This window comes from Silene latifolia, chromosome 10, assembly GCF_048544455.1.
Source record: "Silene latifolia isolate original U9 population chromosome 10, ASM4854445v1, whole genome shotgun sequence".
Lineage (NCBI taxonomy): Eukaryota > Viridiplantae > Streptophyta > Magnoliopsida > Caryophyllales > Caryophyllaceae > Silene > Silene latifolia.
The window spans coordinates 76,212,710-76,284,798 of NC_133535.1; positions in this window are offsets into that span (position 1 = coordinate 76,212,710).

The following is a 72,089-nucleotide window of genomic DNA, read 5'->3' on the forward strand; positions in this document are numbered from 1 at the left end:
CATATGAATAAAAGTAGAAGAAGAAGACATACCAACAGGTTTAACACGACCTGCTTTTAAGTCCTCATGATAAACAGGACATGTGCGTCTCCAATGCCCATCATGTGGCGGTGATGGCATTCCATGTTATCTTTCTTGCTCTTTGTCGCGCTTTGATGAGTTACTCGACTCACCAGGACCACTCTTACCTGAGCCCGACTTCTTGAACTTCGCCTTACCTACTGCTAGGTTTGCCTGAGCTTTGCCCTTACCCTTTCCTTTATTAGACACAACGAGAACATCCTGTTTCATGCTCCCACTGGACTTCATGTCCTTCTCGGTCTGTACGAGAAGGGAGTGCAGTTCATGGGGAGTTTTCTTCAAATCATTCATATAGTAATTCGCTCTAAATTGCGAATAACCATCGTGGAGTGAGTGAAGTATGCGGTCGATAACAATGTTCTCGCTGATGTTACGATTAAAGGTCTCCGGTTTCTCGACATTCTCAATCATGCTGAGAATGTGTGGGCTAACCGGTTGGCCCTTTTCTTCGAGTCTCGCATCAAAGAAGCGAGTGGTATGCTCATAAGTCACGATTCTCGGTGCTTTCGAGAATTCCTTGGTGAGCGTGGTGAAAATCTTGTTTGCACCATGGGCTATGAAGCGTTTCTGCAAATTGGGTTCCATTGCAAAAATGAGTACGTTTTTAATCGCACCCGCTTCCATACGAAATCATTAAACTTGGTGATTTCAAAGACTCTAGCCGTGGGACCTGGGTTTGCCGGGATGGGCTCTAATAGATATTTGAGCTTCCCGTCAGCAGCAGCAGCATTCCGTAATGCCGCCTCCCAGTCCGCGAAGTTGGATCCATCATTCTTCAGTCGAGTAGACTGATTCATCTGATTCATGAAGATCCTAAGCCAGGACTCACGGTCCAATGTGACACTTGGCATTGGGTCGTCCTCACGGCCAGCCATTATGTTATTAGCAGTTTAAATGTTCGTGTTCTACACTGAAAAAGGAAGAAAAACAAAACGAAATAAGCAACTCATCGAGGTGATTTAAGTCTATTTAAAATTCATTTTAAACATGTAGACTCTCGCACTTGCATAATTGATCTCCCTCAAGAATGATACAAGTGATCCCAAGACTCAATTTCTGTAAATTGATAAGCCAACTGTTTAGCTAATTCTTCCGGAAGAACTCTTGGTCGATAGATTTCCGTAAATCCTATCTATAGTCCACCATAATCACAGGATCGTACGAGTGACCATAGTGTTGAGATAAAATAGGTCAATCGGTTTCAACTTACCCGACGTAGAAGGGGTCATATTATGCCTACCGACGAAGAAGGGACTCATTGGAGTTTGACCTATAAAGACCGTTCTCAATTTTTGTTTATACGAGGAAGATCCCATCAACCTAATTATAATTCATTTTAAGTGAACGAATAACTAGCGTCTGCGTGAATGAATCAATTTGGGTGATGGCTTAAAAAAACGTGTGACATGAGAATGTCAATGAAAACTAACTCGTGACCTCTATATGTGTCAGTTTTCATGCAATAATTAGGTGGTTTGGTTTTTAGGCGGAATATGATGCAATCTATCGTTACATGAAAATAAATAAATGAATGCAATACGTAAATAAAATTTCCTAGTGTGGCCTATCCTAATAAAAAGAACAAAATACAACTTTGGAATCCACCGTTGGACCCAAGAAGCTTGTCTTGTTGTTCCATCTTGATCCAGGTAGCGGGAGTGAGCATCTGGTCTCCGTCTTTGGTCTTCTCAAGAATTACAATTAAAATTACAAAATATAAACCTAATTACATTCTAATTAAAAACTGTAATTACAAGTGAAAAATCCAAAACGGAGATACGAGATCTCAAAATACAACCAAGACCGTGTTCCATCATTACGGTAACACGTTCTACTAAGGCCACACTAAGTTACAACCGTTTGCAAAAATAAATAAATACGTAATAAAAGGCATTCAAGGCATTCAACAAAAACGATAAATAAAATGCATCAACTAAAAACAAATTCATTCGTGACATAATTCCGTAATTATATTAAATTTATCCAAACCACCTTTTAATGATTAAAATTCATGTGATAAAACCGCTTCTATCATTTAATTTTAATCTAATACAGTCCGTTACTTTAAATACGCTTTAAAATAACTTAATGGTACGCGTGTGAACCGTTTCACAATCATAGCGAGTGTACAATATCCGTATAAAGTACATATTGAAGCCAAAAGAAAATTTAAATCAAAAGAAACAAATTTTCAAAGCTGTTAAAACGGAAATCCTTCGATCCAGGGACATAAGTGCTCGATCGAGGGACAACAGGCTCGATCGATCAACTCGCAAGTCGATCGAGAGGGTTGCCAAACAGGAAGTGCTCGATCGACTAAACTGGTGGTCGATCGAGTACCTTTATCAGCAAATCTACTCGATCGAGTACGAGGACAACTCGATCGAGCAGTAGGGTTTAGAAAGGGGTCGATCGAGTACAACAGGGACTCGATCGAGCAAAAGGTTTTTGAAACGGGGTCGATCGAATACAACAGGGACTCGATCGAGCAAAAACAAGACAGAAAAAACACTCGATCGATTAAAAACTTGTTCGATCGAGTACAAAACTTTCTGAAAAACTCCAAACCCTCGTGAAACAAGTTTTATGATACAAAACCACAACAATTTTGATCAAAAACGCATAAAATCAATTTTAACAATTGACAAAAACATGACATATTGTTATAATCTCCGTATAAAACAACAATATGCAAAATTCAACGAAAACAACATGAAATAACCGTGTAAAACATGTCACGGTTTCATAAAAACGCAACAGCCAAATCAAAAAAAATTCTGCCGTGAGAAAAATTGGCTGATGCCGCACGGTTTTTAAGACAAAAACAATCGTTTCAAAATCGTTTTATGAAAAACACATAGAAAATTTACGTGGCCTCGCTCTGATACCACTTATGGGTATACATCCGTATAATACCCTTTAAATTTAGGACTATAACGTAAATTTAAACATGTGATTATGGTCATAAAACATAAATACAATAGAAACGATAAGGAACAAGAAATAACCTCGGGTCCTTTGATGCACGGCGTAAAGAACAGAAATCAAACGAGATTCCCTCCTAATTGTTGCACCCAAGACTTGTCCGAGATATGCCCTTGTGCTAGAACGTGTTCTCCGATTGCCTTGCAATATTGGGAGAACTTGTTGTGAGGTTTTCGAGATGTGAGATCTGAGTTTCAGAGAGAAAGTGTCTCCAAAACCCTAGTTTTCTGTAAAATGAAATGTCTGGGTCAAAAGGAGAGGGAGTCTCTCCTTTTGTTAACCTCGGCCAGCCGTGGGTTTGCATGGGGAAGTGGGCTTCCACTTCCTCTTAATTTTACCTCGTGGTCCGGCTCATAAATTGCTAAATGTATATGACGCGTTTATTATAAATCATTATCGGTTATCGGAAATTGAGGCATCAGCTAATAATACGGGTTAGGCTTGAATTATTAATACGTGTCCGACAAAACAGTATTGTATAATTATATTCAATATACATTTAATTAAATATAAAACGCTTATATTTAATTTTACGAATTAACTGGTTAATTCGCCTTAGCCCATGATATTTAATCCGTATTAAATATAATATCTCAACATCACATATTTGACTAATTACTAGTCAAATAACTCGGACTAACTGGTTAGTCAAATTTGGCATCTACATGACTGTATTTTCATACCGTCACATCTCTCGAACGTATCCTATAGGTGTGACTTTTAGGGACCAGTTGATCACCGCCATCTGTATGACAATAACGTCAAACTTATCTAGCAAGCCAACCGTTATTGATAAACGTGGATCAACTGATAATAATACCAAAGTATGCCCTTTGATCCTTTTAGAGGTTTATAAGTCCTTGCACTAACTGTTAAGGACACCAACCCCAACACCTGCAACCTCCCTGCCACCTACACCCTGGTCGACCCAATTACCAGGACCTAACCACCCCAAGTTCGAGTCAAAATAGCCACTGGTTGGGTTACAAAACTGGTTCCATCGTGCTAAATAACAACCACACCCTTTCTCGTAATTCTGGCTAACCACCGGGCAAACCACCACCTTTAACCATTTATGATCACCCAATATGGTTGACTCACCGTCATGGTCCAACCCCACCCCAGGTCCGGTCTCAAAACAGTCACAACATGGTGTCTAAATGATTGAAATCCGGGGTACAAACACAACAAACAACCCACGTAAAACACCTCCAACACCCCCATTCCCGCCGGTCAATGGTGGTCAAACCTAGGTCCGGTCACACCCTGGTGTCCAACGGTCAATGTCATGGTCTCGGGTCGGTCAATGGTTGTCTAATTAACGAGTTATAGCAAAAAAAGTATATACATGAGACGGTCTTAAAGAATTACCTTGAGACGATAACTTAAACTGAGTTCTCCCTTTTCTCCCTTCTAAATCTCCCTCTCTCTCTTTATTGTGAGATTATAAATTTTATGAGTGAATAAGGTCTAAAGTTGTACGTTTCCATCTATTTATATGGGTAGGTTAAGGCTATAAGAATTTAATTAGGAAATATATAATTTACTATATTATCAATATAATACAATTACTCTTATTACTCTTATTATTATTATTATTATTATTATTATTATTATTATTATTATTATTATTATTATTATTATTATTATTATTATTATTATTATTATTATTATTATTATTATTATTATTATTATTATTATTATTATTATTATTATTATTATTATTATTATTATTATTATTATTATTATTATTATTATTATTATTATTATTATTATTATTATTATTTTTATTTTTATTATTATTATCATTATTTTTATTATTATTATTATTGTTATTATTGTTACTCGAGCACACAATCCAAAGCATTTACACGGCCCAATTAACTATTCGCGACTCATTCATTATTTTATTATATCATTCTGTCTTATTGCAATTATTATTATAAATACCTTTATTACAAATTAATTAATTATTTGAATTACATAAATTATTAACTTATCAACCTTTATAATTACGGGGTATTACAGACTTCTCCCCTTAAAATGAACTTCATCCCGAAGTTCACCTAGAAATGCTAAGATACCAATCATATAAAACTCGTAGCACAAGGTTACTACTTCAACCATCATTAATTGCAAACAATTATCAATTACTCAAAATGTATTACGAATTAAATATCAAAATATATCACCATGAATTAAACTTAACACGAAAATCTATCTCGAAGTACTCAAAATATGAGGTGTCACATTCTACCCTCCTAACAATAAACTTCGTCCCGAAGTTTGCAAACAATTGTTATTAAGGTACCATAAATTAATTTTCTCCACTCAAACAAAATAAAATAAAATGAAATGAAATATAACTTTCTAAACCTCCTAATTTCTAGGTCTTCTTTCCTCCACTCTCCTGCATGGTAGTAGCTACTGACTTCCCACCATTGCTTTGATCACCATGGTTGTTACGATTTTGATTAAAGTAGTTATTAAAACTCCTTTGGTTACTCCAACCTCCTGATTGTTGGTTGCTCCCATAGCCTGACCTAGGTGTATGATAACCTCCATTCTGGTTCCCATTTCCAGATCCTCTCCCATGTTCTCCCACTCTAGTTTTACACTCAAACCTCTTATGTCCAAATCCTCCACACTTGTGGCAAATCACTCCAGCCTTTGTACCAGCACTAGACCTCCCCTCAGTACCACAGCCTACTCGTCCATAAAACGCACCACTTGAGAAATAAGATTGAAACTGGTTGATAGTCTGCTTCTTGCTCCTCTCTGCACTCTCACTAACCGCCTCATTCTTCCTCTTTTCTCCCTTTCCCTTCTTATCTTCCTTCTCCTTTTTTTCCTCCTTTAACATATCAGCAATCCTCTCAGCGTGCCCAGCTCTCTGGTAAACATCATCCATTCTACTAGGTTGCCCAGCTGCCAGCCTCTTCTTAACGTTAGTGGTCAATCCCTTCTCAAATCTCATCGCTAAAATCTCCTCACTAAAGTTCAAATTGGATACATACTCAGCCAATTTCATAAATTTATTGTGATAGGTCTCCACAGTCATCTCATCTGTCATTTTGAAAGAATCAAACTCAGCCCTCATCCTACTCCTAATATGCTCTGGTACAAACACATCCCTCATAGTCCCTTTAAAACCCTTCCATGAGATAAAAGGTTCACCACTCTCCCTCCAAGCTTCCCACAAGAATTCCTTATTACGGGTCCACCACAATCCCGCCTTTCCTCTCAAATAATAAGCAGCTTGATCAACTTGCATCTCCACAGGACAATTTAGTAACTCAACAAGATTGTAAAACTCCCTATGCCACTCCCCTAGTAAAGATGGTTCACCTAGCCCATTATACGGTGTTGGATTATGCCTTGCAATGTTAGCACTCACTTTTGAAGAATCCTGGGTTGATCCCTTAGCCTTAAGTGCATCAGTTAGGGCCTCATTCATAGCAATCAAACGGTCTACTTCCTCTTGTGACATGGTAGTGGGTACGGTCTTCTTTGGAGGCATGGTTCTAAAAGAAAAGAAAATTAAACAAAATGTACGCTTCTCCTAAGGAACTCGGTATAAGGTTTTTAAACTAACATCCTCACAATCACAAACAAAATGTGATTCATGGCTCATCACGACCTCCAACCACGCCGCCCCAACCTTCCTAAAATGGTCCATCAGTCCAATAAAACAACAAGCAAACTTAACAAAGCTCCTTCTTACTATCATCGATCATCCTAAATGTCCCAAAACACAAGGTTTTTGCTTCCCATCCCCCTAAAAGGAGGGTTACATCCCCGTAACCTCCTTACTTAAGCAAAAGACTAAGACATACAAAAACAAACATGGTTTCGGGGTCACAAAATCCGCATATCTCTAGACATATAAATTCTAATACACATTAACACACCATTTAAACATGTGAAAGCATCCAAGTCAAACAGTTACTTCTCCCAATAAGATTCACAACTTCATGCGCAAAATAAGACAATTTGAAATTCTCAATGATTTTCACAATTTAAAATTCACCCAATAATATTCACAATTCACAATTTATTCACAATTTCATGCCCCCATTCAAGTTATTCACCATCCACTACTTCTCAGTATCCATATCTTATAACTCCCAATACATTACTTACTTCAATTCACATCTTGCAACGAAATTAGAAATTTTATCTTATGACAACACTTCATCCTTAAAACACAAAAAATACTTCCTAACTACCCCACTCATTTAATTTCTCTCGAGGTGTCCGGTTCAAAACTGAGAGGGCCTGAATTTTGGTGTGAGGGGGGCCCTAACTCATCCCAAGCTTAAGTGGGCTCCTAACAGTTTCTACCCGGGTTCATTTTATTAGACACATCCTATATTCTTTATGAAATTCATTGGTAAGGCCTGAGGATCGTTTTGCTCTGATACCACTTTGTAACACCCCCATTTATTTAGGAGCCTTTAGCTAGACATTCCCAAATAAATAGGACTGTTACCATCTCGGTTTCCCGAGGTAGTGAATACAAAAGTACAACAAACCAAAGCACTTTAAATTAAAACTTTAGTGAATACATGTTTATTACATCTTAACCAAGTAAAACTTAATATAAATTATAATACATCTCGCAGCGGAAATAAATAAAGTGATGTAATTATTCTATGTGATCTAGACTTCAACTATGGTCCAATTCAAGCTTTCATCCCAATGCTCCCAAGTCAGCTAATCTTTAGTACCTGTCAAATATGCTCCCCATAAAACGGTTCATCGCAGGTGTTCACGAATACACAGTCAACCGCGAGGTTGAGTAGGAATAAATACTAACAACAAAAACATACGATAAACAATCCAATTTCCTTTTTCATTGCACAACCCCCTGACAACGTACTCCTTTCTTTTACTTACTCGTTACACTAATCATCCCGCCAATCCCTGGCTGGGGCAGCCTCAACCCGAAGGTGAGTAAACACACACTACATTACCAAAAGGTAATGTCTGCCTCAATATATAGTTGAGTAATATCCACCAGATGGCCTGCACCAACTGGGGGCCTCGCCTCGAGTAAACACGATAAATATCGTCTGCCAGAATAAATCTTTTCAACCACTCCACATTACTATAAGTAATGTCTGCCAGAATAAATCTGTTAATACTACAACAATACTCCACCACAATATAACCAACATATACAATATAAATCTCCCTTCCAACAATTACGATTATATCAACTAACACAATTCTCATACGATCAGTTCACTTTAATGTAAACCATCCAACAAACATTATCGAGTAAAACTTGAGTAGGATCAATTCCTTTTTAGAGAGGAAGAGTAATGTCGCATGGGAAAAAATGACTTAATTACGACAATCTTATGGTATTTGAAGTAATTGTTTGGGTAGTTAGTGGTGCTTATTGTATAATTTTTGGCAATTGTTGATTAGATAATCATATTGTTGTATGTTCGTTTTCAAGTAATTGTTCACAAGTCATTATATAGTGGTAATTGTTAAATTGTTGTATGATAGTTGTTAAATAATCAAATTTGTTGCTGCATGTTTGACTAATAAAAGTGGCTTAAAAAGAAATTACTGTGAATGAATGATATGATGTGCTTGTCAGTAATCGGTAACCTGTTGCTTTAGATGTTTGATGAATAGTTGATTGTTGGCAAGTAATTGATGGTGGAATAGACTGATGGTTATGTTGGTTTATATTTGAGTAATAGCATGAGATGAGTGCAAGTAATAGTCGAGTTGGTTGTCTTTGTGTACAATGTGTATTCGGTGATTCAATAGGATGTTAGTGATTTGATAGGAAGTAGTGCTGTGTAATATGCGCTAAGGTAGATGATGGTGATGGTTGATGAACATTCATAGCGGGATGGTATTTCTAAACGGTTATGATGACCTGTGTCGGGTAGATAGTGGTAGTTGCCTTAGTTCCTTTGACCTTGTGTCGTGGGGGAGGTTGGGCCGAACTTCGGGGACGAAGTTCTTTTTAAGGGGGGAAGACTGTAATACTCGTCCTCTTAGGGACCCGTTGACCGACGTTGACTGACCTTGGACACATGCCTTGACCTTCGGAAACCTCACACGAGTGATGACTTGTGACGATGTGAGTCTTTCTGTGCATGTTACTCTATCTAGCCGAGGTTACTCGATCGAGTAGCTTGGGAGCTCGATCGATTAGTAATGCGTGATGTCGTCGGGTTACATCCAATCAAACGCATTTATAATACTCAACAAACAACTAGTTAGTGGTAAGTCGAGGTCGATCCATGGGACGGTGGTTACTCAAATTGTTCAAACTAATTATGGTTGTGCTTGGGGTTGTCACAATTATAATGAGTTTTTGATTCTAATCTTATAAAAGCAATAAACAAGCAACAAAAGGAAAGATGTAAACAAATGACTAAAAATGCTAGGATATCATGGGTTCATAAGGAAATCATGGGAGTTGATCATACAAACATGTTCTCAATTATAATGAAGCAATTATTATTGTGAAGGAACCGAGTTGATTTATGTCTTACGGTTCTTAGGAAGAGTTGGGTCCCGGAGCCGAATCGATTAGATTGTACAACACCTACAAGTTGACTTACTTTTCCCCTAATCACTTCTATGCATGGTCTAACAAGACTCGAGTTGGTTTATATCTTACAAGTCAAGTTGAATAGATAAGAGATGGTTGTAAATGCAAGGATTCATAAGCTTAGCATTTCATCAAACATAACATGTGCATAGGTTGACATCACAACAAGCAAGCAAATTAATTTTGTGAACATATTAGATTAAACATGAATCAATCTCCATATTGGTTTCCCCTAATTACCCATTAATCCTAGCTAAGAGACTACTCACTCATTATCAAGTTTGACATGCTAACAAGGTTGTCAATCATATTAACAAGGCAAAACATGATGAACAAGTAAGAAAGATTAACAATAATTAAAACAAGGATTAAGAGAGTTATACCTATGGAGATTCCAAAATAATAATGCAAAGAATAATAAAAGTACTTGATGATTGATGGAAGTTTGTCAATCTCCCAATAAACCCAAATGATCTTCAATTACCCAAAAGTAATAAACTTGAAGTACTTAATAATAAACTTGAACAATAATTAAGGAAAGATTAATGTGTAATTTGTGGAAAGATTAAATGATAATCTATTCTAATGTACTCCTAATCTAATCTAAAGAAAGATTGAATTAACCTAATGAAAACTTGATTCTAATCTAATGAAAACTTGATGGTTTGATTATTACAAATTGGGTATATATAATAGAGCATCATTAGGTTAAGCAAGGGTAAAATAGTAATTTAACAATGCTACTTGTTGGGTAGGGAATCGCCGGTCTCAAGAGAGACTCCGGTCTCCTTTTTGCTAGTCTCTCAAGAAATATGCGCGGATCATGGTTCACGTAGCAAGGGAAGGCTTCCTGTCCAGGAATACGCTCGTCCCGAGCGTAATATGAGCGTCCTGGGCTTCAACCCGAGCGGGTTGAATTTGTTCCGAGCGGGTTGAGCTGTATCATGCCTTACTTGAGCTCAGATTGTAAAACGGACGCCATTTTCTTATACGGACTCCTATTGGAGTGATTCAAAAGCCTAGATCACTTGATTTTTCGACGCCGTTTCATCTAGCATACTTTCAGAACCAAAGGAGGAACTCTTGGTTTGGATTCCGAGCAATTTCTTCTTGCAGTGTCTTCCTTCTCGCCATCCTTGCTTTTTAGCCTAAGATGCCTCTATATACTCTTTATTTCTTCTTCCTTGGCCATCATTCTTGCCTCCTCTTCATACTTAATCCATCAAATATCGTCAACAAGCTTCCAAATATGCATGAAAGACGGGAAGTTCCGCCTTATTATCTCCTTTCCTATAAAACATATAAAATGTACTAAGAAAGCAAAATAGAAAGCATTTGACGGATAAAATGGTCATGAAATGTTATAAAAGTATGCAAAATAGGTTCAATTAGGGGACTAAATGTGCGCAAATAATGTTCACATCAAATATCCCCAAACCGAACCTTTACTCGTCCCGAGTAAAGAGGTGTTAAAAACTAGGACCCTTATTTAAACTATCCTACTAATATAGCCGACATGAGACAATTAGCGGGTCTCACTCCGCCCCTTCAACTCACAACAAGACAACCATGAGGTAGGATGCCTTCTTGCAAGGCAAGGTGGGTCTTGCCAAAATGGCGACACATCCAATCATTAAAGCACACAAAATCAAGTAATGGATGCATCTACAAAAGAATAGCCACTTTCCTCATCTAAGTGGTGGAAATTATCTACAAGGGAAGCAATTCAAGGGTACACACTCCTTCATAGAAGCAATTTCTTCAAACTACTAAGCCTAGAAGGATACCAATAAATCACCTCCAAACTGTGTCAAGCTAGGGTACCTTTGTCCTCAATCGTTAAATGCTTTTGTCAAGAATAGACTCCCTATGGCGTTAGAAACACTGGAGGATCGCGGAATTCCCCCTCTTGCCCAGACAAGAAGAAGGGTCGTCCCCTCTCTACCATGCACAAAAATGGATATGATGGATAAAGGGATCGATAGTAATTGAGTTTCATTTGGGAGTTTGCTTTTGTTGTTGTTTTCCCCCCCAATTTCTTGTGGCATTTGACATTTGAGAACACTTTCTTTTTGCCATTTCTTTTGATTTTTGGCATTTCAACGCTTGACAACTTTTCAAATTTTTGCATTTTGTTTTGAATATTTTCAAAGTCACCCCATATGTAGTGAGGGTGCCTTATATTTGAAGCTTTAGGAGTCTATTTTTGCTCCTCTTTTCTTTTGATACAATTGCAAACTTATTCTTTTCTTTTCATTTCTTGAACTCAAATTTTTGAACAATTTTTGTGCCCATTCCCTTTGATGACAAAATATATGGTAGAACATGGATGAATTATGGTTGCATGGTTTCAAGGGTCACCTTGGAATAAACGGTAGCCAAGGAGTTATCACATCACAATTTACTCTTGACTAGGCCTTAATCCATGGGTCAAAGGATACTAGCATGACACATCCTAGGGTGTTTTACAAGTATTCTAACAAGCAAAGTCTTAAGAAGAAAAAGTATCCACTAGGGCCTATATACACTTGTCAAGCTTCCCAAGTAGACGATTTCGCAAAATTTTCTAACATGCAACTACATGCCATGATGCAACTAACATATATACATCCTAATGCATATGATTCTACCAACTAATATGCCATATAAACTAAATGTAACTCCTAACAACACATAGATACACAAACCGCATCAAAAAAATACACCACATCCTCCTTGACATGTAAGCCCATCCTGCTCATATGAATAATGAAAAAGAATTGGAAGGTAAATAGAGATTAGAGCGATCATACCAAGCGGTCTTCATTTTCCCTTGCTAATGCCTCAAATATAGTGTTGTATCTATGTGAGAAGAGAACAAAAGCACAAGTATATACAATTCTACACTACTAAATTAAAGAACATGTTTTTGGTTTTTGAAATTTTCAAATTTTTATGGATTTTGTTTTTATGAAATTAAAAGACATATTTTTGTGATTTTTCGAAATTTTTCAATTTTTATGCATTTTTGGAATATAAATTCCTATCCCCCGCTTTATTTTGGACATTGTCCTCATTGTACATGTAGGAGTAGGAATGAAAAAGAAAAACATGTTTTTGGATTTTGGATTTTTTTGAAATAAAGTACAAATGCAATGATATGATATGAATGAATGCATGCTCTAACTAAATGCAATTCTATATGGCATATATAAAAAATGAATGCAATCTAAACTATACTAAATGATGCATGATTTCTATTAAGCTATGGTCACCTATGATCAAACCTTCCCAAGCCGATTTAAACACTATTTCTAGTGTAGAAATGAATAGGTTTGGCCATTATTAACTATGCATGAATTCTAATCTATATGCAACTATCTACATGAATCATGTGAGATAAATACAATGCAAACTAATCTAATCATGTGAGATATATTACAATGTGTAGATACCCGGTATCTGCTGAGACTCCAACAAACACCCGATGATTATCGGACTACAACATGTTTTGGGATCGCAGCGTTTGATCGACAGTTTGTGTACAACTTTACGTCGGAAAACTTAAAACGTTTTCGAAAACAAAACATTTCTAAACATTTCAAAAATACCTGGAGTGTTTAATGCACGACGACGGGGTCGCAATGACACTAACTAGAGTCAAAACCGATACCGGACCAAAAACCGACTCAAAAATTCAAATCCCGACTCCAACAACGAGTCAAACCGAGTCAACCACAAAAACAAAATATCTTCAAGCATTCTATGCTAAGTTTTCCCGGATTCATGTTGGTCAAGTACCAAACATGTGACTACAAAACCTAGGATAGAACAAATCATGATTGCGTTTGTTGTGAAAGCGACAACACAACTCGAAGACCCGCGGCATGGCTCGCGCCTCTTTGAGCAGCCCAGGTGGCCACGTCGCTCAAAACTCACACAACCACTCATTCTCCTATAAATACCCCTCAAATGCCACCCATTTGAGACTTACGCGAGTGGCCGCCCTCTCTTTTCTCCCTTAAAATTCTCGACTCGACTTCTAAAGTCACAATCCGACGTGTGTTTACGTACTACCGATCGTAAACACGAGCCTTACACATTTTTTGGTACCGTCATCGTGCATTAAACCACTTGACCTACCACTTTGACCACTACACCATCACTAAACTTTTAAGAACACTCTTTTTACTTGCCAAAACGGTTTTAAACCGAGTTTTTTTTCCGATCAAACAAGTTGTTACACTTACGTTGGTCACTCGCCATAACCAAACATGTAAGTATGAGGGTGTAAAAATCCTCTTTTATTATGTTTTCATTTATTTCATGACTTTAACATGCATAACATGAACCAAAACATGGGATAAACGAGCCAAAACCGATTTTTAGTCTGAGGAAGAAGCCCCTTAGGTCGCCAAATGGCTCGCGCCTAAATGGGGTGCTCAGACCAGAGATCAACCGTGTTTGTTCTCATCATTTCCCTCAACCCATTTTTCATATTTGTAATCGGTTTTTACCATTTCAAGTATTTTCCGAAACCTTTTTGTTTCATTTCACATGTTTTAACCATAAAAAAATTTTCACCCTTGGTTCTTCATACCATGACGGTTAAATCCGTGTTTCGGTGATAATATTTGGTTAATGACATTTAAAAGGTATTTTAAAGCCTTTTATTTCATTTCTTTACATTTTCAAGCAAACATATTAGTCACCAACACAAAATCATCCTTGGTTCTACATACCATGCCGGATTTTAACCCGGGTACGATGACGAGTATCGACTAATTACATTCAAAATGGACTTAAAACAATTAGTCCACAATCATTTGTCAAAACTATTCATGTCAAGTTTGTCAAATCGAACCCGACATCGAATATTATCAAATAATGATGATTATTTGGATCTAGTTCTTCAAATCAACAAATGCGGTCTAAACGACCCTTTCAAAGTCAAACCGGGTTCAAATACCCATTTTTAACACGTTTTATAACGTTTTCTAAACAGTCAGAACACGGCATACAATCGTTGGCTAACCCGCGCCTCAAGCAGGCTCCTCATTTCTCACTTTCAAAACCAGAGGGAGGCCCCTTACACCGCCGGCTGGCTCGCGCCTCTTATAGCCGTCTGGTATTGGGCCTGTTTCCTTCTAGCATTAGTCTAGGACGATCCCGACTCCGGTCGACCCGGATATAGGACGGATCAGATGACTATTCGATTATTCAAAACCGTATTTGCAAAATGCCTTACTAAGACAAATGGATCACGTTATTCACCCTAAACCTAATACGGTAAATGGATGTTTAATTTCCGTCTTGCATGCAAATCAATCATTAATCCAACTCGACATCTTATACTTGATACGTGGATTAAACCAACCGACTTAGAAAGCTCTCACATGTTAGGTTTAAATTATTGGATGTGCATTCATGAATTTAAACCGTTTTATCAACTTTTGCATTCAACCAACCAAGATCGATCAGAAGAGGCCGCTAAACGCGGGCGGGATTGGGTGTCTGATTAAAGGGCTTCCCAATACGTACCTTCACCTCTTACTCAGAAACTTTGGATAGTGGACGACCTTATCCAGGGCGTACGAGAGTCATTATAGAGATAGGATGCTAAAGAGGGATGATTTCCTTATCTTTAGTACCTATGTCAAACGCTGCTTTGTGCTTCGATTTGACCGAGGTATAAAGTGGAATTCGAACGGGTTCCAGGCATCCCACAAATGCTTGGTGGCGACTCCGAACATCTCTAATCGTTTTGAGACCCTTACTGAGACGAAACCGACCGATCTAAAACGATCTGGTCGAAGGCATTTTTATGCCGCCGAGCGTGGCTTTCAAAAGACCGCTATACGTCCACAGATTGGCTAGGCGTGTAGGTGGGCCATGTCCATAGATTGGCGACTCCGCTGGGGAATTCTAGGACACTTACGTCTTTCTGATCCCTAGATGGTGAGACTCGAACGAGGTCTTGGTTGGAATGCATTAATTGATATTATGGTCACGGTCGGGTTCCTTGTCCGGGCCCACAACCTAACCCTTTTCGACCAATTGGCTCGTCCCGTCGGCGTGAGTTTTCTCATCCCCGCGTTTCGAATCCCGATTGAGTCAAGCATAACATTGACGTTACACATTTCTGTTTCGTCAAAGAGCTTTCATCACTTTCGAGAACGAGGCTAGGGCATCCTCCTTACACATTTTGTTTGGATTGGTATCACTCTCGCAAATCGGGGTTTGATTGCTTGGTGTGTAACCCATCCTTCTAAGCCAAAAACCGTTTCAGCATGATGCATAATATAATGAACTGTGAGTGCTTATGTGCTATCTGATCATAAGTCCTTCCGTGTCATTTTCAAACTTTCAAAAACACCCTTTTCGCGCCGTTATAATGGCCATTTCAAAACTCGGTCTTTCGCCGACCGATGCACGCCTTCCTAGGCCGTCGTAATGACGATTTTCAAACCCGGTTTTGTATAACCATTTCAACACGCCTTTCTACGCCGTCGTAATGACGATTTTCAAACCCGGTTTTGTATAACCATTTCAACACGCCTTTCTAGGCCGTCGTAATGACGATTTTCAAACCCGGTTTAGTATAACCATTTCAACACGCCTTTCTAGGACGTCGTAATGACGATTTTCAAACCCGGTTTTGTATAACCATTTCAACACGCCTTTCTAAGCCGTCGTAATGACGATTTTCAAAACCCGGTTTTGTATAACCATTTCAACACGCCTTTCTAGGCCGTCATAATGACGATTTTTAAACCCGGTTTTGTATAAACCATTTCAACACGCCTTTCTAGGCCGTCATAATGACAATTTTCAAACCCGGTTTTGTATAACCATTTCAAATAACCTTTTTTCGCCGTTATAATCGCCGCGTCTAGACAAGGATTTTAACCCGTTTCGTGCCAACAATGGGTCTTTCAAAACCCGAGAAAAGCACACACCCTTTTCTCGAAACACTTTCAGATCCCGAGGACCATGCACTGTCCTTGAGAACTTTTCAAACATTTCAAACCCGATTTTCAAAACATACAGTTTCGAATTTCAAAACCGTCTTGGGAAACAATGCACTGTCTTCCGAGCCGACTCAAACTCAAACCGTCTTTTGCAAATAAACTTAAGACAAACCATTTTCAACTGATCGACTTGTGGAGATTTCTATCTTCGGAAGCCGCCCATTAAAGCGACAAATGAATCTTTTTGAAAATTTCTATTTTCGAAAACTTCAGTCCACCATTCCAATTCCGCCTCGTGTCTATCGAGTCAAAGCAAACGTACTTATGGGTCTTTACTTATGAGTCGTCTCACCACAAGACCCGTCCAATGGCGTCGCGCCGTCATGATTGGACTCGTGTCAAAGGTTCGGTCAAACACCGTCACGTCATAAATCGAGTCAACACTGAGGGACCACACACGGTCACCCCGTCTTATTGAGTCGATCTTTGTCTCGTCCTTTGTGTTGTTTGCGTTCAGTCTTGGAACCGTGTCGGATTGAGTTGTAATGTGAGCCGTTTTTCTGCCTCAGAGCCATGGCCCCGTCTTCAACTTCGTCAGTCAATCACAACAACAATGATAACAACAGAGATGTCGCAACTGATCAGCTAGCCACCCTTACCGCTCTTAAGGTCACTCTGGATAGCGTCGAGACCCGTATCGACGCCCTCGAGAACAAGGAAATTGGGGAACATAATACCCCACCTCTGACTGAAACTGAGAAGAGGCGGAACTCTTGGAAGAACAGCTCCTAGCCCGGGGTAACAATATCCACCTTGAAAATAACCGAAGGTTCGAACCTGTTGCGGACCAGTTACCTGACAACTTCACCCTGACCGATGTGCCTAAGTTCAAGGGAGTGGAGGACCCACTCAACCACATTCGTGCTTTCAAAGACTACATGGCCATCAAGGGGATCAAACAAGAGCTTTTTACCAGAATCTTCCCATCCTCTTTGGAGCCGATTCCTCGCCAATGGTACTACTTCTTGGAGCCGAAAAACCTTACCACTTAGGATGAGATCGCAGTTGAGTTTGCCAAACAGTGTGCCGACATCGTCGAAATCCAGGCCAACACCCGTACTCTCGAGGTGTTAACCCAAAACGAACCGGAAGGATTCACTGAGTTCCTAACCCGTTGGAGGAGGGTGAGTACTCAGTTGGTCAGTAAGCCGAGTGAATCAACTCTGGTGGAAAAATTTGTCAACAACCTCCGCCCGGTTTATGCCAACCTGCTGAGGTATCAAAATATCAAAACTTTTCAAGATCTGCAGATTCTAGGGACACGTATTGAGGACGATCTCCGAAAGGGTGTCTTAGCAAAAACCACTGGCAGGGGTTATCAAGGATCCACCTCAACCGGATCTCGCCCTTACGGTCAGACAAACAAGATTGATGAGGTAAACCTCGTCGAACCATTTGCCAAGAAAACTGAACGCCCCCAAAGAGTGTTTACCAACATAGGGTCGACTTATGCAAGTGCCTTGAAAAGGCTCATGGACCAAGGGAAGTTACAACCGATCGGGCCCACCCCAGACCCGGCCGACGCCAAGAAATCTCGATTTTGGAACCCCAACGCCTACTGCCAGTATCATCGAGGGAAAGGGCATGATACCGAAAATTGCTTCAAACTCAAGCACCTTATTCAGGACATGATTGAGAAAGGAGATTTGCCCATACCCCCACCAACTAAGCCGAACAACAAGACGAATCCTATTGGAATTCACGCCATCTCTGATGATGAGCCGACCCTAGACTGCTCTCATCTTATCTTGCCAATTGACGACGAGGTGAATATTCTGGAAAAGGGTCCTTCAAACAGAGTGTTCGTATTCAGTGCTGCCACCATGCTCACTATGTTTCAGCAGGTTGAGGAGGCCATAGCCAGCCTCTCTCAGAGAATCACCCGACTCGACGACGCCTACCGTCGACTCATCTTCAATCCCCCAACACCGCGTCCGAGGGGGAATTCCCCAAGCATTTAAAACTACCCACCCCAGGATGGATTGCTCCCGCGACCATTCTGGCATAGACCTCACGAGAATCACCCTTAAAATAACCACCTTCAAAATAACCACCCTCAAAATAACTACCGTCAAAATAACTACCCCCATAAAAATAGCCCTCACAAAAACATTCCCCACAAGAACTACCCACCGAGGAATACCCCTCAAAGGTATCCTCGAGACCCTGAAATTAACGGCATATGGCGGGACGATGTTGAGGATGTATATGTCATCCCGGGGAAGGAAAAGCGGACGAAGGAAATCGGACATCTCACCCGATCCGAACGTCCCTATCAGAATCTGAGTAACCCAGCGGTTGTTCCAACAACGAATGACCAAATCGTCCCGGAAGCGGACACTCAACCAAACGCTCCCGAGAACTCAATCCTGAGAAAACTCCAGAAGGCAAAGGCCGAAATCTCAATTTGGCAACTGATCGCAACGTCTTTTGAGCACCGACAGGCCTTACTACAGGTCTTGGGGAAATTAATCGTGCCCTCCACCTCTTCCCCAGAAGAAATAGTGGCACACATGATGAGAGACGCCCCAGATCTGAGTAACCCGGTCGTCCTCTCCGACGAGGATATCCCCCTATTCAGAGCCAATCATAACCTTGCTCTGTACATCGCCGTACAATGCCTCCAGAAAAATATACCAATAGTCCTCGTGGATAACAGTTCCGCCGTGAATGTCATTCCTCTCAAAACTACCCACAGGCTGGGTATCAAGGAATCCGATTTAATCCCAACGAATCAAGGAGTACGCGCCTACGACGACACTCATCGCAAGGTCACTAGGCTAGTCACTTTAACCATCGCAACCGAACCACTGGAAAGGCAGACCAGTTTTCAAGTGGTCGACATCGACGCGTCCTTCAACATGCTCCTGGGACGTCCCTGGATTCACGCCGTCAAGGCGGTCACATCAACGCTCCACCAAAAGATCAGGGTCCCCTTCAACGGGAAAATGATCACGATCCCCGCTTCCCCAATCAAAGCAGTTATGAGAAGAGGGGTAGCCTCCCAAGCCATTGAGGAGGACGACAATGAAATGTGGGATTTCCAAGCCGTAAACGCCATAACTGATGAATCGGCGACCTCTGAGTGTGACCCGTTCACCAACCTCACGATCAACCGTATCATGATGCGTCAGGGTTATTTCCCGGGTTTCCCGCTCAATCCACTAAAGGACCCATTGCCTCCCTTGAAACAGGCTAAGGTCCCCAACATTCCCTTTGGGCTGGGATACGAACCTACCAACGAAGATATCCAGGACATGAACCTCCTAGTCCGAAAACGCAAGAAGCACGGAGTCATCCTCCGTCCCTACCACCTGACTCTCAACGGATACTTTGTCCCCGAGGAGGAGTCTGAACACTACCACGGCTTTCCAGAGCCGATCTATGACTCTGTGGCCAGGGCTAGATACCCGGGAGTGGAAGTCTTCCAGGACTGCTACTTTATCCCTGACAACATCGAAGCTGCATCAACTGAGTCCAAGTCGTCACCATGCCTTGACGGATAAGCTGTCACACTCCTATTTGGGGAAGATAACGTCAAGCACCTCGACTATGAGGACATCATCAACATCGCCCTGAAAGACAACCAATTTGATCCAACCGCCTTGATCTCCGATATTGACCCGGAGAAAGCCACCCAGGGCCGGAGGAAAACCATTAAGTGGACCGATCGCCAAGGCCGCATTCTCAAGATAACAATTGGAGAAGGCCCTATGTTCAAGGAGGGAAGTGAAGAAGGATCCGAGTTTGAGTCTGAGTCGGAGTCAGAGTCTGTCATAGCTCCTAACACTCAGGATGTCCCAGTCAAGGTCCCCTTCCCACTGTTTTATCACAAAGTCGTGGCTGATTCAGAGGCTGAGTCTGCTAGGGTCACCCTCACTCCCATGAAAGGTGACAACCTGGAGCCAGTTCCAGGGGCCACTTCCTCTGTTGTGTCGCCTCTGACTGACCACAAGATGTCTGTCCTTTCCGAGTTTTTCGCTCGTGTCAACTTAATGAACGCTAAGTTTGCTTATGACTCGTCTCAATTTAACTGCAATGCGATTCGGAATGATCATGAGGAACTTGAATTGAGTGACTACCCACTCCACTTAGCCAAAGAACTTGACAAACGGGAAACCAGAACCCCCATCATTGAGGAAATTTAGCCTATTAACGTAGGAACCGACAATACACCTCATGAACTTAGGATATGGACAACCCTGGACCCCTCGGAAAGACAACAGTTCATTGACCTCCTCCACGAATACAAGGACGTGTTCGCCTGGTCTTACAGAGATATGCCTGGGATTGACAGAGAAATTGCAGAGCACGGGATACCCATTAAACCCGGAGCTAAACCTGTGAAGCAGAAGCTACGCCGGATGCGTCCTGAGTGGGCCCTAAAAATCAAAGAAGAAGTGGACAAACAGTTCAAGGCTGGGTTCATCAAAGTGTCTGAATACTCGGATTGGGTGGCCAACATTGTGCCGGTACCAAAGAAAGACGGAAGAATTCGGGTTTGCGTCGACTTCAGGGATCTGAACAAGGCGAGTCCAAAAGACGACTTCTCTTTGCCACATGTTGACATTCTGGTGGACAACACTGCCGAGCATGCTCTCTTATCAGTCATGGACGGGTATGCCGGGTACAACCAGATTAAGATGGCTGAGGAAGACATGCACAAAACTGCGTTCACTACACAGTAGGGTACATATTGCTACACGGTCATGCCTTTCGGCCTCATCAACGCCGGAGCGACCTATCAAAGAACCGCTACCACTCTCCTACATGATATGATGCACAAGGAGGTAGAGGTATATGTCGATGACATGATCGTCAAATCAAAAGAACGGGACGACCACATCAATGCCCTCCGGAAATTCTTCGCTCGTCTGCGGAAATATAACATGAGACTAAATCCTCAGAAGTGTGCATTCGGGGTCACCTCCGGAAAACTCTTGGGACATGTCGTCAGCAAGAGAGGTCTAGTACATTTGCCGGTTCAACAAATGCCTCGGCTTAAGAACGAGAAGGAGATTCGGGGATTTCTCGGTAAGGTCTAGTACATCAGCCGGTTCATTACCAAGCTCACTATGATCTGTGAACCGATATTCAAGAAGCTTCGTGCCTCCGATCACACCGATTGGGACGACGACTGTCAGAAGGCGTTCGACAGGATAAAGGAGATCCTATCCAAACCTCATGTCCTCTTGCCAGCTCAACCGGGGATTCCTCTATCCCTATACCTGACTGTTACCAACACAGCCATGGGAGCAATGCTAGCACAAACAGTTGGCAACGAAGAGCGAGCCATCTACTACATCAACAAAAAGTTCATTGAGTACGAGACGATGTATACCCAACTGGAAAAGACGTGCCTTGCCCTAGTATGGTCAACAAAGAAGCTGCGACATTACATGCTCAGCTACTCGGTCCACATCTACTCCAAGATGGACCCGGTTAAATACATCTTCGAAAAACCCGTACTAAACGGAAGACTGTCTAGATGGACACTCATGATATCCGAGTTTGATCTCAAGTTTGTACCCCTCAAGGATATCAAGGGAAGAGCAGTCGCTGATTTCCTAGCAGAAAATCCCGTCAACGAGGATCCAACGACCGACACATGGTCACTTTCTGACGAAGACATCCTTTGTGCCGACTCCGACGCATGGGACCTATACTTTGATGGTGCATCTAATCTGAGAGGCTTCGGGGTAGGAATCCTTCTAATATCGCCAGACGGAGAACATGTTCCGATCTCGGTCAAGCTGGACTTCGCCGTCACCAACAATGCCGCTGAATATGAAGCATGACTTATCGGTCTACAAGCAGCCATCATACATGGCATCAAGAGATTGAGGGTCCATGGAAATTCCTCACTCATCATCAATCAGGTATCCGGATCATGGAAAATCCGATCTGACAGCTTAGCTCCCTACCGAGCGAAGATCAGTCAAGAGGCCGAGTCTTCGACCAAATCGACTACTTCCACTTGCCGCGAAAGGAAAATCTATTTGCTGATGCCCTGGCAAAACTTGCCGCGCTCGTCAACGTACCTGACGACATGACATCGATGCCCTTATGTGTTGAAAGACGGAGCGAGCCAGCTCACATTTGTGCCATTATCGACGACGATGAATGCCATGATGAACCTTGGTACCAAGCCATCCTCAATTACAAAACCAAAAACGAATTCCCTCCCAACTCTGATCAGAGAGGATAAAGAGCCATCCGTTTACTTGCATCACAATTCGTGATAAACCAAAATCAACTCTACAAAAGAACACCCCAAGGAATTCTCCTCCTTTTCATTGACCATCACAAAGCCAAAAAAGTCATGGGAGAGGTTCACGATGGAGAATGTGGCCCCCACATGAGTGCAATGATGCTTACACGGAAAAGCATGCGGCTAGGTTACTACTGGACAACCATGGAAGCCGATTGTCGTAACTAAGTCAAACATTGCCACAATTGCCAAATCTTCGCCAACATACAACACATACCACCACCCCTTTTATACACCATGACATCACCCTGACCATTCTCAATCTGGGGCATCGACATCATCGGGAAAGTCAACCCGGTAGGCACCAAGGGGCATTGCTTCGTCCTCGTCGCCATCGACTACTTCACCAAATGGGTGGAAGCACAGTCATATGCAGTCTTGACCGCCAGACAAGTGGCAAAGTTCATTCAAAACAACATCATCTGCCGATATGGGGTACCCCATGAAATCATCAGCGATCAAGGCTCTCACTTCCGGGCGGAAACTCAAGCTTTGCTGGAAAAATACAAGATCAAACGACATCAATTATCCCCCTACCGTCCCCAAACTAACGGAGCGGTGGAGGCAGCGAACAAAACTCTTGTTACCATTATGAGGAAAATGCAAGACAACTACCGCAATTGGCCGAGCAAACTCCCATTCGCACTCTGGGGATACCGAACCTCCATTCGAACACCGACAGGCGCCACACCCTTCTACCTAGCATAAGGTATAGAGGTGGTTCAACCGGTAGAGTTAGAGGTCCCATCTCTACGCATCCTAATAGAGAGTCAAGTCCCTGAGGCGGAATGGACCCGTCGAAGGTACGAAAAACTCACTCTTCTATACGAACGACGACTCAACGCCTTGCACAACGTCCAGCTATACCAACGACGTATACAACGGGCATTCAACAAGAAGGTCAAACCTAGAAACATCCAGAAGGGCGACTTGGTCCTCAAGTCAGTTCGAGCACCATTACCCGTCGATCCGAGGGGAAAATTCAAACCCAACCGGGTCGGCCCATACCTGGTCAAGAAAATACTTTCGGGGGGCGCAGTGAGACTGAGTGACCTAGACGGGGAGGACTTTACAAACCCGACCAACCTAGACCAACTCAAGAAATACTACCCTTGAACCATAGCAACCAACAACCTAGCCTAGTTTTACAACTAGCATCAACCTCAACCCTTTTCAAGTCAAGTTCCTCAATATGTTCTGATTTGAAATTGCATGTTTTATCGAGTCTAAGCTGCGGTACCTTGCCCGTTTCGAATTTCCTTTGATCCGTCAAAGGCAACGTCCATTTGCGCTACAAAAACAAACCCCCTGAACTACGAGCATGGTTTGATTTCACCTATTCAGGTGAATACGTAGGCAGCCCCTCTTATGCCTGAGGGATACAACCACAAAACCCAATTCAAATTCACAAAACATTTCGAACTACGATCATGGTTTGATTTCACCTCTTGAAGTGGATACGTAGGCAGTCCATTCTTACACAAGAAGGATACAACCATCCCCACATACAAAAAAAAATCCCCATCAAAAAAGAGAAAGGGAAAACCATTCCCTTTCCCCACAAAAAAACAAAAATGAGCCTTTCTCCCTTTCCACAAAATACCACTTTCCCGAGTGCAATTGTTTAGGACGATTCAAATCGAGTTGCCTTTACCAAATGGATAGAAGAAACAAGCGTTCACAACTTTCCGACACGAGCAATCCTCTTATTTAATTAATAATGGGAGGGATTACAATCTCAACAACAAATAAAGCTCGACGAGTCTACCACTTGTCAAAGCTAAGGTGTCAACTAACACACCTCACATAGTAAAACTAGCACAAAACACACAATAACTAGCTAGTACAACATAATAAAAACTCACAACAATAATACAACATAATAATAAAGTGGGTAATGGAGGTCTTCATTCTTCCATTCTACCCTTGCCTTTTCCTTCGGAGTACATCTTCCCCTTGTTCTTCTTGTTGGCCCGTCTAGCATGGACTTCTCCCTCGGAACGGATCCTAAATGAATCTAAGACGGCGACGGCCTCCGGTCTGACACAAGACCCCATATTTGACCCAAGACGAGCCAATGCACGGCCCACCATATTCTTGGGGCCGGAACTCCTCCTCTTCGGTGGGCTCATCACATAGGGGGTAGCTCCATCAACATACTCCTCAAAGAAGGCACGGTTGGCCTTGCCAACCTCTCGATACTTCAAATCAACAACCTCGTCCTTACGAAATTTCGATCTCTCTTCCAAGGACGGAGCACGTGACCACTTGACATAAGCGGGAGTCACCCATGTCGTGGCAGCGGGGTTTGGCACCTCCCAAAGCGGCTGAGTGGCCCACCACCTTTCAAAGGACACCACAATCTCGGAGTTCCGGAAAACATTCTCTTAAACAAGAGTATCTTGAGCGGGCACCTTTTGTTGACGCCCCATTTGCCTCATGAGCCTTTCGGGATGAATGAACGAAACAATCTTCAAACCCACCGCCATCAAAGAATGAGGACTAGCACCCGAAGCAGGGCAACCCCGTGAAGGACCTCAAGTGCCACCACGGCACCACCCAACGGATATGAGGACCACCCTCCTCCGCCAATCTTGCGGCCCAATAGGCCTCGGTGGAAGCAAAACTATCCGGGTACAATTTCTTCCTCATGGTAAGGTGACGGAAGGAGTAAGAAGAAGGATTAACCGGAGGCTCTACATACCTTAGCCTCTCCAATAGCCACACTTGGAGGATCCTTGGTGATCCAAAAGAGGGAGCTTCTCCACAAGAGCCTTCCTTGTCCAAAGCTTGGATAATCTCTCCAAGCACCAACCATGATGGATCTCTAGCATGCTCCATTTGCTCAATCACATGGATAAGGGTCACGCTACCATGGCATCTTGGCCCCTCCTTCTTCAAGACATCAACAAAGAGGTACACATGGACAAGGCAAAATGCAAGAGCCCTTCTCCTAACAACCTCCGAGACATTAGCATCTAACCGATTCGAGAAGATGTTGATAAGAGCCAACATATCCACACCATGTGGAACAAGAAGAAAGTTGACTTGGCTTGTTGACAAGCCCAACATGGAACGAAATTTCTCCTTGTAGCACAACCGAGTAGGAGGAAGCACCGGAGCACAACCCGGCCACCCACCAATGGCTCCAACTTCTTCGGCAAGAGGAGAAATTTCACCTTTCGGGAAAACGAAAACATGATGTTTCGAATCCCAAAACCGAGAACATGCTTCAAGAAACGAGGGTTGCACCTTGACTTGACGGAGCACCAACAATTGACCAACTCCCATGCAATCTAGTTGATACTTCTCGGGAGGCGACAAATCCCGGCACCATTGTCGCAATGCATTCTCGAAAGAATCCATGAAATATTTTTGTGGAAGAAGAAGAGGTTTTGTAGAGATGTTTTTGTGTTTCGGTTGATGAAACAATGAAGCGAAAACGTCCCTATTTATACAAAATGATCAGCGCATTTTTCAGAAAAAGAGGAGAGCCGGCTTCAATCGCCAAGACGCTCGCGCCTCTTTGAGGCTTCTCCAGGATTCCCGCTGTTGACTTGTCTCTTTCAACATGTGTTTTCTCCTGACATCTCAAACCTCCCGCCAGGAACCTCGCGCCTCTTCGGGATGATTCCGGGAAATTTTGTGTTTCCTTACACTCACATTTCCTTCTTTTCGCGTTTTACGAAATCCGACACGGTTTCCATGATGCAGCTTTAAACATACGGATTTTTCTTTCTTTTTTTTTTTGGGGGAGGGCTAGTCGCCACGATCCGCGATGGATCGTTTCCTTGTCAGTCGAAATTCCGAAATTTTTTCGCTTTTTTCGCAAATTAAAAATCGAAATCGAAAATTGATAGCACGACATCAATTTCCTCAAAAATTCAAGCACTCACAAATTCGAGTCTTGACCTCAAAAGCCAAATATACTCGCAAAAATCCTTTTCTAAAAATTCGTTCCTGACGGTTTGATTTTTTATATTTTTTCGAGTCAATTTTCAAAATTTCGATGCAATTTAATTCACGACACGAGTTAATTGCTCAAATTTTCAGCAATTCCTTTGAATTCCGAACGTGACGATTTGTCACAGAATTTTCAAAATTCGTTTCAAAATTTCAAATTTTAACTTCAAGTCATCATGGTTAAATTTTTTTTTTCAATCAATTGCTTCTACGTGTTTACATTTATGCGTATGTGCTATCTGTTGCCTGTTTTTCGACACTAACGATGCAGGAACTGGTGCAAAGCAAAAGGAGAATCGACAGCCGACAGCGCTCCTCCGAAACACAACACAAAAAGCCAAAAATCACAAAACAAACCACAATCCAAAAACACATATATACAAACCACCTTACGCAAAATACATCGATAAAACGTCTATCATACAGACACTGGCCTAAAACAAACGTCTATCATACAGACATTGGCCTAAAACAAACGTCTATCATACAGACACCGGCCTAAAACAAACGTCTATCATACATACACTGGCCTAAGACAACGAACTGGGGGCTATCCGCCACCTACCGAACTAGGCACTCTCTATCCTCTCAAACGGAAAAGAAAGAGAGCAACATAGGAAACAAAGGAGCAACAGCGGAAGCAGAGGTGATTACCATGACGGTAATAACCCGTTCCTGCTCCTCGACAAAAACGAAGACAATGTCTGACAGATTTTGGACGATGGGGCGACCCAGAACCATGATGCGATGCACCATTCCGGTACTGAACCCCACTCATCAGCCCCCCTGTCTATGAGCCACAACGAAAAGGACAAACCGGTCATATCAGCCGCCTATCCTCCTCTACGGAAGCATCCTCCACCACCGCCTCGAATACGGCAGCCTCCTCGGTCGCTACATCCCCTTCGGGATCGACTTCCTCCTCCAAAGACTCAACAACGGACCCCATCGGTCCCAGACGATACCCTGCGATCAAAAAGAAAAAAAACAACAACAAAAAGACGTCAGCTGAAATTTCGGCATTACGACGGCATGAAATGGATAAACCCAAAAACCAAAAAACAACCTGCAATACAAAAAACAAGGGGCAATCCCGCCCCCAAACCACTCACAAAAAAAAAGACACAAAAACGACTCGCCCTTCTTTTCAAGCAAAAGACGAGTCAAAACCACAAAAACGGCATTTCAAGACCCATACAAGGTCTGCCAACAACCCAAAATACATTCCCGACACAATGGGGATTTTTCTACGGTTCAAAAAGGCAATTCATACGGTAATTTGAGCCCAAACCAGTCAAAATTCAAAGACGACCGCAAAAAGGCAAACGTGATTTTATCACGCCTAAGGGTGACCTAAAATACCAATAAGGTCCATTTCAAGGCAAAATGACTCAATTCAAGCCCAAACAGGCGCTTATTTTGTCAGACGTAAGACCGTCACAAAAGGCAAAAATCCAATTTGCCCACAAGCATCCAACGAAGGTCCTTAAATGGCAAATACGGGCATTCCCAACTACAATGCAACCTAGTGGGACCCACTACCCAAGAAAATAATGTGACACCCTCATTTTTAGCGATAAATAAACACGTAATTTCTACAGAAAAACTGACAGGATATGTTTTTAATTGGTTCAACTAGATAAAACATGTAATTTCAAAAACTTTTCTAAACCAATCACAAACACTTCCAAATGAAGAGTGCCAAAACCTGCAAAAACTAACACACTAATTTACATAACATAGCTAAAGTCACGAGGATAACGTGATACAAACCAAAGTAAGAGAGGGAGACATATGTCCCTTCAAAATATAAACACAACCAAATGTTTAATGGTTTACTACAAAATAACCAAACTAAGTCCAAGGTTCTTTTGCTCACTAGCTCGTCTGTGACCCCATCTAATCATCATCAACTTGTCAATCGCATTTTATAAAAACACGAAAGCCACAATTCAGTGGAGAGTAACTTCGAGTCCTCCCAGCCACGAAATTTCATGTTTAATGTAACATGTAAACCACATCACAAATAATCTAATTACCACGTATTCTAACATATGAATACTAAACTGACCAAATTAAACTATCATGTGAAACATATAACAAGCAGTAATCCAAACTTTATCAATTGTAACCGGCTTGCATCTCACCTATTACAATTCATAAAATCACCATACAAGAAAGGACAATATATCAAAGACAGGCATAAGTTCTTAGTACGGTCAATAGTCACTCTGTAACTCGAGTCTATACCACGAGGCAGGGAAGGTAATCGAACCGGTATCTTGGCTCAGAGGTTCTATCAAAACATGGCCAAGACACAACACAACCCTAGCCTAAAATCTGCGCAGACCTAGACATGCGGATACACACCACCGCACCCAAGACCCACAATTTTTCTAAAACAAAGTGAGTACCCTAAGGAGTCCACCAAAGGGTTGGCTAGTACTTAAGCTGACCACTTACTATCAAAATAAGTAACGAGGTCATGCCCCAACTTGGATATAATCCCACCAAGTCAGGAACACAGAGGCTATCAAGCAGTGAACATACAATCGTCAAAGACTATAATGGCCTATCTATGATGAAGGCCGAAACACTAACCTAGGACCTAAATAAAACCAATCTAGGTCCCAGCTTGAATACTTTAGCCCGCACCACACAAGAAGTAGGACACCCAATTAACCAAAAGAGAGGCAAAGAGTCCAAACTTGACAATATTAAAGGTTTCAGGGAATCTAGGGCCGTTTCTACAACATAGAAACCATTTAAATCAACCAACAACATATGTGAAATAAAAACATAATAAATGGCCTAAAACAAGAATAAGGCCAATTATCCAATTTACACAATAATTTCATCCAACCAAATTTTTACCCGCAACCCCAGCCCTGCGACAGGTACGGGTTCAATCGCGGCAGACCAATCACACAATTGTCTGACATCGATTCAGTCAAAGGGACCAAGGCTCAGTTTTCGGCATAATCATCCAAACATTACAATTATCGCTATAAAATTCATTTCAAGCCTAGTCATTACCATTTCATATTATAACCTATCCTAACATGTGCCAACTACCAAAATAAGCATAACTTCACCATCAAAATTATATTTACTACTAATATTATTCATTTCATAAGACTACCCACATGTTACTTTTACTAAATATAGCATTAATACGCCCGAAACGACGAACAACACTTGAAAACCCGCGAAACAAGAGACGGGCCGACCCGGGCCAACCCTGGGCCTGGCGTGGGCCTGGCGGGCCTGCTGGGCCGCCACCCCAAACCCTCCATTTCTCCATTTTTGTTCAGTTTAACATCGTCTGAAGCATCAATTAGTCATTCCCAATTCATTTCCACACTAATATGTGAACTTAAACTAACAAAAGACATGAATTAGACATGAATTTAACCCATATTATCATGTGAAATAAACCACTCAATTAACAATCACAAAATCATACAAAAAGCAAAGAATGTGACATTTAATCGTCGAGTAACTCGAAATATGTTACCTTAAGCTAGAAAAAGGCAAATAAACCTTGAGAAAACCCTAAAAAACAGTAGCTACCCATCATCCTCTACTATATAGGAGTCCCCTATATCATCCTCATAATCTTCACCTATTAAAAACAACAAAAACACAACAATAATCACTAAAACCGAAATTATGCCCCAAAATCATCTTAAATCAACATAATGAAAACTGAAATTAAAACATACTAGGATGTAGATCTTGAAGAGAGGATTCCGAAAATATAAATTTTGCGAAAATCGGACTAGAAACGAAGAAATTATGATGAAATTACGATTGTAAGATTATCTTATTTTTTTTTTGTGTGGATTTCGGTCAAGAGGCACAAAAGAAGAACAAAGGAAGTTCTAGGAAGGAATGGGAAGGAGGAAGAGGAGGTGTGCCGAGAAAGGAGAAAGAGGAGCGGGATTTGGCGGAATTTCATTAGTCGGTTTTGGCTCGTTTCGACGATAATTAGAACCGTTTGTCAAAAACAAATTCCGACAAGGCCAAAGTTCTTAAACACGAGATTACAAGAAGATTGAGTACTCATATGACCCATTTCCAAAACCGTTTACCCAATTTTCACAGAGTTGCCATTTTTCCCGATATGCCCTTATTTCGAAATAAAAGGTTTTTACACGGTTTAAACTATTTTTAAACATTTCGAAACTATCAAAATAAATACTTTACTTCAAAATATAATAGAATTATATTTCTTTGAATTATTTTTACTTCAAATACATTAATATTAAATTCAACTTGACTAATAAATTACTTCCGCAATATAATAACGGTCCGAAATTACGGGGTGTTACAATCACCCCTCCTTTTAAAAAGTTTCGTCCTCGAAACTTAAAGGAGAAATTATAGTAAACAACATCTTAATAATATAGACATAAGAAAAGTATAGGTATCTTTCCAATGAAACGGTGATACTCTTGTTGATCAGACGAGAACATCCACACTGCATATCAAGATATAAAAACATTTCTACACCAATAAATGAGAAAACCCATTATTGGGACGTCTCCAATAACGAGATTTAACACTCATTAATGTTAAAATCATTAAAAATCATAAAAGTATTTTCAAAATTCTAGTTCAAAGTTTAACAATGAATTGAAAAGTTAACTCACATTGGTCCGAACTTACACAAAACGAGAAATAGCTTAGGTATCAAATCGAACACTAAAGTTGAAAGAGAGTGAGGAATCATTTTCAAATGTTAGAGAAAGAGGTCAATTTGTAGATTTAACTCCCAATTCAAAATATTGAACCAAAAGTTTACTCAAACTAGATAGAATCTATGCAAGATGGAAAACCACTCGGGAACGCGGAGTGCAACTCGCGATAGGGAACTCACAACCAACGGATCGAAGGAACCAACTCTTGAAGGTGGAATTTTTGGATGAAGTTAACAAAGATGTCAATGAACAAGACGCTTTACTCAGAAAGTCAAATGAGTTCCAAAAAGGCGAACCCAACGGAACAAGCCAGAATAGCAAGAATGACAATTGTCGGAGATCGGAATTAGGAAGATCGGTACCTCGAGAAAGGTTCACTCAATTTCCAACCACAGAGTCATCCTACTAGGTCCTCCGAACATCAACAGGGCAACAACCAGAGGCCACACTAATCCAAAGAGCCATCAGAACCACTCAACGACAAGTCTACTTATAACCTAATCTTTGAGACAATCATATCCTCTACAATTATAACTTAACAATTTCCCAATTAAAATGTTTCCACCAATATCCTCCACCGAACAAAATCAAAATCCAAAGTCGAAACTAGTAACAATATTATACCCTTACCAAGATTCAACATTCCCAAACGCATTCCTACTTGAAACCAACCCGCAAGCAACAAGTTGCACAATCCGATCCATAATTAGCACTAACTATAAGATAAATGGGTTCATCACACAAATCATCCGATCAGTTTACTCAAGATTCACTATCCTACTTCCCAACAATATTCCAATTCCAATAGAAAGATTCCGCAAAGAATTAAATATAGGTCCAAACTTACAATAACATTCCACTAACTTAGCTATCAATCCCCAATACCGTAAAGTAAGGCTCAGATGACAAACGAACAATCCCCGAACGAACAATGCCCAAAACAAATCCAAAATAACCATAAGAATACTCCACCAAGGTAAACTAATCCCATTAGTCTCATCATCAAATCGAAACCAAAGTGAGTCTTATACCACCAAATCACGCAAACCTCAAATCGCAAGAAGACTACAACATTGCCATCATAAGAATTCCATCAAAAATCTAGCTCTCATATTACATGGTCAAATACAGACACAAACTCCTACACCTATTCCCGACAAAAATCAAAATACAAAAATCCTCAAATCATATCCCACTAACTCTCTAAACATGGTCAACAAGGTACCAACTATTTTTGAAGGGTGCATGAGCATGACAAGTTAGGAACTAGGGAGTCGGACCATAAAGATAACGGTTGACAGAAATAAGAGGTACTCGAGTTAAGAAGATATCTCGGGTAAAAAGAAGATACGTAAACTTTGGCATATAAACAGGGTTCAACGGACGCTAAAGAGAAGGAAAGGAGAGCAGAAGCGGCATAATGAAAGGGTTACCTCTTAACCAAACACTCCTTAAAGCTTATGATTGCTATGATAAGGTTACATGACTAAGGTGCTCAACAAAGACTCAAAGGTCTACCAAAGCATAGGACTAACAAGGACTCCACAATGGTAGGTTTTCCTCAACTCAATTGGTTTCAAGAGCCAAAATCAAATCACCACACAAATTCATTTGTTACCATCCAAGTCCCAAAGTATCTCCTTTACAATTCTCGTCATCAAACTTCACTTGCTATGTCATCCCCAAGTACCATGCTCTAAACTCCAAGAGAAGGTTCCTCAAATTTTCCCCAAGGTTCTCATTTCAAAACAAGGTAGTAACATACCAACCCCAAAATCTGAAAAATCAATAGGATCTCAAGTTTCTCTATCCTTTTACTTATTAAGGATTCCCAAAAGCGGAACTACACTCAGCTACAACATCATCACCAACCCATTATGGTCATCAACATCCCAAAGAGTATCCTTTCAAATTTGACATCTTAAAACTTACTTACCATCAAATTCCCCAAGAAACAAGGGCTTAAATGTAACAACACCTTATCACCTCAAAGTTCCTAAAACCATAAATTGAAACTATGTTCTTTAACCCAATAATTGGTGTCAACCATACCGTTACTCTTTCTAGTTATTAAAACAAGTGCTAAAACTTCCCAATAATGTAGCTTACTCTCACTCTCACACCATACCTCAAGTAGTAATCAATACCACTCGCTAAAACCAACTAATAATCCCACATTTAACATTTCTCCCATAGTAACTTATACATTATCAAACCCTCATATCCAAAGTGATTATGGAAGCCAACCACAAACTCGACTACTCAGTCAATCCTATATCCTCAAATCCACCATTCAGTTTCATTCATTTTAAGTCAAGTACTAAACACTAGTATCCCAAACATAAACAACAATGTCATGTTTCATAACCTTAGTAACCAATGCAACTCATACTTGACACACAAAATCCACCAATCCACATACTCACTTATCAAGGATCTATAGGTATAAGAACCATCAGGTATGTCTCATCACACTACCTAAGTCTTTCCATCATCAAATCCTCTCAAAACCAGGAAAGGGTTAAACACCACCAATCTCCTCAAAGGTTAAATTTCCATCCAAGGTCAACATTCCTCAAAAGAAAGAGTACCTTCAAAAGGCGTTAAGGGAGGATAAGCAAGGAACAAAGGACAAGTTAGAGAATACAAGAGTGACTTGCAAGGAATAAGAAAAGAGGATTTAGAAGATGGAATAGGCATTAAGAAGTAAAGAACGGGGCAAGGTACACAAAGACTGAAAAACATCCTCGAGGAAGTAGAAGCATTCTTCAAAGTTGAACAAATCTTCAATTTCTGGCAATAGGCACCATGTCTTGATCTTCACGTTGATAAGTTCACAGTTATTGATCCAAGGGCACAACAATTATAAAATGACAATCAACAAACATGTTAGTACCTAACAATTAGCAAACACAGACAGACTACCACATAAAATCCTAAATCTACCCATCCTACCCATCTCTCAGATTTATTATTTAAAGGTCAAGTGATTTTAAGTGGGGTGCACAAACGTGCGTCGGGAGCAACAAGCTCTGATACCAACTGTGACACCCTCATTTTTAGCGATAAATAAACACGTAATTTCTACAGAAAAACTGACAGGATATGTTTGTAATTGGTTCAACTAGATAAAACCTGTAATTTCAAAAACTTTTTTAAACCAATCACAAACACTTCCAAATGAAGAGTGCCAAAACCTGCAAAAACTAACACACTAATTTACATAACATAGCTATAGTCACGAGGATAACGTGATACAAACCAAAGTAAGAGAGGGAGATATATCTCCCTTCAAAATATAAACACAACCAAATGTTTAAAGGTTTACTACAAAATAACCAAACTAAGTCCAAGGTTCTTTTGCTCACTAGCTCGTCTGTGACCCCATCTAATCATCATCAACCTGTCAATCGCATTTTATACAAACACGAAAGCCACAATTCAGTGAGGAGTAACTTCGAGTCCTCCCAGCCACGAAATGTCATGTTTAATGTAACATGTAAACCACATCACAAATAATCTAATTACCAAGTATTCTAACATATGAATACTAAACTGACCAAATTAAACTATCATGTGAAACATATAACAAGCAGTAATCCAAAATTTATCAATTGTAACCGGCTTGCATCTCACCTATTACAATTCATAAAATCACCATACAAGAAAGGACAATATATCAAAGACAGGCATAAGTTCTTAGTACGGTCAATAGTCACTCTGTAACTCGAGTCTATACCACGAGGTAGGGAAGGTAATCGAACCGGTATCTTGGCTCAGAGGTTCTATCAAAACATGGCCAAGACACAACACAACCCTGGCCTAAAATCTGCGCAGACCTAGACATGCGGATACACACCACCGCACCCAAGACCCACAATTTTTCTAAAACAAAGTGAGTACCCTAAGGAGTCCACCAAAGGGTTGGCTAGTACTTAAGCTGACCACTTACTATCAAAATAAGTAACGAGGTCATGGCCCAACTTGGATATAATCCCACCAAGTCAGGAACACAGAGGCTATCAATCAGTGAACATACACTCGTCAAAGACTATAATGGCCTATCTATGATGAAGGCCGAAAGACTCACCTAGGACCTAATTAAATAAAACCAATCTAGGTCCCAGCTTGAATACTTTAGCCCGCACCACACAAGAAGTAGGACACCCAATTAACCAAAAGAGAGGCAAAGAGTCCAAACTTGACAATATTAAAGGTTTTAGGGAATCTAGGGCCGTTTCTACAACATAGAAACCATTCAAATCAACCAACAACATATGTGAAATAAAAACATAATAAATGGCCTAAAACAAGAATAAGGCCAATTATCCAATTTACACAATAATTTCATCCAACCGAATTTTTACCCGCAACCCCACCTGCGGCGACAGTGCGGGTTCAATCGCGTGACCAATCACACAATTGATCGACATCGATTCATCAAAGGGACCAAGGCTCAGTTTTCGGCATAATCATCCAAACATTACAATTATCGCTATAAAATTCATTTCAAGCCTAGTCATTACAATTTCATATTATAACCTATCCTAACATGTGCCAACTACCAAAATAAGCATAACTTCACCATCAAAATTATATTTACTACTAATATTATTCATTTCATAAGACTACCCACATGTTACTTTTACTAAATATAGCATTAATACGCCCGAAACGACGAACAACACTTGAAAACCCGCGAAACAAGCAACGGGCCGACCCGGGCTAACCCTGGGCCTGCCGTGGGCCTGGTGGGCCTGCCGGGCTGCTGGGCCGCCACCCCAAACCCTCCATTTCTCCATTTTTGTTCAGTTTAACATCGTCTGAAGCATCAATTAGTCATTCCCAATTCATTTCCACACTAATATGTGAACTTAAACTAACAAAAGACATGAATTAGACATGAATTTAACCCATATTATCATGTGAAATAAACCACTCAATTAACAATCACAAAATCATACAAAAAGCAAAGAATGTGACATTTAATCGTCGAGTAACTCGAAATATGTTACCTTAAGCTAGAAAAAGGCAAATAAACCTTGAGAAAACCCTAAAAAAACAGTAGCTACCCATCATCCTCTACTATATAGGAGTCCCCTATATCATCCTCATAATCTTCACCTATTAAAAACAACAAAAACACAACAATAATCACTAAAACCGAAATTATGCCCCAAAATCATCTTAAATCAACATAATGAAAACTGAAATTAAAACATACTAGGATGTAGATCTTGAAGAGAGGATTCCGAAAATATAAATTCTGCGAAAATCGGATTAGAAACGAAGAAATTATGATGAAATTACGATTGTAAGATTATCTTATTTTTTTTTTGTGTGGATTTCGGTCAAGAGGCACAAAAGAAGAACAAAGGAAGTTCTAGGAAGGAATGGGAAGGAGGAAGAGGAGGTGTGCCGGGAAAGGAGAAAGAGGAGCGGGATTTGGCGGAATTTCATTAGTCGGTTTTGGCTCGTTTCGACGATAATTAGAACCGTTTGTCAAAAACAAATTCCGACAAGGCCAAAGTTCTTAAACACGAGATTACAAGAAGATTGAGTACTCATATGACCCATTTCCAAAACCGTTTACCCAATTTTCACAGAGTTGCCATTTTTCCCGGTATGCCCTTATTTCGAAATAAAAGGTTTTTACACGGTTTAAACTATTTTTAAACATTTCGAAACTATCAAAATAAATACTTTACTTCAAAATATAATAGAATTATATTTCTTTGAATTATTTTTACTTCAAATACATTAATATTAAATTCAACTTGACTAATAAATTACTTCCGCAATATAATAACGGTCCGAAATTACGGGGTGTTACAAATAAACTTGGCACTGTGAAATGAGACGCTTTCTCGCCTCATTCACGTTTTCGAGCATAGGGAGCGGGAACGGGGACCAAAATGCAAACTAAAAGCACCCCTATACTCCTAAACAAGTTTCTAACCTAATGCAAACATCAATTTCACTCGAAATTGGCTCAATCAAAAACGCCCAATTCGATTTTTTAGGGCAAAATTTCGCCCTACTTCAATCAAGCTAAAATCGACAAATTTGAAAGAATTCAAGAGGGAATACTTACCTTGAGATGACATTTGTTGATAATGGCACAAGCAAAAGCAAGCTAGAAGGTCCTTTAATGGCGATTTTGGCGAGATTTTGAGGTTGAAGATGAATGATCATCCGCAGCTCAACCTCGCGTCTTTTTAACAGAAAATAGGGAAGCCGGCTTCTATCGCCAGATGGCTCGCGCCTAAACCAGGCCTCCCCTTTTCTTTTTCAGCGAAATTTGGGCTTTGGCCCAATTTCCCATAACAAACCTCAAAATTTTCGTTGACGATATTGAATATTGTCATTTCCTCGAAAACAAACAAAACCAGATAGTGAAAATTCAAATTCGCTATTTTCAAAAACTTCAAGCAAAACGGCGATCGAAACCGCCAACTTCAAAAATAATAGCGAAAATTCAAAATCGCTATTTTCCTCCAACTTCAAAAATAACAGCGAAAATTCAAAAACCGCTATTTCCATCAAATTGATGGAAAGTTGTCAATCTCCCAATAAACCCAAATGATCTTCAATTACCCAAAAGTAATAAACTTGAATTACTTAATAATAAACTTGAACAATAATTAAGGAAAGATTAATGTGTAATTTGTGGAAAGATTAAATGATAATCTATTCTAATCTACTCCTAATCTATCTAAAGAAGGATTGAATTAACCTAATGAAAACTTGATTCTAATCTAATGAAAACTTGATGGTTTGATTATTAAAAATGGGGTATATATAATAGAGCATCATTAGGTTAAGCAAGGGTAAAATAGTAATTTAACAATGCTAATTGTTGGGTAGGGAATCGGCGGTCTCAAGAGAGACTCCGGTCTCCTTTTTGCTAGTCTCTCAATAAATATGCGCGGATCATGGTTCACGTACCAAGGGAAGGCTTCCTGTCCAGGAATACGCTCGTCCCGAGTGTAATATGAACCTCCTGGGCTTCAACCCAGCGGGTTGAGTTGTATCATGCCTTACTTGAGCTCGGATTGTAAAACGAACGCCATTTTCTCATCCGGACTCCTATTGGAGTGATTCAAACGCCTAGATCACTTGATTTTTCGACGCCGTTTCATCTAGCATACTTTCAGAGTGAAAGGAGCAACTCTTGGTTTGGGTTCCGAGCAATTTCTTCTTGCAATGTCTTCCTTCTCGTCATCCTTGCTTTTTAGCCTAAGATGCCTCTATATACTCTTTATTTCTTCTTCCTTGGCCATCATTCTTGCCTCCTCTTCATACTTAGTCCATCAAATATCGTCAACAAGCTTCCAAATATGCATGAAAGATGGGAATTTCCGCCTTATTATCTCCTTTCTTATAAAACATATAAAATGCACTAGGAAAGCAAAATAGAAAGCATTTGACGGATAAAATGGTCATGAAATGTTATAAAAGTATGAAAAATAGGTTCAATTAGGGGACTGAATGTGCGCAAATAATGTTCACATCAAATATCCCCAAACCGAACCTTTACTCGTCCCGAGTAAAGAGGTGACAAAAACTAGACCTTTTGATGGGTGATTAATGTGTTACTCGTGATTGAAAGACCCTTCTTTCCCCATCTCTCATGTATAGTTTGCATTGTAATATATCTCACATGATTAGATTAGTTTACATTGTATTTATCTCACATGATTCATGTTGATAGTTGCATATAGATTAGAATTCATGCATAGTTACTAATGGCCAAACCTATTCACTTCTACACTAGAAATAGTGTTTAAATCGGTTTGGGGAGGTTTGATCATAGATGACCATAGTAGACTAAAAAACATGCATCATATAGTATAGCTTAGATTGCATTCATTTGTTATATATGTCATATAGAATTGCATTTAGTTAGAGCATGCATTCATATCATATCATTGCATTTGTACTTCAATTTCAAAAATAATCAAAAATCCAAAAACATGTATTTCTTTTTCATTCCTACTCCTACATGTACATTGAGGACAATGTCCAAAATAAAGTGGGGGATGGGAATTTATATTCCAAAATGCATAAAAATTGAAAAATTTCAAAAAACCACAAAAATATGTCTTTTAATTTCATAAAAACAAAACCCATAAAAATTTGAAAAATTCAAAAAACCAAAAACATGTTCTTTAATTTAGTAGTGTAGAATTGTATATACTTATGTTTTTGTTCTCTTCTCACATAGATACAACACTACATTTGAGGCATTAGCAAGGGAAAATGAAGACCGTTTGGTATGATCGTTTTAATCTCTATTTCCCTTCCATTTATTTTCATTATTCATATGAGGAGGATGGGCTTACATGTCAAGGAGGATGTGGTGTATTTTGTTGTTGCGGTTTGTGTATCTATGTCTTGTTAGGAGTTGCATTTAGTTTATATGACATATTAGTTGGTAGAATCATATGCATTAGGATGTATATATGTTAGTTGCATCATGGCATGTAGTTTGCATGTTAGAAAAATTTTGTGAAACCGTCTACTTGGGAAGCTTGACAAGTGTATATAGGCCCTAGTAGATGATTTTTCTTCTTAAGACTTTGCTTGTTAGAATACTTGTAAAACACCCTAGGATGTGTCATATTAGTATCCTTTGACCCATGGATTAAGGCCTAGTCAAGAGTACCTTGTGGTGTGATAATTCCTTGGCTACCGTTTATTCCAAGGTGACCCTTGAAACCATGCAACCAACCATCATCCATGTTCTACCATACATTTTGTCATCAAAGGGAATGGGCACAAACATTGTTCAAAAATTTGAGTTCAAAGAAATGAAAAGAAAGTGAAAAAGTTTGCAATTGCATCAAATGAAAAGAGGGGACGACCCTTCTTCTTGTCTAGGCAGGAAGGGGAATTCCGCGATCCTCCAGTGTTTCTAACACCATAGGGAGTCTACTCTTGACAAAAGCATTTAACGATTGAGGACAAAGGTACCCTAGCTTGACACAATTTGGAGGTGATTTATTGGTATCCTTCTAGGCTTAGTAGTTTGAAGAAATTGCATCTATGAAGGAGTGTGTACCCTTGAATTGCTTCCCTTGTAGATAATTTCCGCCACTTAGATGAGGAAAGTGGCTATTCTTTTGTAGATGCATCCATTACTTCTTTTGTGTGCTTTAATGTTTGGATGTGTCGCTATTTTGGCAAGACCCACCTTGCCTTGCAAGAAGGCATCCTACCTCATGGTTGTCTTGTTGTGAGTTGAAGGGGCGGAGTGAGACCCGCTAATTGTCTCATATCGGTTATATTATTAGGATAGTTTAAATAAAAGTCTAGTTTTTGTCACCTCTTTACCCGGGACGAGTAAAGGTTCGGTTTGGGGATATTTGATGTGAACATTATTTGCGCACATTTAGTCCCCTAATTGAACCTATTTTGCATACTTTTATAACATTTCATGACCATTTTATCCGTCAAATGCTTTCTATTTTGCTTTCCTAGTGCATTATATTTTACATGTTTTGTAGGAAAGGAGATAATAAGGCGGAAATTTCCGTCTTTCACGCTTATTTGGAAGCTTATTGACGATATTTGATGGACTAAGTTTGAAGAGGAGGCAAGAATGATGACCAAGGAAGAAGAAATAAAGAGTATATAGAGGCATCTTAGGCTTAAAAGCAAAAAGAAAGGGAATATCAGCCGAACCCGCGCGCGTCAAGCCTATCTGGAGCAGGATACTGATGAACCCGCTCGGGTCAATTTCAACCCGCTCGGGTTGAGGCCCAGGACGCTCATATTTCGCTCGGGATGTGCATATTGTTGGACAGAAAGTCTTCCCTTGCTACGTGAACAATGATCCGCGCATATTTTTCAAAGACCGGCGAAAAGGAGACTAGAGTCTCTCTTGTGACCGGCGATTCCCTACCCAACAATTAGCATTGTTAAATTACTATTTTACCCTAGCTTAACCTAATGATGCTCTATTATATATACCCCATTTGTAATAATCAAACCATCAAGTTTTCATTAGGTTAATTCAATCCTTCTTTAGATTAGATTAAGAGTAGATTAGAATAGATTATCATTTAATCTTTCCACAAATTACACATTAATCTTTCCTTAATTATTGTTCAAGTTTATTATTAAGTAATTCAAGTTTATTACTTTTGAGTAATTGAAGATCATTTGGGTTTATTGGGAGATTGTCAACCTTCCATCAATCATCAAGTACTTCTATTATTCTTTGCATTATTATTTTGTCTCCATAGGTATAACTCTCTTAATCCTTGTTTTAATTATTGTTAATCTTTCTTACTTGTTCATCCTGTTTTGCCTTGTTAATATGATTGACAACCTTGTTAGCATGTCAAACTTGATAATGAGTGAGTAGTCTCTTAGCTGGGATTAATGGGTAATTAGGGGAAACCAACATGGGGATTGATTCATGCTTAATCTAATATGTTCACATAATTAATTTTCTTGCTTGTTGTGATGTCAACCTATGCACATGTTATGTTTGATGAAATGCTAAGCCTATGAATCCTTGCATTTACAACCATCTCTTATCTATTCAACTTGACTTGTAAGATATAAACCAACTCGAGTCTTGTTAGACCATGCATAGAAGTGATTAGGGGGAAAGTAAGTCGACTTGTAGGTGTTGTACAATCTAATCGATTCGGCTATGGGACCTAACTCTTCCTAAGAACCGTAAGACATAAACCAACTCGGATCCTTCACAATAATAATTGCTTGCTTATAATTGAGAACATGTTTGTATGATCAACTCCCATGATTTCCTTATGAACCCATGATATCCTAGCATTTTTAGTCATTTATTTACGTCTTTCCTTTTGTTGCTTGTTTATTGCTTTTATTAGATTCGAATCATCAACCCATTATAATTGTGACAACCCCAAGCTCAACCATAATTAGTTTGAATAATTTGAGTAACCACCGTCCCATGGATCGACCTCGACTTACTACTAACTAGTTGTTTGTTGAGTATTTGAAATGTTTTTGATTGGATGTGACCGACGACATAACCCATCAAAATGGGTCTTACTATACATCAAGTAGATGCCACTCGATTGAGTAAGTGTGTTACTCGATCGAGTGTCAAGTTTTTAGCGGGGAATTATAAATCGTAAATCGTGAGACCCAAATCATTTCTCTACCTTTCTTCCTACACCTAAATGCCATCATTCCACCTCTCCTTCACCATGGTTCATCTCCTTGAGGTCTTTATGAGTGTTTACACCTTGGGAAGGGGATGCTTGAGTCGGGTAGCGATATTGACGCTGGATTGCTTGGTATAGGCATGTTGTTATCATCATCATCGTCATCCTTGTTTCCAGTTATGGTTGTGGTAGTAGTAATAGATGGTTATGATGGTTGTTATACGTGGTTTTGATGGTTGATTGTTATCTTGTGATCGGACGCGGAATTGCTGCGATTTGCTAAAGGTAGGTTCGCCAACTAAATACTGTTGATTGTCTAGACGGTCTATTGTTGTTGTATCATTGTGTAGTGTCATCGTTGTTGATCGGTTGTGGTGGTTTTTTAACTTTGTGTTGAAATAATAGTTGGTGATTGTTGTTGGTACAACTGATTGTGATTGTTGTCTGTGGTTCTCGAGGTGCGTCCTCGGCTGAGTGGAGTCACTTGCGGGAGTCGCTTCATGCCCTAGATTCGACTTCTGTGGAACCCGTTACAGAAGGGATGTGCACATTAAGGAACATAGGTTTTCGCTCGGATAGATGAGCGGGGCTTAGGTGGGAACGGCTGCGGTCCCCCACTGGCAAGACTGGACCTTCGGGCAGTCAGAGCTGTGTGGTTGGTTGGAGGAGGTGGTGTGTGTGGGTTGTTGTAATTGTGTTGAGTCTACCTTTGTGCTTGTTACCTCAGTTGCTGACCTTGTGTGGTTTTGTTGTGTTGTCTCTTTGTTTTGCGTCTACCGTGATCCACTATGGTGAGCAGTCAGTCTTTGCAGGTTGATGTGTGGATCTTAACTGGGTGCTTGGAGAGGCGAGTATATCATGAGTCATGGCCGGGATAGTTTCACATAGCTGATAGTAGTCTTGAGTTTTATCTTTATATCGTCTGTTTGTTTTAAATCACTTGTAATATAATATAAACGTTCTTTATCGACATTTGATTTTTACTGTCCTCGGGCAACCGAGATGGTAACGCCCTTATTTGCTAAGGAAGGTCTTGTTAAGGCTCATCGGTAGATGGGGGTGTTACAACTAGTGTGGGTATGGGAAATTCTAACTTAGCATTTAAAAATCGAAAAAATGATAAAAATTAAAAAATTCTCAAAAATCAAAAAACATGTTCATTCCTTTATAGTGTAAAATTGTATATATTGTATATATTTGTGTTTGTTTGTCACTCTTATCACATTGGACCGACTACGCCACATTCGAGGCATGAAGGAAATAGAAGACCGCATGGTATGATCTTTCCAAATCACCTTCCTCAAATAGAAGACCGCATGATATGATCTTTCCAAATCACCTTCCTCCTTTTATATGTTAATGACAATGTGGCTTTATTTTGGTTGTTGCGGTATAAACGAATGTGTTGTTAAGAGATTGCATTTAGTTTATATGGCATACTAGTTGATAGAAGCATTTGCATTAAGTTGTATATATATTAGTTGCATCATGGGATGTAGTTGCATTCTAGGAAAATTTTGTGAAAGCATCTATTTGGGAAGCTTGATAAGTGTATATATAAGGCCCTTGTGGATACTTTTTCTTCTTGAGACTTTGCTTATAAGAATATATTCAAAACACCCTAGGATGTGTCATGCTAGTATCCTTTGAGCCATGGATTAAGGCCTAGTCAAGAGTACCTTGTGGTGTGATAACTCCTTGGCTACCGTTAATTACAAGGTGACCCTTGAAACCATGCAACCGTCTTCCACTTCTATCACATCTTTCACGCAAAAAGGGAATGGGCACACAAATTCTCAATTTGAGTTCAAGCATAAAAATGAAAATAAAAAAGTTTCCAAAATTGCATCAAAGAAAAGAGGAGTACAAAAATAAGAACTCCTATGCTTTAATAAAAGCATCCTCGTTACAAATTAGGGTGACTTTGAAAATGTTCAAACAATGCCAAAATTGAAAATTTTGCAAAGTATCAAAATGCCAAACATCAAAGAAATGGCAAGAAATTATTCTCAAAATGTCAAAATTCCACAATAATTTGGGGGGAATAACAAATCAAGAGCATACTACCATTATTAAACTCAAAATCATATTGATCCCTTTTATCCACTGCTTCCACTTGTGTGTATGGTGGAGAGGGGATGACCCTTCTTCTTGTCAAGGCAAGAAGGGGAATTCCTTGATCCTACAGTGTTTCTAATACGATAATGAGTCTACTCTTGACAAAAGCATTTAGCGATTGTGGGCAAAGGTACCCTAGCTTGACACAACTTGGAGGTTATTTGTTGGTATCCTCCTAAGCTTAGTAACTTGAAGAAACCATATCTATAATGGAGTATCTACCCTTAGATTGCTTCCTTCTTAGATAATATCTGCCAATTAGATGAGGCAAGTGCCTATTCATTTTTGTAGATGCATCCATTATATGTTTTGTGTGCTTAATGTTTGGATATATCGCCATTTTGGCAAGCCCCACCTTGCCTTGCAAGAAGGCATCTTACCTCATAGATGTCTTGTTGTGAGTTGAAGGGGCGTAGTGAGACCCGCTAATTGTCTCACATCGGCTATATTAGTAGGCTAGTTTAAAAAAAGGTCATAGTTTTAGTCACCTCTTTACTCGGGATGAGCAAAGGTTCAGTTTTGGGATGTTTGATGTGACTCATATTTATGCGCATTTAGTTCCTGAATTAACTTCGTTCCCATGCTTTCTAGCGATTATTAGGGTCATTTCTTATCTTTAGTTCCCCATTTTTCATATTCTTTGAGGTTTTGTGTCCATTGTAGGAAAGGATTGCTAGCCTTGCATATATGGAGCAAAATGGAACCTTGATGCAAGGGATATCGTGTTGAATATCCCTTGTCAACTCATTCATACCTATAGCAAAGAGAAAAGGACTAAGTGCGGAACCTTGATGCACCCCAATGGTAATATGAAATTCTTCCGTTCTCCCAACATTACTGCGAACACTTGCACTAGCTCCCTCACACATGTCCTTTATGAGGTCAATATATTTTTGCGACACACCCTTTCTCGCCAAATCCCACCAAAGTACTTCTCTTGGTACCCTATCATATGCCTTTTCCAAGTCAATAAAAGCCATGTGTAAGTCCTTCTTCTTGTCCCGATGGTATTCCATCAATTGTCTCATGATAAAAATCGCATCCATAGTAGATCTCTGGGGCATAAATCCAAATTGGTTATCCGAGATGTCTATACATCTCCTAAGCCTTTGCTCGATTACCCGCTCCCATAACTTCATCGTATGACTCATAAGTTTAATTCCCCGATAATTGGAACACTCTTGAACATCACCTTTGTTCCTGTACAAAGGGACAAGAGTGCTTCTCCTCCAAGCCGATGGCATCTTGTTGCTCCTCCAAATCTTGTTGAAGAGCATGGTTACCCATTCGATCCCTTTCTCCCCGAAGCACCTCCAAACTTCTATAGGTATACCATCCGGTCCCTCTGCTTTATTTGACCCCATCTTCCTTAACGCCTTTCTAACTTCACTCTTTTGTATTCTACACACAAATTCCCGATTAACCATGCTTGGTGTTATCTCTTCATCCCCAAAACCTTGTTCCTGATGTCCATTGAATAAATTATCAAAGTAAGAACTCTATCTAGCCTTTATTTCGTTATCCTGAACCAGAACCTTGTCATCCATATCTTTCACACACCTAACTCTCCCAATATCTCTCGTCGTTCGGTCTCTTATACGAGCCAGTTTATAGATATCCTTCTCTCCTTCTCTCGTATCCAACCTGCATACACTTCTTGGTTAACTTTTGCCCTCGCATCCCGAACGGCCTTTTTAGCGGCTCGTCTAGCTTCCTTGTACTTTTCAAAGTTCTCATCACTCATGCATTTCCCCAGAACCTTATAGCATTCACGTTTAGTGTTTATCGCTTGTCTCACCACATCGTTCCACCAAGATGTGTCCTTACTTGATGGTCTATTCCCTTTAGATTCCCCTAACACCTCCCTCGCCAAATCCTTTACAGAATGCTCCAATTTATCCCACATTGCATCAATATCTTTCCCCTCGCAATCCGGCCAAATATCGCTACTTCCAACCTTATCCAAAAACGCTTGTTGGTTTCCCCCTTGTTGCTTCCACCACTTGATCCGTGCCTCACCGATTATCTTTCTCTTCCTCAAGTCTCTCTTACCCCGAAAATCAAGAACCACTAGTCTATGTTGTGTTGCGGCACTTTCCCCGGGTATGACCTTGCAATCGGTGTACTCTTTCCTCCACACATTCCTTACCAAAAGGAAGTCAATTTGACTAGAATTACCTCCACTTCTATAGGTCACCAAATGAGAATGTCTTTTCTCGAACCAAGTGTTCATTACACCCAAGTCATATGCCAAAGCAAAATCTAATATGCACTTCCTGCTTCATTTCTCTCCCCGAACCCAAAACCCAATGAATGTTCTCGAAGCCAACTCGAATAGTACCCACATGCCCATTGAGGTCACCACCAATTATCAATTTCTCTCCAATAGGGACTCGTTCTACAACCTCTTCCAAATCTTCCTAGAAGGCTCGTCGAAAAGACGCATCCAAACCTACTTGAGGTGCGTAAGTACTATTAACAATTACCACCTCATCCCCGACTACAAGCTTAATGCTCATAATCCTATCACTCTTTCTTGATACTTCTACCACATCATCAATGTAATCTTTATCAATGACAATACCCACTCCATTACGACTTTTGTCTTTACCCGTGTACCAAAGCTTACAACCCCAAGGCGCTATCACCCTTGCTTTATCTCCTACCCACTTTGTCTCTTGTAGACACATTATATGCACTCTCCTCCTTTTCATAACCTCCCTTACCTCAGCTAATCTCCCTGTCAAAGAGCCAACATTCCAAGTACCAAAACGTAACCTACTACCCTTCCTAAAGTCATGTCCTGATTTCTTTACCCGCTCTTGACCATGCTTCCTAGACCCAAACCTATTTGACACCACACCCATACTTCGAGGTGGCGCGCCGCTTTTGGGCGACGACCTAACAACCCTTGCATATTTTTCACTACACCCGGGTCTAGAAGATGTAGCGCACCCTTGCCTATTTGACACCACCCCCAGATGTATAGATGGCGCGTCGCTTCCGGGCGACGACCTAGCAACCCTCATATACTTTTCACTACACCCGGGTCTAAGAAGTGCAGCGCGTCGCTACTGAGGAGACGCCCCAACGATGTTCAAATTCCGATTCATGTCCATAAAATGTGACTTAAGTTTTTATGTTGGCTGCCACAGACTTACCGCAACCCTCCTCCTTTATCCGGGCTTGGGACCGGCAGTGAATGCCCGAAAACACTCACAGGCGGAGTTTTAGTAACCCTAATCCTTGTAATTAATTTTAGTATAAATACCCTATTGTACTACCTAGATGATCATCAACCTTAGAATCAAGTCCTAATCTCCTTCTAAATCTCTTAATTTAGTCTTAATCAAGTTGTAATACACATTTCAATATTAATCACATCTTAATATTTCCTTAATCTCTCAATTGTTCTTAGTTTTAGTTGGGTAATTATAAGATTATTTGGGGTTTATTCGAGGATTTGACAACTCTCCATCAATCATCGAGTTTCCTTCTATTATTCTTTGCTTTATATTTGGATCATCTCAAGTTGGTATAATCCCTTTTTACTTTTGCTTAATTATTGTTATTTACACCACTTATTCATCATGTTTTGCTTTGTTAATATGATTGAGATCCTTATTATCATGTTAAAATTGATCATGAGTGAGTAGTCTCTTAGATAGGGTTAATGGGGAATTAGGGGAATCAATCATGGGATTAGATCTATGCTTAATTTAATATGCTTTCATAATTAAATGCTTACTTGTTGTGATTTCAACCTATGCACATGTTATGTTTGATGAAATGCTAAACTATGAAACCTTGAATTTTTGCCCATCTCTTATCTTTTCAATAAGGCTTGTAAGATATAAGCCAACTCAAGCCTTGTTAGACCATGCATAGAGTTGAATAGGAAGAGACTACGTCGACTTGTAGGTGTTTTAAAGTCTTGATCAACTCGGCTCCGGAACCTAAATCTTCCTAGGAATTGTAAGATATACACTAACTCGATTCCATCACAACAATAAGTTGCTTGCATCTATTTGAGAACATGTTTGTATGATCTATTTCCATGATTTCCTTATAAACCCATGACACCTTAGTGCCCTTATTCAATTGTTTACAAACCCTTTTATTGCTTTACTTTGTTTTCATTCACCTTGTTGATTAGTTTATATTACATCTCATCTCAACCCAAAATTGTGATACCCTAAGACATAACTACTTGGAATTGAAATCTTAAATCGATACTCGTCCCTTGGGATCCGACCATTGCTTATCACTCTACTAAGAGTAGTTTGTAAAGATATAAATATTTTTTTGGTTGAAAGCTTTAATGAGCAATAACGACTACACACCAGTTATTGATATAACACACACTATAAGGAGACCTACACTCACCTCAGTGAGACTGGAAAAAGATGTACAGTTCCAAGGAGGCTCAACCTCACCATTTTGTGGTTTGCCAAAGTCAAGATCCAGCCTATTTGGTTCAATTTTAATCATCCACCTACTATGTTAAGACATACCCATGAAGCAATTATCCTATCAAAAATAGAAAGAATCATTAGCTAGTAAGCTATCATTAGGATAAGCAAGAGGGCATAAACACATTTTTCATGACAAAAGTAGGCTAAATGAAGCATAAGAAGCAAAATGTATAATACCCGTCCTTTTAAAGGCCCGTTGACTGACCTTAGACACCTACTTTGACCTTCGAAAACCTTACGAAAGATGACTTGTGATGATGCAAGCCTTGGAGTGTGTGTTACTCGATCTAGCGGAGGCTACTCGATCCAGTATCTTAGTCACTCGATCGAGTAGAGGCCACTCGATCGAGTAAGTTTTCAACTCAATTGAGTAACGGGGTTACAGCGGGGAATTATAAATCGTAAATCGTGAAACCCCAAATCATTTCTGTACATTTCTTCCTAAACCTAAATGCCGTCATTTCACTCCTCCTTCACAATGGTTCCTCTCCTTGAGGCCTTTGTGAGTGATTACACCTTAGGGATGGGTTGCTTGAGTCGCGTAGCGGTCTTGACGCCGGATTACTTTGTATAGGTATTTTGTCATCATCATCATCGTCTCCATTGATTTCAGTTATGGTTATGGTAGTAGTAATAGATGGTTATGATGGTTGTTATAGGTGATTTTGGTGGTTGATTGTTGTCTTGTGGTCGGACGCAAAATCGCTGCGGTTTGCTAAAGGTAGGTTTTCCTACTCAGTACTGTTGATTGTCTAGAGGGTCTATTGATGTTTTACAATTTGTTTAGTGTCTTTGTTGGATGGTCGGTTGTGGTCGATTGATTAACATTGTATTGGAATAGAAATTGGTGATTGTTGATTGTACAGCAGGTTGTGACTGTTTGTCTGTGGTTCTCGTGGTTCGTCCTTGGCTGTATGGAATCACTTGCAGGAGTGGTTTTATGCCCTTGATTCACGTTATGTGGAATCTGCCATACTAGGGATGTGCACATTAAGGAACATGGGTTATCGCTCGGATTGATGAGCGGGACTTAGGTCGGAACGGCTGCAGTCCCCCACTAGCAGGACTGGACCTTCGAGCAGTCAGAGATGTGTGGTTGTTGGAGGAGGTGGTGTGTATGTATTGCTATAGTTGTGTTGTGTCTGCTTTTGTTCTTATTACCTCAGTTACTGACCTTTTCTGGTTTTGTTGAGTTGTCTTTCTGTGTTGTGTCTGCCGTGATCCACTATGGTGAGCAGTTAGTCTTAGCAGGTATGTGTATGGATCATAGCTGGGTGCTTGGAGGGACGAGTCTATCACGAGTCGTGGCCGAGATAGATTCGCATAGCTGATAGTAGTCTTAAATTGTATCTTTTGTATCGTTTGTTTGGTTTAAATCACTTGTAATTAATATAACTGTTCTTTTATTGACATTTGATTATTACTGTCCTCGGGCAACCGAGATGGTAACGCCTTTATCTCATAGGGAAGGTCTTTTTAAGGCTCCTTGGTAGATGGAGGGGTTACAAAGTGGTATCAGAGCGACGATTTTGGAACCTGTAACCAATGAGCCCAATGAATATAGTGAGTCTATTAAAATGAACCTGGTGTATTTATGTTGGGAGCCCTAGTTGATGCTTGATTTTGGGTGAGTAGGCGCCCTCATTTCAAAATCACCGCTCCAATATGCTTAAGCCAGTCACCGGGTATGGGAATATCGAGTCGGGAATTATGTGCATAGATGTGTATGATAGATAAGTTAGAAATAACTGTGATGGAGTCTATGGTACTATTTAGTGCATGTAATTCATGATGATGAATTGTGAAGGTTTGTGGTTGAGTAGAAGTGTGTGTGGATGTGGTAAAGATGTTGAAAGTACTGATAGTTGCATGATAGTATTGGATAATATAATGATAATAATGAGTTGTGCGTTTTTGTATGCATACTAGTTAATAATGGTTGCCAAGTAGTGATTGGAATTTGCCATGGATGAATTTGTTGAGTACTTTTGTGATACGGCATAATTGAGTCGGATATTTGGTTGATGAATTGTTGTGACATGATTGGAAATTTTAGCAAACTTGAGTAATATATGATGGTTTATTGATAGGTGGATGCTTAGTGTAGCGTATACATAGGTTGGATAGTTGAATTTGCAAATGCGTAAGTAAATGTGAAGTAATATGTTGATTGTATATGTGAGTAAGTTGATAATATAGCGAATTGTCTCGCATAATGTTTGTTATAGGATGGAACGATATGTATAATGTTCGGATGAAATAGTTGAGTTACACTTGAGTAGTAATAATGTGTCGTGAATGGATGAAATAATCTGTGACGATTTCCAAATGTACATTGGAATTGACATGAGTTGTTGTTTTGCAGGAATCGTTAACTAAAGTTGTAACTTTTGACCGAGTACCTAGCCTTACTTGGCCGAGTACGAGTGCCTACTCGAGCGAGTAGACCATACTCGATCTAGTTGAGGAGTTATAAGATCGAAAAAGTTTGAACTGCCAGCGAAAACCCGATCGAGTAGCTCCAACTCGATCGAGTAGAGGCCACTCGATCGAGTAGAGGCCACTCGATCGAGTAACCTACTTACTCGATCGAGTAAGTGTACAGTACCCGGTAAAAGACCGGATTCTTATACCTTTCCCTATCTTTCTTCTTCTTCTTATTTCCTTCATATCTATAAACCCTAAAACTCTTCTATCTCTCTCTTTGCTCTCAAGCATGGTGGATTTGAGCTTATTTCTTTGGTTTCCTTCTTGTTTAGTTCGTCCTTTCCATTTGCTAAGCAATTAAGGTAAGAATGTTTATCATATTCTTTGTTTTTAATTAACTAGAATAGTATAAAGTGTCGGATTTTTTTTCTGAAAATTCGGTTTATATACATGTATTATTTCTAAAAATTGTTGTAACATGGTATAATTGCTCTAGATTTTTGATTTTTGATGATAGAAGTAGAAAAATTGAATCAATATGGGGGTATGTGGGAACCGAAATTTCTAGGGTTTGAGATTCAAATTGAATTTTTGTTTGTCTTTTGAATATAAAAGGGGGAAAATTGAGTAATGTATGTTATGGATATCATGTTTAGTGTTGATTTTGATTGATTTTGCTCAAAATTTCGTCTTAAAACTCCGTCTTAAAAGTGCCCCAAACTGAAATTCGCCCCAATTTCTTTTGATGCTTACCTATTTATGAAGCAATTTTGAAAAGATTAATACCTTAATTTATTAGTTGGTTAGTTAATTGATGTTACAATTTTCATCTTTTGGGTAGCTATAAAGACCGCATGTCATTGAATTTTGGAAGTAGCATGTTTAAACCTTTTGGATTGTTTGGTGAAAGTGTGTATATAGTTGTTTCTTCTTCCATGAGAATGCATGAAAAGTTTATTTTGTATGTAAGTGTCGTTTGTGTGCCTAAAGACATGTGTTGAAACAGATGCCGAGACCTACAGTTGGTACGCGTCAGAGTAAGAGGGGGGAGGGCTACTGAGCCTGAGGCCGGTGAGGGGAGTTAGGGTCCCAGGTCCCACCTGTACCTGAGTACCCTACCATTGTCTTTGCTGATTTCAAGCAAAGAGATGCTTTTGTCGGTTACAGAAACGTCGCATGAAACCAACCCGTTGTATCGACACCACAATATTAGAGGACCTAGGGGTATATGACAAATGTGAGGCATATATTTGAGACTTTGGGTTTGACCGGTTTGTACCGTCTTAGGAAACATTCGTACTCCTTCTTGACTTTGGAGTTCATGAGCACTTTCCTTTATGATGCGGCGGCTAAGACCGTCCAATTTCGTCTCATGAACACTAGCTTCCTCTTGACCATGGACATGTTTGCTACCCATCTTGGCCTTGCCCGACCGGAGAAGGGAGCCCTTAGGGATGTCCCGACTGAGTGTGGAGCTAGTTGTTACATGCCTTGTTTTACTGGTAAGAATGCCCCCACCTCTAGCAACATGTTGATAAACGATGTTCAACATGTCACCTTGATGATCTTTCTTCGTGCCTTGACCTGTTTACTCTATGACTGGAGGGATGTGAGTAAGCTTAACTCATATGAGATGATGTTGCTTATTGCCTACCTTAACCGCACCCGAGCCCCGAGAGTTTCTTACAGTGCACCAGCCATAGTTTATGCTAGTCTAGCTTTGATGGCCACTTCCGAGACCCGTTTCTTGAGATGCGTTGCCATTGCCACACGGTTGGCGGAGAGGTTGACCACCCTTGAGGCCTCCTCGGCCCTTACACCCATGGCCCCGTCTGTGCCTACCCTGGACCGTGAGTACTTTCTCGACCACAAATGGTTAAGAACTTTGGAGGGAGGTGGGTTGGCTTGGAGAGCTTGGGGGATGAGTTGGAGGAGGATACCTGCCTCCGAGCACCTTTCCGTGACCGAGCCTTTGCCAGCGCTAGTAGTGGCACCAGATTCTGACGATGAGGACGAGGTCCCAGCTCGGCAGTTTTACCTCATTGATCCGGATATTTTGGAGGTGATACAAGAGCCGACGAAGGGGGATTGGGCTAGACCTGAGGATCGGAAACCTAGAGTAAAGAGGGGTCTGAGACGGGTGAGGGAGAGAGTCACAGAGACTCAGCCACAGCAGCCAGTGCCTCCAAAGCATCAATTTCCCAGTTATCCTGCGTTCTTCAACCCTGAGATGAGGGTGAGTGAGCTCACGGAGAGAGTGTCTGCCACCTTGACACTTCGGAACCTTCATGAGATGGCTTCTGTTTAGGGCTTCGAAACCGCGGCGGCCCAGCCGGTGTGGTGGAGAGGTGTTGGAGATGACAACGGGGTCTTTAATTCCTTCGGCGTGAACCAGACTACTTGGGGAGAGCCCCAGAGTTACCCCTACGGTTGCTTGGCGCCATGGCGAGTGGGAGCAGAGTCTAGCACTGGTGATATCGCGGGTGAGGGCACAGCTGGAGCGGGCACATCCGGAGGAGATGGTGGTGATAAGGAGATGGAGGAGCAGGTCATGGAGTGTTACTTGTTTCTTTGGTTTTGTTTTATATATACTCGTTCCCGTGGATTTGTCGTAGTTAGTACTTGGTTTGATGGTTTGTTGGTTGTTAGTACTTGGTTTGTTAGTACTTCCGTTAGACTTTGGTTTGTATTTTGGCCATAAGGCCGTACTTGGATGATTTTCGGATTTGTTATGCAGGTTGCTTGTGTCGGAAATGAATTTCCGAATTATAAACATGATTCCTTTGCTTCACGAGGTAGCCCTTTGGAGAATTTCGACCTGTGGCTACTCGATCGAGTGCCCCTCACTCGATCAAGTAACTGCAGGGGTGATTTGAAATTGCATTCTGATCTCGACGTACTCGATCGAGTAACTGAGGAACTCGATTGAGTAACCTCAACTCAATCGAGTAACTTCCAACCTCGATCGAGTGCCCCTGTAGGATGTTTATTTTGTTTTAACATTTAGTTGTATCTTCAAGTTGGTGGTTCTTGTGATAAATGTCCCTTGTTTTGGGTGAGTGACAACATTTTCGTGTGTCAAGTATGGTTTAGGAAGTTATATATAGATGTGGTTTATACAATATGGGTTTGATTCATACACTTTTGCATGCTAGATCAATTTGCCTCAAGTGAAATGTTGAATAATGGTTATAATTCTTGTTGCGTAATTTGTATGGTCGCATAAGAAATTAATTGGTGTGATGTATGATAATGGATGACAGAATGCGTAATTTTATGGTTCACTATTCCGATGATTTCATATAAATGAATCATATCTATATAATGTCATGGATGTGTCATGGTCATTGTGAGTATCAATGTATAGTATGTTTTGTTCGTAATGTCAATATGGAATGAGAATTTATCGCCTTGTGTAATAATTAAAGTTGTTTTTATGGTGAACATTGGGGACGAAGCTCCTTTTAAGAGGGGAAGAGTAATGTCGCATGGGAAAATGACGAAATTATGACAATTTTATAGTATTTTAAATGGTTGTTTGGGTAATTAGTAGTGGTTATTGTATAATTGAGGGGTAGTTGCTGAATAATTGAGTAATAGAAGTGACTTAAAGGACTTAATGTAAAGAAATGATATGTTGTCGTGTGTCAGTGATCGATAACCTGTTGCTTTGGGTGATTGATGAATAGCTGATTGTTGACAAGTAGTTGATGGAGGAATAGATAGATAATCGTATTTGCTTAAATGTGAGTAATAACATGAGATGAGTGCAAGTGATAGTCGAGTTGGTTGTTCTTGTATACAATGCGTGCTTAATGATTTAATAGGAAGTTGGTGATTTGATAGAAAATCGTGCTTTGTAATGTGTGCTAAGGTAGATGACGATGATGGTTCATGAACATTCATATCGGGGTGGTATTCATGAACGGTTGTGTTGGCCCGTGTCGGATGGATAGTGGTAGTTTGCCTTGATTACTTTGACCTTGTGTCGTGGGGGAGGATGAGTCGAACTTCGGGGACGAAGTTCTTTTTAAATGGGGAAGACTGTAATACCTGTCCTTTTAGAGGCCCGTTGACCGACGTTGACTGACCTTAGACACCTACTTTGACCTTCGGAAACCTTATGAGTGATGACTTGTGACGATACAAGCCTTGGAGTGCGTGTTACTCGATCTAGCGGAGGCTACTCGATCGAGTATCTTAGTCACTCGATCGAGTAGAGGCCACTCGATCGAGTAAGTTGCCTACTTGATCGAGTAACGGGGTTACAGCGGGGAATTATAAATCGTAAATCGTGAAACCATAAATCATTTCTCTACCTTTCTTCCTAAACCTAAATGCCGTCATTTCACTCCTTCTTCACCATGGTTAATCTCCTTGAGTCCTTTGTGAGTGATTACACCTTAGCAATGGGATACTTGAGTCGGGTAACGGTCTTGACGCCGGATTGCTTTGTATAAGTATGTTGTCGTCATGATGATCGTCTCCCTTGATTTCAGTTATGGTTATGGTTATGGTAGTAGTGATAGATGCTTATGATGGTTGTTATAGGTGATTTTGGTGGTTGATTGTTATCATGTGGTCGGACCCGGAATCGCTACGGTTTGCTAAAGGTAGGTTTTTTTACTCAGTACTGTTGATTGTCTAGAGGGTTTATTGTTGTTGTACAATTGGTTTAGTGTCTTTGTTGGATGGTTGGTTTTGGTCGATTGATTAACATTGTATTGAAATAAGAATTGGTGATTGTTGATTGTGCAGCTGGTTGTGACTGTTTGTCTGTGGTTCTCGAGCTGCGTCCTCGGTTGAGTGGAGTCACTTGCGGGAGTGGCTTCACGCCCTTGATTCGCCTTCTGTGGAACCCGCCACAGAAGGCATGTGCACATTAAGGAACATGGGTTATCGTTCGGATTGATGAGTGGGGCTTAGGTGGGAACGGATGTGGTCCCTCATTGGTAGGACTGGACCTTCGGACAGTCAGAGATGTGTGGTTGGTTGGAGGAGGTGGTGTATATATATTGTTGTAGTTGTGTTGTGTCTGCTTTTTTACTTGTTACCTCAGTTGCTGACCTTATGTGGTTTTGTTGTGTTGTGTATGCTGTGATCCACTATGGTGAGCAGTCAGTCTTAGCAGGTTGGTGTACGGATCATAGCTGGGTGCTTGGAGGGACGAGTCTATCACGAGTCGTGGACGAGATAGTTTCACATAGCTGATAGTAGTCTTGAATTGTATCTTTTGTATCGCCTGTTTGGTTTAAATCACATGTAATTAATATTACTATTCTTTTATCGACATTTGATTATTACTGTACTCGGCTAACCGAGATGGTAATGCCTTTATTTACTAGGGAAGGTCTTGTTAAGGCTCCTTGGTAGGTGGGGCTGTTACAAAAAGCAACACAACTATCTCAATTTTTCAGATTTACTACAATGCAAGCTACACTAAAATACAAATGCAATCCCCCCCCCCTCCCCCACCAAGGTAAATTCAACATTGTCCTCAATGTGAACATGTAAAGCATCCAACCAAACCGTAAAAACGGCTCAAGGCACATAAACAAGTAAGACAAGTGGTTATATCTAATGGGTTGCAAAAAAAAAAAAAAAAATGCAAAGGAAAGCATACTTAATAGATTAGCTAGCCTCCCCCCCAAGCTAGTATGTATACGGGAGACTCTTCCAATTATCATCAATTCAAGAAAAGGGCCAAAAATTGAAGCCCTTCCTGCCTTTTGGTGCTTGACCTCCACCAGATCCCGATGCACCATCTTGTTGACCACTACCACTTGGTTCACCACTTTGAAATGGAGTGATATACTAACCAATATTGCTTCCACTACCAAGTCCTCCTCCATAGCTACCACATCCTCCACAACCACCATTAAAAACTTCTACTTCATAATCCACACACAATAATCTGGACCGGGAGCATATGTACCTGCAGGATAACCAGAAAAAGAAGGGATCCCACCCGGGGGATAGATGTAGAATGATGGGTGTGGTCCCTTTAGTCGGATAACCCCTTTCCTAGCAAAGTGATCATAAACGGGGTGCAAATCAAGTCTTTGGTCATCACGAATGGCATTCACATTAAGCCTAAGGTCTCTCATCATATCCATCATGTCAATGCTAGAGGTGGAATGGCGAGCTTGAGAGGATTGACCTCTCTCACATCGCTCAATAGTGGAGGGTGTCTCTTTCCTTAGAGGCAAGTGATAGGTAACCGGTTTAAAGGGGGCACTCGCACAACGGGGTTTAGTGTGGACTACTACTTTTAGTATGGAAACCTCATCTGGTAGACTAATTAAGTCATTTTTACCAATTTTCCAAATCATATGCGGATCAGAGTTTCTAAACCAATTCAAAGATAAAAAATATGTATAATCAAGTCAATCACCCGCCTCCCTTGAGGAAAGAAAAGGTTGCAAGTGTGTGGTTTCTTGGTTGAATTGACATACTTTATGCGCAATTTTCGTTACCAACCCACCCAAGACAATAGAACTAGTGGTTTTGTGACATTGTTCTGTCAAGTGAGTTGCAAAGTGGTAAGGGATATAAATCCCCCATTTTTCGTCACCATTAAGATTAAAGAAATGTTACCTAAAATTTCAACCTCCAATTTCCTCACCGAGTGAGACTCATTTCTACACAAAAATGTCCATCCCATAAATTTTTGCCAAATACGAAATTCGGGATAATGAATGTATTGATGGGGGACATGATCCAAATCAACAAAGGGGTAATGAGAAATGGTTGGCCATGTAATTTTGGGGTTATAAGACTCCGGGCACTCAATATGCAATTTCTCATGTTTTAATTGAAAAATTTAAGCAAATTCACCAAGAAACATCCTATAATCATGAATAAATAACCGGAAACTTACACCATAAATAAAATCCTTCTTTTTAGACATGTGAAATTCAAATGAACCCAATAACTCAAAGGTGAGTTCGGGGAAGGTTTTGTAATTCATAGTATAAGCATTCTTCATGTCAAGATTCTTAATCAAAACATTAACATGTTTTTCAATACAAATATGCTTTAGAGAATCGTGATTAATAAATTTGGCGGCCTTCATACCTTTGGCTCTCAAAATAACCCAATTATCCCATTGCTTCTTACAAGTGAAGATAACTTGGGGAAAATTTGGATCATGCCATGTCGGTGTTTGAAGGACCTTTCCTCCTGTTTGAAAATAACCCAATTATCCACCGCAGCACGGGATGCCTCCGCTTCACCTCTCCTCCTGTTTGAAGGACCTTGTGTAGTAGCTTTCTTAGGAGCCATGAAATTTATGAAATTTTAAGACAAAAATTTCATCTTAAGACAATCAAAAATTCATCCAAACAAGCATAATAGAACACATTAGTGAACTAATTCATCCTATAAACATTAATAGAACATAATTTAATCAATTTCTTGCATAAATAAGTGACAAATCACTTTCCCCCAAATTGAGTTAGGGTTTGAGAAATTAGGATTAAATTGATTATAATAGATAAAATCAAAGAGAAATGAGGTAGAAACTTAGTTGTTATTGATTGTTGATGAACAGACCTTGAATCTTGATGATGGAATAGGTGTTTGAATATGATTTTAGGTGTAGAAAATTAAGAAAATAGAGAGAAGGGGGAGTAAGTGTACCTTCGGGTCTTTGTTTAATGAATGAAAGAATAGAGCAATTCTCATCTTTCAAATAAAAGCCACGAAATTAGAAAACTACGTCCCTGTTCGGGGACGCCCCACCCCGATCGGGGTTGACCACTTTCTGCGTTCACATTGTGCCTCCTCCGTATAATTCAATTAATGCTCTGTTTTTAAAGTTTCGAACCTGAACGGGGTTTCTTGCATGGGGAAGCGTGTATATCCTCCTATAGCCTTCTTCTATTCTTTATTCACCTATAAATCACATTTCAAAATACCGTCTAGTCTAGCAATTTATTCCTAATTCTATGAAAGCATTAAATTGTTCGGAAATTAAAAATAAAAACAAATAAAATCACGGGTTGCCTCCCGAGACGTCCCGCATAACGTCCATTTCTTAATTAATCAATCTGTGTCCTTGAGCTCACCACCTCCCAAGCCTCTTACATAGCATCTCTCACATTCTTCGTCCTCTTCCATGAATGTCCCCTCCTAGGACTCTTAGCATTAGTGCTCTTAGAATCTTTACCTGTGATACGTGCATTTTATATAGTCTTTTTGGCCTTATGCACGTATTTCTATGCTATTATCGTAGTTTTATGCTACGAAATGCCCCGAATATGCTACTTTGGTTTGTTTTATTCTATTTGCAGGAATGGACCAGAAAATAGTGAAATCGAGCCTTTTACCGTCCGTTTATCATGAATTTGGAGGAAGAGTGAATTTGGAGCGGGAATGTAGCTATTTTGAGATGCGCAAAGGAGTAAGATAGCTAGGCGAGCAAAGAAAGAACTTCAAATTGCTAATGCCTAATTTGAAGAATCATATCTCGAGTTCTACAATGTATTTTCAGGAGATTCCAATTGAAGATGAAATTTTGTCCTCTTAGCTTTTCAACGGTTGGCGAAAGACCGAGGTTTTAAATGGCCATTATGACGGCACAGAAAGGGTGTTCTTGTCGAAACGGTTGTAAAAACCGGTTTTAAAAATCGTCATTAGGACGGCATGAAAAGAGGTATGCAATGGTCGGCAAAAGACCGATATTTGAACTGTCCTTTTTGACGGCACAAAAAGGCTGTTCTTGTCGAAACGATTGTAAAAACCGGTTTTGAAAATCGTGATTACGACGGCATGAAAAAAGGTTTGCAACGGTCGGCGAAAGGCCGAGGCTTGAAATGGCCTTTATGACAGCGCAAAAAGGTGTTTTGAAAGTTTGAAAATGACATGGAAGGACTTATGATCACATAGCACATAAGCATTTGCAGTTCATTATATTGTGCATAATGCTGACACGGGTTTTGGCTTAATAAGGGTGGTTACACATCAAGCGATTAATCCCCAATTTTCGAGAGGGAGGCCAATCCAAACAAATTGTGTAAGGTTGATTCCCTATTCTTGTGCACGTGAGGAGTGAATGATCTTTGGCGAAACAGAATGGTGTAACGCCAATGGTACGCTTGATGCAATAGGGATTCGAAACGCGGTGATGAGAAAACTGACGCCGACGGGATGACCTAATTGGTCGATAAAGGTTAGGTAATGGGTTCGGAAAAAGAACCCGACTTATGACCGCGATATCAATTAATGCACTTCAACCAAGACCTCGTTCGAGTTCACCATCTAAGGATCGCGAAGACATAAGTGTCCTAGTTTTCCCCAGCAGAGTCGCCAGTCTGTGGACATGGGCCACTCGCATGCCAAGCCAATCCATGGACATGCGGCGGTCAGAAAGCCGCGCTCGGCGGCGTAATAAATGATTTCGATCGGATCGCTTTAGATCGGTCGGTTTCATCTCGACAAAGGTCTCAAAACGATGCTAGACATGTTCGGAGTCGCCACAAAACAATTATGGGATTCTTGGAAACCGTTCGAGTCCACTTTATACCTAGGTCAATCAAGGCAAAAAGCGGTGCTAGACATAGGTACTAAAGATAAGGAATCGTCCCTCTTTAGCATCCTATCTCTAGAATGACTCTCATTCGCCCTGGATAAGGTCGTCTACTATCTAAAGTTTCTGAGTAAGAGGTGAGGGTATGTATTAGGAACCCCTTTAATCGGACACCCATTCCCGCCCGCGGCAGGGGACTCTACTGATCGATCAAGGTTGGTTTAGTGCATAATTTGATAAAATGGGTTAAATGAATGAATACGCATCCACAAGTTAAAACCTAACATGCGAAAGTTTGCTAAGTCGGTTGTTTATCCAAATATCAAGTAATTGATGTCAAGTTGGATTTAATGTTGATTTGCATGTAAGACGGGAATTAAACATCCATTTACCGAGTTAGGTTTATGGTGCATAACGTGATCCATTTGTCTTAAACAAAGTGTTTTGTAAAATGGGAACTCATCAATTTGTTTCGTCCTATATTCTGGTTAACCGAAGTTGGGATCCTCCTAAACGAGTGCTGAAAAGGAAACAGGAGCAGCACGAGGCAGCCTATTGAGGCGCTAGCCATGAGGCTATACAAGGGAGCCTGTCCTGGTTTAAAATGTATAAAGCAGAGAGCCTGTTTAGGCGCGAGTCATACGACGACCTAAAGGGGCGTCTCCTTGTTCTAAAATGCTTATGAAATTGTTTGCGAATTTGTTTGTAAAAGAGGGTTTGAAAACCCGTTTTGTCGAAAAGGTCCTTACGACCGCCTTTGTGCTAATATGAAGAACGGGACTCAGAATAATTATCATTATGTTGACACTATTCGATGTCGGGTTTGTTTTGCAAGCTTGACATGGATAGTTTTGTGAAAAAGGATGAAAATGTTTGTTATGAACTACTTATGTTAAGTGCATTACTTTGTAAATAAAGTGTAAAAATTGCTTGATATGAACTAACTATATTAAGTTCATTGTTTTGTAATTAGTCAAAGTTTATCATCGTACTCAGGTTAAATTGACATGGTATGTAGAACCAAGGATGATTATTTGTATATGACTAATATGGTTTTTGCAAATTTAAACAAATGAATAAAAGGCTTCAAAATACTCATTAAAATCTAATTAACCAAATATTATCATCGACTCACGGATTAAACCATCATGGCATGAAGAGCCAAGGGTGAGTACAATTTATGAATAAAAATGCTTGTTGTAAAAAGGATTTGAAATATTTGAAATGGTAAAAACCAATTACAAATAATGAATGAAAAAGAAGGAAAGTTTAACTCAAACACATTTAAGTTCTGACATGGGGTGCCGTAAGAGGTGGGAGCCACCTAGTTGTGAGGAGAGGCTTTTGCTTCAGGTTAAAACTCAATTTCGCTTGATCAATCCCTATTTTAGACTATGTTATGCATGTTTTAGAATGTTAAGGTCATAAAAAGATAAAAAGAACATGAGAGAAAAGGATTAATTACACCCCTATACTTACATGCTAGGTTGTTGATGAGAAATCGACGAAAGTCTAAGAACTTGTTAGGTCGGAAAACTCGGTTTAAAACCATTTTTTTAAAGTAAGGAGTGTTGATTTGTTTAGTGATGGTGTAGTTGGTTGAAATGTTTGGTCAAGTGATTTAATGCACGATGACGGTACCAAACAATGTGTAAGGCTCATATTTTCGATCGGTAGGTCGGAAATACGTGTCGTTTGTTGACTCGGGAAGTCGAGGTCTAGAATTTGAAGGGAGAAAAGAGGGGGCGGACGCTCGCGTGCCTTCAAATGGTGGCATTTGAGGAGTATTTATAGAGGATTGTGTGGTTGTGTGTGTTTTGGCGACATGGCCACTTGGGGTGCTTGAAGAGGCACGAGCATGTCCGCGGGTCTTCAAGTTGTCTTGTCACTAACACGCATTTGGATTTGTGGTTTGTTCTATCCTAGGTTTTGTAGGACATGATTGTTGTACTTGACCATCAATTATACCGTGTATACTTAGCATGGAAGGTTTATGATGTTTGTTTTTTGTGTTTGGCTCAGTTTGACATGTTGTTGAAGTCGGGATTTGAAATTTGAGTTGGTTTTTCGTCCGGTGTTGGTTTTGACTCTAGTTATTGTCATTACGACCCCATCGTCATGCATAAAACACTCCAGGTACTTTTGAAATGTAGCGATTCCTAAGTATGTTGTAGTCCGATAATCATCGGGTTCTTGTTGGGGATTCAACAGATACTGGGTATCTACAGGTATGGTTTTCCATTGTCAAAACTTTGGTGAGGATATACGAAGGCTTGCTCTTCAAAGCTTTTATACCTATTGTTTAGGTATTTTTTAACGAATTGATTGATTCGGGTCAATGTCGTTTTACTCGTTGGTTAATTGAATGATTGTTTATGTGATGATGTTTAAATAAGGAAATAAGATACGAAATATAAATTAACACGCAAGATTTGGTGATGCGGAAAACCCAATGTAGGAACAACCGCGGGAGGGACGGTACCCTGCCAAATATTGTACTATACTTGAATGGGAGGACGATTATAATTGAAACGTAATGCTACTCTTTCTAGCACGAGGTATCATGTTCGTAAGATCTTGGGTGAACGTATGCGTGTGTATGTGAATGAGTTGATATCTTGATGAGAATGTCCTTCTTTGATTGCTTCCTCGGCTATTTATAGGGTAAGAACCATAGGCATGTCCTACTTTGATTATGGAAAGGGAATATAACTTTCATAATAACTCTTTCCATGTTTGGTCGTCTTCCTTAATTCTCCCTGATCTCCCTGACTTCTCCCTGACTTCTCCCTAACTCCCCTTTCCTAATTCCAGACGCTTCCTTCAATGGGCTTCGGTCTCCTCCTGCGAGCATGCTGGCCCATTCCCCTTCTTCGTGCACAGTCCAACCGCGGGCTCCTTTTCTTCTTGTTTGATCCATTTATTTATTAAGTGGACCTTTCCCTATTATGTGATTTTTAGCCCAAACAGTTTGCCCCAAATTTCTTGTGAAGTACGCTTCGAGGTGTCGAGCTAGGAATTTACGTAATCGAATGCTAAAACCCTAAGCCGTCATTTACACTCCTTTTCATGCAACTCCATCATTTCAGCCTCCCACCTCCACTTTTCTCGCACCTTACTCCCTCTCTCTTCCTTTATAACCTCAACCTCCACCTTCCACTTCCATTAATCTCAAATCATTTCCAAAAACTCTCCCTCTCTCTAAACCCTCAACCTTCCTTTTCTCTCACCTCGACGGCTCCACTGTTTCACTCTCCATCGTCTCTTCCACCAGGTATTTTTCCCCTTTTTTCTTCTTAATTTCCATTTTCTCTTTCTTCACCATGGGCAAAACCCGACAATCGTCATCGACTTCCGCTCCTACTGACCACAACCCTGACCCAGTCTTTCCTTCTCGGGGACTCTTCACTTACCCCCATGACTGGGACTCTGTCTTGACTCCTGCCGACATTCCCACGATCAAGGGTTTGCTCGGCCTTGGTGACGGGGTGGATATTGTCATCCCTGAACCAGGTCAGAAAGCTGACGCCTTTCGTCCAGGATGGGTGTGTTTTTATCGGTACCCGTTTAGATATGGCCTCCGTTTTCCTTTTCCCAAACTTGTTCAAGACTTCATCTTTACAAATAATTTCGCCATGACACAAATTTCTGCCACCGTTTGGAGGGTTCTCCTCTACTCCCTGGCCGCTGGTCAAAACACTAGCAACTCTCTCTCCCTGGGTGATCTAGCCCATATGTATATCATCAGGTCCCTGGGTAGGGGCCAATTCTCATTCCGGGGCTGTGGAGAGGCTCCCTTCAGGCATGTGTCCAAATCCCGAGATGAGAAATGGTTTGAGGACTTCTTCTTCGTGAGGAAGGACTCCATCCAGCCGCCTGCCGATTATATCGTCAAGGAATGGGTCATAACTTCGAGTAAGTAACCTCCCTGTCCCCTGATTCATTTCTCTCGCTGCTTACTAGCTTACTTCATCGTCCTCGTGCAGGCCCTGTGATCTGACTCGCATTGGTGCCATGATCCCTGCCTGCAGCAAGTTGTTCTATATTTCTGAATCCGAGAGAAAGTTTCTTGACCTGCTCCCTGGTTTCTCACCTGCTACCTCTGATGCGTGTCTTTTATATAAGGTTTTCACCTCATTTTTACACGCATTTCTATGCTTTTTATGTAGCATCTGGCTACAAATACCCCCGAATACTCTACTTTGGTCCGTCTATTGTAATTTGCAGGAATTGACCGATGAGAAGCTAAATCGAGCCTTTATTGTTCCAATTGTATGCATTCATGGGAAATAAGGAGCCGGAGCTTAGGAATCTTACATTTGGAGGACGTATGAGCTGAGTCAAGGAAGGAATTCAAGTCCTGGTGCGCTTATATAGTTCGATCGAGTTCTTTGTTGCTCGATCGAATGCTTTACATACTCAAGATCGGTCGATCGACCACCAAGGAGTCGATCGAGTAGGTCCAAATAGAGCGTGCTCGATCGAGAGGTTGCTCTAGCTCGATCGAGGGACTTGATGTTCGATCGAGTAGTCTCTCTACTCGATCGAGAGGATTTTGTGTGTTTTTGGTTCATTTCCGCCTAATCTTTTATGGGCTTTTGTAATCAGTCCATAGATTAGGTTTAAGGTGTTTTTACAGTATAAGACGGAGGAGAACATTACGTTACTCCCATCTCCTTTACTACGTACATTTCTCTTTTACTACTTTTGTCACGATTCTTCGGATCTTGTTCACTACTTCGCTACTCGAATTCGGTATTATCAATCTATTTATTCCTTAATCGTTTTTATTGCTTTAATTCCTTTCCTTTCTTTTCTTCTACTTGTTCAATCAATTAATTCATTCACCATGTTTAGTTTGAATTGTTTGGTTATCGTAATTGTTAATCGATAGTTATGAGTAGCTAATTCCCTATGCTAAGGCTACGGGGGATCCATGATTTGAAGGGAGAGTAATCGAATTCTTCAAGTTAATGCTAGTATCGTCCATGTTGTTAAAATGCTACATATAATTGTAATTGCCTAATTGAGTCGACGCAATTAGACCCTTATTCTTAGTGGACCTTGACCTGGACCGAAAGGTTGGAAGGGGGAGACTAGTAGCGAGCAATAGAGTATTGCAGCGAGGACGAAAGTTAAACTGTTTACACTTTAGGGTGAATTAAGGACCGAAAGGTGACGTTCGCTACCCCTTGGACTGTATTGCATTGACCTGGGACCTAGATTACTCGACCGGACGATTGTGGTGAACCGCTTGTCTTAGCTGTTCTCTTTTATCTGTTAAACCCTCTTCCTTTATTTCTCTTTCCCTCAGTCTCTTAGTTTAGAACCCACATTTTACAACCCCCAATTTTGGTTACTTAGACGAACCTAGTTCTAGCAGACAAATTCCTACCTCTCTGTGGATTCGACCCGACTTCCCTAGCTATATTAGTTAGTTGGCCAGTTGGTTATTTTTGACAGGTACGCGACAGCCGTGTCAACCTCCTCCAACCCTCTTCAATCAGCTCACATCATGTCTTCTGGTGAGCTTCATAAAGTTATTCCAATTTGCATGCAGCTTTCACTAATGCTTCAATTATCCTGACGCCTGGGATGATGTCTGCTTGCAGGTTCAAAAGTTGATCCTCTGGAAGTCATCCTCCAGAGTGCAAAAGAAAGAGATCCACCGCCAGTCCTGACGTGGCATCCGCCTCCAAGAGGAGTGCTCCTGCTGCCTCTTTCCAGACCCCTCCTATGCAATCCAGCTCTGCTAGACCTGAGCTCTTAGAGGTTAACCCATTGTCTCGGCATCCGCCTACTCCTCCTGTCAGTCCTCGTGCCTCGGCTAGTGGAGGCACTATTACTCACTTCTCAGAAGGTTTTGGGAATGTTGATAAGGTGTCGTATTGGCCAGAGATCGACCAGCTGCTCTTCCCTCCTCTAAAGGAGGCGTTCTCAGAGTTTTCTCCAGAGGAGATGGCTGAGAATGACGTGCACAACGCTTTTATGGTGAGTGATCTTCGTCTTCTACCTGTTCTAAACGTTACCCTTTGATTTCTCTTGCTGACTTCTGACTTTTATTGCCCCAGATCCTCCAGTCTGCTCTTTACAATAGGAAGATGATCAATACAGTGCAGACCACCAGCTGTGCCACCAACGTTAAAAATCAAGAGCTGAAAGGAATAGTTGCCGACTTGGCGCAGCAGCGGTCTGATCTGAAGGAACGCGTGGTAGAATTGAAGGCTGAGCTTGCTGTTGCCAAGAAGAAGCTGAAGGAATGGGCTGATCAGCTGCCACGCACTCAAGAGGTGTGCAACACTTTCTCGGACTCCCTCAAGCGTTCTGATGAGAAGATCAGCGAGCTGATCTCCCTGGCCAACAATGTTGTTGCCTATGCCACCTGGCGGGGAAAAATCAGCGGGATGCGTGCTGTTCTTGAGGAGGCTCTAACCTAGTAAGCCATCGAAGAGGAGGAGAGGCAGCTGGAGATGCTCTACCCCGTTAAACTTGATCTGAGTGCGCTGATGCCTGAGGTTGGCGAGGTAAACTCTCCTGCACTGGCTGAGCAGGCTGCTGGTGGAGATGCTGGATTGCCCCAGGATGCTGCTGACGGAGCTCGGGAAGCTATGGCAGCTGAGGATGTGCAAGCTGGTGCGGTACCTGAAACAGAGGGTCAGCAGGCAGAGGAGGTGCCAGAAGTGGAGGTCATTAATGTGACCGATAATTAAGTTTTTATTAATGAACTTTTGGTAGTCTGGTCCAGAGGTGGCAGACTTGTAAGTTTTTCAAACTCTTTCCGGTTGCTCCGCCAAGGTGGCGGTTAAACTCAGGGGCCGTATTTTGGCCATGTTTTGGAATGCCCCTTGCCTTAATTTTTGGCAAGTTTCATCTTATATTCTGTGTGCTTGTTTTTAGGTTTCCTTAGTTTAGGAGGTTGCCGTGTCAGCCTGCTGACTGATTTAGGCGAGTCCTATCATCCTGAAGAGGCTGACTTTCTGACTCGGCTAGCTGCCGTTTCAGCCTGATGGCTGATTTAGGCATATGCCGCAACGTGAGGAGGAGTGGTCGTGTCAACCTGAGAGGTTGATTTAGACCAGTCTTGTCAGCCTAAAGAGGCTGATCCAGACTAAGCTAGCTGCCGTGTCAGCCTGATGGCTGATTTAGGCGTATGTCGCAGTTTTGGATTACTTAACCTTGTTCATGACGCAAGGTGTGTTCATCACGTTTAAAGCCAACAAGGGCGTAATTTAGATAAGTTTATCGTCATTCTAGGACCAATGGGACGCTGCAGGATTCTGGTAGCGCGGAGATCCCTACGTTCCATGTATGTGCATGCATGCTGGGGCCCTGATTAATTGCGATTAGTGCGAGCTATGTCCAGGGGGTGGTATCAGGGGTAGCTGGGTAAGCGTGTTTAGCTGTCAACCAGGATCCCTTTCGTATGTTCCACAGTCCGCCTGGTGAGGGTGCTCCTTGAGGGAGAAAGTAGGTTAGGCATGTTGGAGTGCCATGTGCCTTATCACCCCGCGTTGGCAGTTGACAGTCCTGCTAGATATCCTTTCAACGTACCATAGACACTAGAATTCAGAGTGATGTACTTAGAGAGGCCTGAAAACATGAAAATCTATTAAGATGATGTGAAGTACCTGACGCCATCTCATGGGGTACCAGAGCAATTGTGGTCCCAGGACGCTGCCAGACCACACCATCTACTAGCAGTTTAAAATTTGAAATAGTTAGAGATACCAGAAATAGGAATGAAATTGGCAGTATGCCTACTACCGGATTTTTTATTTTTATTTCGAAATGATTTTGTTTTTCATAGTACATCATCCTGAAGGCTAAAATCTACGTATTATTAAAAGTAATATCTCTTCAGATGAACTATGTTCCATGGGCGTTGTATGATTTGACCGTCCATAGTCATCTGTCTATATGCATCATGGCCAACAACTCCTTCTACCAGGTATGGTCCTTCCCATTTGTAGGCGAATTTGCCTGCCTTTTGATTCTTAGTGTTTTGAAACACTTCTCGGAGAACCAGGTCTCCTACCTCTAGGAGCCTGACTTTTACATTCTTGTTGTAACTCTTGGCCACTGACTGCTTGTAGGCAGCCAGACGTATTTTTGCACTTGCTCGCAGCTCGTCTACTGTGTCCAGGCTTCTGACCATCTCCACATTGTTCAGTTCCCCTGTCATACATCCATACCTGTGAGAGGGAACTATAACTTCTGATGGAATGACTTCTTCTGCGCCAAACACCAGGCTGAAAGGTGTTTGACCTGTTGCTATCTTTGGCGTTGTTCTATCTGACCATAATACCAGTGGCAATTCATATGCCCACTTTCCTTCTAACTCCAGTAACCTCCTTCTTAGATTGTCCATGATCATTTTGTTGCTAGACTCAGCTTACCCGTTAGACTTTGGAGTCCTGGGTGCTGACTTTTTTAGGGTGATGTTCCACCTGGCACAGTATCCCTCGGTATCGTTGGAGATGAATTGTGAGCCATTGTCACATATGATTTCTGATGGGATACCAAACCTGCAAATGATTTTTCGTTTTATAAACGAAATGACTTGTTTGTCCTTTACTTCTGTGAATGCTTTTGCCTCTATCCACTTGGAGAAATAATCTGTCATCGCCAGCATCCATGTCCTATTTCCTGTGGCTCGTGGCAGAGGTCCTACTATATCCATGCCCCATGCCATGAATAGCCAGGGAGAAATGATAGGGTGCAAGGGTTCTGCTGGTTGATGGATCATTGGTGCTGAGCGCTGGCACGTGTCACACTTGCGTGCATATTGTGCTGCATCTGCCTTCATTGTGGGCCAGAAGTATCCCTACCTGAGAGCTTTATTTGCCAGACTCCTGCCCCCTGCATGGTTTCCACATTTGCCACTGTGGAGAGCATGTAACACAGTCTGCGCCTCTTCCTTGTCCAGGCACCGTAAGTAGGGGCATGCCAGTGATATCCTGAATAGTATATCGTCAATAAGTATGAACCTGGAGGCCTTCACTCTGAAAGCCCTTACGTCCTTCTTGTCATCTGGTAGCTTGTTATGACGCAGCCAGTTTAGGTAGAGTGTGCGCCAATCCCAGTCATCTGCTTGTTCGGTCCTTTGGTCGGTCGGCTGATCGGCTGGCTGAGAGTCCTCACCTACCTCTGTAGCTTCCTGGACTCCTTCTCCGTTCTGTGGATCCTCCAGTTCTCCTTTTTCTATTTCATCTGCCTTCTGGATGGAAGGCTCTAGCATGTGTGCTATTGGAATGCTGGAAAGTTCAGTCGGTTTCAATGTTGCCCCCAGAGTTGCTAAGGCATCTGCTTCCACATTCTGATCTCTGGCGATCTGCTTAAGCTTGCAAGTTTCGAATTTATGTTTTAACTCCTTTGCTACTTTTAAGTATGCAATCATTTTTGAATCTCTGGCTATAAACTCATCATTTACGTGGTTGATTATTAGTAGGGAGTCACTGGATATGCTATGCGCAGGTGCCTGACTCCTAACTCCAAGGCTAGCTTCATTCCTCATACCAAGGCCTCGTACTCTGTTTCATTGTTGGTTGCCTTGAATTCACATCTTACCACTTGTGCTATCAGGTCTCCCTGTGGTTACCGCAGGATTAACCCTACTCCTACTCCCCTTTGGTTGGAGGCTCCATCAATATGCATCTGCCAGACCTCTGCCTCATTGTTCCCCTCTAGGGTGAGGATTTCCTCATCTGCCAGATTTTGGATGGCTGGGCTGAAGTCTGACACAAAGTCGGCCAATGCTTGCGATTTGATTCTTTGTTACGGGGTCATCTTTGGATATCGTACCCTCTTGAGGTGTGCAGACCACTTTGACATTCTGCCTGACAGTTCAGGCTTCCTTATGATAGATTTCAGCGGGTAGTTGGTCACAACAAGTATGGTGTGGGACTCAAAATAGGGGCGCAGCTTGCGAGATGCTACTACCAGCGCTAGTACTAATTTTTTAAGAGATGCGTACCTGGTCTCTGCCGACAGCAGAGACTTGCTTACGTAGTATACTGGCTTCTGCTCCTTTTCCTGCTCTCTGACTAGAACAGCGCTCACTGCCACCTCTATGACGGCCAGGTATAGGAATAGTGGTTCTCCTGGTTCCGGCTTCGACAGCAGTGGTGGGTTGCTGAGTTAGTGCTTCAGCTCTCTGAAAGCTTGCTCGTGATCCGCGGTTCATTCAAACTTCTGACTCTTTCTTAGTATGTCGTAAAACAGCCTGCACTTATCTGAAGATCTTGAGATGAACCTGCTTAAGGCTGCTACCTTTCCAGCTAGTCTTTGAACATCCTTAGGCTTTTCAGGTGACTCTAGTTGTAAGACGGCTTTGATCTGCTCGATGCTGGCCTCTATCCCTCTTTGAGTTATAATGTAGCCTAAGCATTTGCTAGAGGATACCCCGAAGGTGCATTTAGATGGATTTAGCTTCATTTTGTATTCCCTCAGGGTGCTGAATGTTTCTGCCAGGTGCCGCATGTGATCTTTAGCTTTTTCTGATTTTACCACCATGTCGTCAATATATACCTTCATAGTTCTTCCTATCTGCTCTTTGAACATGCGGTTAACCAGCCTTTGATACGTGGAGCTTGCATTCTTTAGGCCGAATGGCATGACGTTGTAGCAATATATTCCTCTCTCAGACATGAATGTCGTCTTCTCTTGATCTGCAGGATCCATCTTGATCTTATTGTACCCACTCTATGCGTCCAGGAATGTCAACATCTCATGTCCAGCTGTCGCATCCACCATTGCATCAATATGAGGTAGCAGGAAGGG